The sequence below is a fragment of the Eubalaena glacialis genome, chromosome 3, assembly GCF_028564815.1.
Source record: "Eubalaena glacialis isolate mEubGla1 chromosome 3, mEubGla1.1.hap2.+ XY, whole genome shotgun sequence".
Taxonomy (NCBI): domain Eukaryota; kingdom Metazoa; phylum Chordata; class Mammalia; order Artiodactyla; family Balaenidae; genus Eubalaena; species Eubalaena glacialis.
In genome coordinates, this window is record NC_083718.1 from 86,455,175 (window position 1) to 86,508,577 (window position 53,403).

Consider the following 53,403-nt stretch of genomic DNA (forward strand, 5'->3'; position numbering starts at 1 on the left):
GCTCACCAAATCAAAAATGCCACCTGGACCATTGTCATCTGGCCATTCTAACAACAGAAAAAAAAGCAGTTATTTATATAAAATTAAGACCTAACATGCTAAAGATATGATCTGAGACTCTATAGATTTCACCCGTTTGTGACGTATGAGGATTTCTACTCTGGCTCGTTGTTCTTAAACTAGAATACGTGACCCATAACTTATCACTGACTTTGGTTCAAATAAATAAAACAGCTCAAGCTTTAGATACTCTACAAATTAGCATAAATGTGTTACCTAGAAGAGTCCGTAATTGTGAAATTACCCTTTACTATTTACTGGCCAGCTACGCAAATGCTATCTTACCTTTTTGAACTAAGGACTTAAAAAACTAATCAATCAGTCAATTAAAAAGTTTACCTTGTTAGCTAAGGTTGACCAAACTGATTCTTGAGCCCTATTCTCCTAGTTAGGCCTAGGCGAGCTGGAAAATTGGGTATGAGGTAGATTCCAAATTACTTATGATATTTGTGATTTTACTCATACTTCTTCCACTAATATTCATGTGTATACATGTTGGTACAGAACCATTATCCTGTGGTAACATCCTACTGATTATTATGTATCAAAAAGAGATTGAGGCTGCTATAGTCAAATTGGCTCCATTAGAAGCAGAATTTTGACCAAACGCTGGCAGGTTAAAAATTCTGAAGAGGAAAATGGCAGAAATCTGGTCTAACTAATACAGAGGTTCCAAAGGACGGGCACTCGCAGACATAACTTGTCATGCACAATTTTTAGCTAAATTTTCAATGCTATCCAGAAAACCCCAAAATCACTGATATTGGTTTCTCCCATGGACCAGTGAAATTGTTCCTAAGGCAGACTGCTCAGACTGTCCTTTTAGAGATTCCAGAATATCAGCTTATGAAAAAAAAGAAGGAGAGAGAGAGAGAGATCCATCATTCCCTGGTTGTGTTTTCTTTTCTCCCCTCTCAGCTATTTTGTTTTAATATATTTGGCGGGCTGGGGCGGGGGGGTGCTTTATTTGAAGATCAACAGTTCTCCTTCATATATGAGAGTGAATTATGTACTCATAATTGTCTCTGAGTTATTTTTTAACACTATCTATTAATATGGACACATAACATACAAATACATATACACACATTTATAATACTCATGATTTACTTTTTAAATGAAAATGTGAGTTTACATTCACATACCTTGGATCCTCTAAAGACTAGCAGGAAGAAGCAGCAGACTGCAGAAAGCTGACAGCAGAACTGAAGAGCAAAAAGATCTCTGCTATGAGCCAGAAAGTGAAAAGCCAGGCTGTAAAGGAGAAATATATCTCTCGTGGTTCAGAAAAGCTGGTTGCTGGGCTGAAATGCATTTTTAAAAATGTCCGGAGTCTCTCTAGTACTCAGATCCCAAACCCAGCTGAAAAAAAATTTCTGATCCTACTCAAAAACATTTGAATCCAGTGGCAAACCAAATCTAATTAATCAAACAAAACCAAACCCAACTCAAGACAGACACATTAGATTGACTCAGCCCTTGACACTAGAGGCCTGATAGAAAAATGGGTATGTCCATACCTGGGAGTAAATATTTACTTCTGTCTCTACACTGTCAAGCACACTGTCTGGCACATATTAAAAAGTTACAAGAGGCACAGTGAAGCAAAAAAAGTGACATATAATCAAAAGAAAACATCAGTCAGTAGAGACAACCCCCGGGTGGCCTAGATGCTGGACTATTATACAAGGGCTTGAAAATAAACATAAGAAATATGTTAAATGACCTAGCAAACAAAAAAGTAGGCAACACATGTGAGTAAAAAAAATGTGAATCAATGTAAAGAAAACACTGTTTTCAATGATAAAGGTACATGAACATGGCTAAATATGAAAGTGTTACGTTCATTAATGAACTTAGAAAAGCATGATTTTGTCTAATTTTTTATGGGATGTCCTCCCTCCTCACTGTCCCTCCAGGAGCACTCCCTCGTCCCTAAGTCAAGAAGATGGGGGTGCTCAGCTGTCCCCTCTATCCTTTGAACACAAAATGCACTGTTACCCTTAGGAGCCCCTCTAAGGGAACTCCCGAGTTCAGACCAGAAGAATCAAGGCCCATAAACACTTCTGGTTGGGAGATGTGATTGCATCATCTCTGGAACCATGGAGTCTGTTTCTGGGGAAGATTAAATGGTTTTTTTTACTCTCTCTCTCCTCTTCTTCCTTCTTTTGTTAATTGTTTCTGAGTGTTTTGTAGGCCTTCCTTTCAATCGTCTTTTTCTCTTTGAAATCTTGGAGGTTGAACAAGAAGGAGGGGATGCAAATCTTAGTGAAGTCGTCTCAGTTAACACTGAGCATGGTGGCCAAGCGGAAGGGCTCTGCAGGCAAACTGCCTGGGTCTGAGTGCTGGCTCTCACTGTCACAGGGATGGGACCCTTAAAATTAGCTCAGCCTTTCAGTGCCTCAGCATTCTCATCTGCAGCAAGGGGGTGGTAATATCCTACACTATCTTTTAGGATTGTTATGTGAACTTAATAAGTTATTACATAGTAAAGCACTGAGGAACAGTGCTGGCCACACAGTAAAGCTACAAGAAAGCTGTTATTATTGTTATTATTATTAAGCCGTTTATTTCCACTTCTAACTGTACCACTGCTGACTTTCAACATTCCCTAGAATAAATTAGGGATGTTTAGTGGCTTGGTTGGCCTCTTCTCCCGCATATTAGTGACCAATATCTGGAAAACTGGTTATTGGCAAGGTTTGATACTGATCTAACTGAAGTGCAGACAGTTCAGCAGGAAACTGGATCAAACTTCATCAAATCCTTGGACCTTATGCAGGCACGATGATTTTTCAGCTCATGGTAGAAAGTCTTTTGCACATGATTCTAGGAAGTGCTTTTAATATCCAACCAGACTTACCCAAATATTATAAGAAAAATCCAGGTATGTATCAGTGACTGCTTCTTTTTTGTTGTCCTTAAGAAATCAAAGTAGGAAATTTTAGTTTACCTGGAATTTGTAGATTTCCTCTTTCAGTTATGATGGAGTATCTGTAGCAAACCAGCACACACCCTGAAAACAAGTAGATAAAATCTGATTTAAAGGAATTCTGTTTGAAGTCTTTGGAAAGCTACCAATGCAGTTAGGACGCACAGAGCCAGTTCTAGAGAGAAGCTCATTGGAATGAAACCAATTCTCTGCTTTTTCCCCTCAGGGCATTTGCCAGTTCTTGGCAAGGAACAAGAGGCTGAGAAGCTGGGTAGAGGGCAGCTGCTAAGGGTCAGAAAAAAATAGTAGCACTTTAAGTAATCTCATGGGATCAGGGATTGGGAATTGAGGAGTAGGGGGTTGGAGAGGGGGCAGGGAAGGCTTGTGGAGCTGTCCAAGTATTCAGACTTGAGGAGCCAGGATCCTGGAGTGCATTGGGAAGTGAGCTGGACACTTGGTAAAGGCTTTCCCCTCAAAGCATTTGCAAATGCAGCTCTATGCCGGCACGAAACTATGAAAGAAAGCAGAGTACAGCTGAAAGAAGAGCAGTTTTCAGTGGTACCATGGTACAAAGGAGATAGATATAAATTGAAGTTCAGGACCCTCCAAAGAGATGGTGCTTCTCAGATGCGAGCCCTAAAGCAGCAGCCTAGATGTGTTGGAAAAACCAGATATATATTAAGACTTCCCATGAGGGCAAACAAACTGTAAATCAGTTTAGTCATGGAATAGATTGAGGCAATCTACCCCTCTATAATATCCCCCCACCAATAACTTTATTCAAAGTCTCCATCGTTTTTCACACATCCGGGCCATTACTCAATCACATTTTCCAGGCATAGAAAGAAATAAGACCAAGAGGAAAAAAGCAAACAATAGAAACTGACTCATAATATGATTAAGCTATTGGAGTTACCAGATAGGAACACTAAAATATGTATGTTTCAGGTGTTCAAGGATGTAGGTGACAAGATGGAAACTTACATCAGAGATTAGTAATCTATTAAAAAATCAAATGGAAATTCTAGAACTGCTAACAGTAGTTATTGTGATATAACTTACAAATAGTACAATGCATGTATATAAAGTGCACAGCTTGATGAATCTTGACAAATGTACATACCCTTGTAACCACTGGCCAGACCAGGTTCTATAGAACATCAACTCAGGAAGTTTCCCTCATGTAAGTTTCCAGTGAAAATACCTCAAAGAAACAACTACTCTTCTGATTTCTATGCCTACAGCTTAACTTTGCCTCTTCTGCCTGTCTGGAACTAACTGGAATCATACATGAGTAACACAGAGGAATATTAAAATAGCTATGTTTTGGATATTCAAAAACATTCTGTCCAGAGGCATCCTTTGCTGAACATAGTGTGTTGGAGGGACTTATTCATGTTATTGTGAATATTAAATTGTGAATATTAAAACTCATTTCTTCCTAATTATTTTGCATTTTACTATTATCTATGCTCTTGAGGTTTACCATCTTAACCATTTTTAAGTGTACAGTTCAGTGGCATTAAGTACATTCATGTTATTATGCTACTATCACAACTCACCATCCATCCACAGAACTCTTCATCTTGCAAAACTGAAATTCTCTACCTATTAAACAATAACTCTCCATATCTCCCTCCCCCCAGCCCTTGGTAACCACCATTCTTATTTCTGACTCTATTAGTTTGACTATTCTAGATACCACATGTAAGTGGAATCGTACCCACTTAAAAAAAAAATGTGAATTTCACCACATATAAGTAGAATCTTTTGCCCTTTTGTGACTGGTCTATTTCACTTAGCATAATGTCTTCAAGGTTCATCCATATTGTAACATGCATTAGAATTTCCTTTTTTTAAGGTTGAATGGTATTCCATTATATGTATTATATACCACATTTTGTTTATCCATTCCTCTGCTGAATGGACAGTTGGGTTGCTTCCACCTTTTAGCTATAGTGAATAATGCTGCTATGAATATGGTTGTACAAAGATCTCCGAATCCCTGCTTTCAATTCTTCTGGGTATGTACCCAGAAGTAGAATTGCTGGATCATATGGTAATCCTATTTTTAAAAAATTTTTGAGGAACTGTTATACAATTTTCCATAGCAGCTGTACTGTTTTACATTCCCATCAGCAGTGCATAAGAGTTCCAATTTCTCCACATCCTTGACATTTGCTTGTTTTTTTTTTTTTTTTTAATAGTGGCCATCCTAATGGATGTGAGGTGGTATGTCTATAGTATTTATGTGGTGGATATAATATCTATATATATCATGGTGTGCTACTTAGCATCCCTTCCCACCTCTGTATTCAGTGATGTCTCATTGGTATCTTAAAATTGGCCACAGTGAGAGTATTTACTCCACAGAGATAGGCAAATGTTACAAATCAGGACTTTATCCCCAGGAGTGCTTGTTGTTAAACACTTATCAGCACACCATTGAAATGGAGGCTTAGGAAGTGGGAAACAAGGTAATCCCTCTCACTCCTGTTCTGCCTGTGACTCTCTTTATAGTCTCAGCTGCTGTGTCACTAAAAACTATTGCTTGCATTTGCCATCCATTCCCTCCATTCCATGGCCTAGGTCTTACTGGGCTCTGTCAAGGGCCATTTCCAATGGCTTTTTGGCAGCCCAGGCAACTCTATCAAGACCCAAGTGAAAGAATAAATAAATCTGTTAGATTTTTTAAATCAGCACCAACATTAAGTATCCATTAATCATATTAAAGGAGATAAAGTATTTTAAGGGCTTTGACAAAGTGGAAAGTAAATTGTAGATTCAGAATTCAATTCAAAACAGACATTAGTAGAGTATAATGTTTATACAGATTTTTTTAAAAAGCAATGCAAAAACAATCATCTGTTAAGTAGCAAAGTTGGGTGAGGGTAGGAGTTCAGAAAGTTAAAATTGACTTCTTGTTAAATGAAATCCCTATGTGTTTCCTACTTCAAGGGAAAGAAATCCAACATTGCATTGGGATATATTAATTATTATGGAATGAAAAGATTATGATTAATGAAAAATCATTAATTTTTGAAGAAATTATTTTGAAGATTAATGAAAAATCATTAATCTTAAAAGAATATAAGGAGCAAAATCTGGAGAGTTCCCAAAGAGAAATGGTGAGAATCACTAGAAGCCTTAAAAAATTCATTTAGGAAAAGCCACAAGAATTGTTTTTATTGAAACTATCTTCAAGAAAATAAAAGGTGTTAAGAAAATATTATTTGTCTGATGTTTTCTATGCAACAGCAAGATTGAACAAGGAAAATATGCTTAGATTTTTCTTCAGAAATTGATTGGTTGGTAGTATGAGCAAAAGAATACACAGATACTAAAACTGGCTGGTAAGAGAGGTGGTCTTTATTGATAGGGACATCCAGGGAGAAACAGGTAGCCTTGTGTTGAGTATGGCGGGCCATCAGAAAGCAGGGCTTCCTCAGGTTCTGTAGCTACCTCCACATTCCAATTCTAGGATTACAACTTGAGACCAGACACTCTGAGTCCTTCCCATGGTGCTATTGTTGAGTCCCAGTTACTGAGATTTGAATTCTGACATCTCAAACTTTGTTTCTGCCTACATGACTGTCAAAACTTAGGGATGATAAAAAGGCTTTCTGATTTCTGAAGGGACACTCCCAGGGAACTTTATCTCAACTGTAAGAATCAAAAATACTCATCCTTTAGCCCAGTTTAAAGCCCATTTGTTTACTTGCTTGTTTTTAGTTCTAAAACTTCTCTGGACCCTCCTCTTCCTCTTCATAGCAAGCAGCGTCTCCCCCTACTTGCTGCATCTTTCCTTCAACCCAATGGATCACCAGGGTCTTCATGGCTGATAGAGAACTGTTCAAGCGGGCACATTGAAGGCTTCATTGTTTACTTTCTTGTAGGTTCTGCTCTTGTGATTTTTATGCTCCTAGGGGACCCTTCATAGTAATCCGGCCTCTTTAAACCATTATTTTGTTTTGATTCCTCTAGGTAGCTTTGGAGGAAAGTCTAGCCATTGTGGAGACGCAGATGCATTTCTTTTCTATCTTTCCTTTTAAAGGAGGCAGTAAGAGGGTTCTTTGTGAGAAAAATGCTCCAACTGAAGACTGCGATGCATCAGCCCTTAGAGAAGAAGGGACCTGCTGAGAGGGGAGTGAATGAGCAGAAGACTCGGCCTGAGAAAGCAGGATTCTCCTCTGTGTCCCACAGTGGGTAAGAGACTCTTTGTTCAGAGACTTCTTCTGTCAGAATTAAGTCATTGCTATCGTAGCAGCTTTCAGGGTCTGTATTCAGGCTTTGTACCTTAACTGTAGTGCTTTCTCTTAAGACCTTCCTGGAAATTCTTTAAAGAAAAGTCTATAGTATTTTAATTTAATTTTAGTTTTTAAAAAAGGTCCACAACGTGGAACCAAGTTGTGTTTGATTTTTTTATTTTTCTTTTAAGATTTTTTGATGTGGACCATTTTTTTAAAAAGTCTTTATTGAATTTGTTACAATATTGCTTCTGTTTTATGTTTTGATGTTTTGGCCGTGAGGCATGGGGGATCTTAGCTCCCTGACCAGGGATCAGACCTGTACTCCCTGCATTGGGAAACGAAGTCTTAACCACTGGACCACCAGGGAAGTCCCTGTATTCTTATTATTAATTACTTTATATTATTCAGAGTAATTTGGTTTTATTCTAACTAACAATGCATGTATTCACCAAATATATGATCTCATGGGTGCTTGAGATTTCATGGAACTCTTCCAGTCACGTGAGTAGTGTCTCTTTTCTGCATTGATGGGAGCACATACGAATCTCCTGTTACCTGAGATGTTTTGATGGTGAAAGCTGACACACATCAGTGCCTGAGGAGGTAGACTTATACAGAGGCTCCTCCATCTCCACCCCATTCTCTTGGAAGCTCATGCCCCTGGTTTCTAGAATGACAATTTGGATAAACTCAATATTTTAAATTTATTTTTTATTGAGGTAACATCAGTTTATAACATTATATAACTTACATGTGTACAATCTTATATTTCTACTTCTGTATACACTACAGTGTGATCAGCTCAATTTTAAAAATAAGCTTACAAAATTGCCAAATAATGGCCTGTTGGCTAGATTTGTCAGTCTGTCTTTAATGGCTGTTTTCCTATACCTTTTTGAAGGCATTCAATTAATATGGGGATAATCTATTATACAGTTACCTGTGAGCACCAGTTACTGAAATACTAAATCATCACTAACTTGCTTAGTGGTTGAAGTGCAGCTTTGGAGGTGGTTAGATTTTGCTTCATGCTCCATTGGGTCACTGTCAATATGTACCACTTAAATTTCACTGACCCAGAGAGTAATGTTAGAGCTAAAATAACCTGAGAGTTATTTTAGAACTGAGAACACTCAGGCCCAAAGATACAGTTGCTTGATCACAGTTACACAGTAGCCTTTGGCAGAAATAATATCAGAATCCTGGGCTCTCAATTCACAAAGCCTACACTCACTTTGTCAAACGCATTTAAAAAATTTATATTCTTGTGATCATTCTTTTTAAAAAATAGACTTTATTTTTAGAGCAGTTTTAAGTTCAGAGCAAAATTCGTGGAAAGTACAAAGAGTTCCCATATACCTATCCCTGACCCTGCACATGCCTAGCCTCTTCCCCCAATATCAACATCCTTCACCAGTGTCGTATATTTGTTGGTATTTGTTGCAATTGATGAACATCATTATCACCCAAAGTCAGTAGTTTACATTAGGGTTCATTCTTGGTATTGTACATTCTATAGGTTTTGACAAAAGTATGGTGACATGCATCCACCATTACAGTATCATATAGAATGACTATTCACTGCCCTAAAAATACTCTGCTCCACCTATTCATCCTTCCCTCCCTTTTAATCCCTGGCAACCACTGATCTTTTTACTGTCACCATAGTTTTGCCTTTTCTAGAATGTCATATAGTTGCAGTCATACACTATCTAGCTTTTTCAAACTGGCTTCTTTTACTTAGTAATATGCATTTAAGATTCCTCCATGTCTTTTAATAGCTTGATTGTGCATTTCTTTTAAGAACTGAAAAATATTTCATTTTCTGGATGTACCACAGTTTATCTGTTCATCTACTGAAGAACATCTTGGTTGCTTCCAAGTTTTGGCAATTATGAATAAAGCTGCTATAAACATTGTGTGCAGATTTTTATGTGGACATACGTTTTCAACTCATTTGGGTAAATAGTGAGGAGCGTGGTTGCTGGATCATATGGTAGGAATATGTTTAATTTTGTAAGAAACTGTCAAACTGTCTTCAAAAGTAGCTATAGCATTTTGCGTTCCCACCAGCAATGAATGAGAGTATCTATTGCTCCACATCCTCACCAGCATTTAGTGTTGTGAGTGTTCTAGATGGTCACCATTCTAACGATGTATAGTAGTATCTTATTGTTGTTTTAACTGGCAGTTCCATGGTGACATTGATATTGAGCATTTTTATGTGCTTATGTGCTCTCTGTATATCTTCTTTGGTGTCTGTTCAGGTCTTTTGCCCATTATTTAATTGAATTGTTTGTTTTCTTATTGTTGAGTTTTGAAAGTTCTTTGTGTATTTTGGGTAACAGTCCTTTATCATATATGTCTTTTTCAAATATTTTCTCCATGTCTGTGATTTGTCTTCGTCTTCTTACTCTCTTGACCATGTCTTTTGCAAAGCAGAAGTTTTAAATTTTAAAGCTTGGTATTGTATCTAAAGAGTCATCACCAACAGCAGAAACTAACACACCATTGTAAAGCAATTATACCCCAATAAAGATGTTAATATAAATAAATAAATAAATAAAAAGTTAAAAAAAGCAGTCATTACCAAACTCAAGATCATCTAGATTTTCTGTTGCATTATCTTCTAGGAGTTTCATAGTTTTGTGTTTTACATCTAGGTCTATGATCTATTTTGAGTTAATTTTTGTGACGGGTATAAGGTCTGTATCTAGGTTCATTTTCTTTGCATGTGGATGTCCAATTGTTCAGCACCATTTGTTGAAAAGACTGTCTTTTCTCAATTATGTTGCCTTTACTCCTTTGTCAAAGATCAGTCAACTATATTTTTGTGGGTCTGTTTCTGGGCTCTCCATTTTGTTCTATTGATTTGTCTATTCTTTCACCACTACCACACTTTCTTGATTACTATAGGTATATAGTAAGTCTTTACGTTGGTAGTGTCTGTCCTCTGACTTTGTTCTTCTCCTTCAATATTATGTTGACTCTTCTGGTTCTTTTGCCTCTCCATGTAAACCTTAGAATCAGTTTGCCAATATCCATAAAATAACTTGCTTGGGATTTTGACTGTGATTGCCTTGGATCTTTAAATGAAGTTGGGAAGAACTGACATCTTGACAATATTGCATTTTCCTATCCATGAATATGAAATATCTCTCCAGTTATTTAGTTCTTCTTTGATTTCCTTCCTCAGAGTTTTGTAGTTTTCCTCACATGGGTCTTGTACACATTTTGTTAGATTTATACCTAAATATGTCATTTTGGGGGGTGCTAATGCAAATGATATTGTTTCAATTTCAAATTCCACTTATACGTTGCTGGTATATAGGAAAGAAGCTGACTTTTGTATATTAACCTTGTATTCTGCAACCTTACTGTAATCACTTATTAGTTCCAAGAGTTTTTTGGTTGATCCTTTCAAATTTTCTACATAGACAATAATGTCATTGCAAACAAAGACAGTTGTATTTCTTCCTTTCCATTCTGTAAACCTTTTATTTCTTTTCCCTATCTTATTGCATTAGCTAGGAATTCCAATATGATGTTGAAAAGGAGTGGTGAGAGGGGATAACCTTACCTTGTTTGTGATCTGAGTGGAAAAGCTTCTGGTTTCTTACTACTAAGTGTAATGTTAGTTGTATGTTTTTTGTAGATATTCTTTATCAAGTTGAGAAAGTTTCTTTTTATTCCTATTTTGCTGGGAGTTTTTTTGTTCTGTTTTGTTTTGTTTTAATCATGAATAGGTGTTGGATTTTGTCAGATGCTTTTTTTTTACATCTATTGATAAGATCATGTGATTTTTCTTCATTAGCCTATTGATGTGATGAATTACATCAGGTTATTTTCAAATGTTGGAGCCAGCTTTGCATGCCTGGAATAAATCTCACTTGGTGTGTTGTATAATTCTTTTTATACATTGTTGACTTCAATTTGCTAATATTTTGCTGAGAATTTTTGCACATGTGTTCATGAAAGATACTGGTTTGTAGTTTTTTCCTTATAATGCCTTTGTCTGGTTTTGATATTAGGGTAATGTTAGCTTCATAGAATGAGTTAGAAAATATCTCCTCTGCTTCTATCTTCTGGAGGAGACTGTGGAGAATTGTTATTATTTTTTCCCTAAATATTTGGTAGAATTCACTAGTGAACCCATCTGGGCCTGGTGCTTTCTGTTTTGGAAGGTTATTAATTATTGAATCAATGTCTTCAATAGATATAGTTCTATTCAGATTGTATATTTCTTCTTGTGTGAGTTTTGGCAGATTGTGTTTTTCAAGAAATTGGCCGATTTCATCTAGGTTATCAAATTTGTGGGATTAGAGTTATTCATAGTATTCCTTTATTATCCTTTTAATGTCCATGGGATCTATAATGATGTCCTCTCTTTCATTTCTGTTATTAGTAATTTGTGTCTTCTCTCTTTCTTAGTTAGCCTGGCCAGAGGCTTATTGATTTTATTGATGTTTTCAAAAAAACAGCTTTTATGCAAAAAAATTACCTAGATACATTTTAATTGTTATTGTGATGTGCTATTTATTATTTGGAAACTGGCTGATAGTAAATAATAGACCTATAGAATCCAGAATAATAAATGTGTTTCAGAAAAGAGCCTTGTTTTAAAAGTAGAATTAGCTTTATTTATATCTCAGTGACCCCTGAAAGTCAGAAGAAGAGGATGCATGGTACTGATAAAGATACTAGGTTGGGAGTTTGAAGCCAAAATTTTTAATGATGGCTCTTCCACCAACCAATTATAGGGGTTCAGATATATCCCCCCTCAGCTTTATTGAGATATTATTGACATATGTCAAATATCTTTCTTATTCTTTGTGAGCCTCAATGTCTTCATCTGTAAAATAAGATGAAGTCCCTTCCTGAACTAGTATTTTATACCTCTTGATGGACTAGGATGTTAAAGGGTCTCTTATCTTAGTAAATGCAGCCAGGACTGGGCCTTGGTCCCTGATGTATATCTGTGTGTCGTGTGTGTGTTTCTTACAAGGAACACTATGCTAATATTATATCCTGAGATAGAGCTGAAAGAGCAGATAGGAGAAGAAGCACCTTCTTGCTGGAAAAAGAGAATAACAAGAAGAAGGATGGAGATGATGGCGGTGGGGTGGGAACGGGTAGCCAAAGTTGGTGTGAATGAGAAAGTTAGAGGGAACTGAGTGTTAAAAATCCAGAAATGACAACATTGAAACTATTGGATCACTAAAAATAGTAATTAGTAAGAGTTTATTGTGCACATAAAAACAGTTCATGAACTGGGAACTCTTAAATGGACAGTTAGAATGAGGCTCAGAGGTATATTGTTATAAGATAGCTTTATATAGTAAGAATGCAGAGGCTGTTTATTATTTACAGTGATTTGTTATAGCATTAGAGTTTTCCTAATGATAGAGGTTTGGTTAAAACTGGCCACCTCATGCCAATTTGGGGGAACAGCTTAAGTTTTGTTTATGATTTTCAAAGGCACTTACAAGATGCAGCCCAATGTAATTTTTTCTTGTTTTGCAGATTAGGTTGAGTTTAGCTTCAGTAATTTTCTTAATAGCATAATCAAAGATTTCATTGTCATTATCTATTTTAAAATCTGTGTCATTATATATAGGAGTTCAGTCTCCATCATCTGAGTCAAACCAAAGGGTGCGATTAAAGAGTGAGTCCAGAACATGTCCTAAATCAAGTCCAGTACCATTAAGGTTTTCTATGCATAGGGACAGATTGCCAGCAATGAAGTTTACAGTGATTACAGGCCATCCTTTGGCTTCTGAAGCTTCCTCTCAATGGCAGATTAATTGGCCATCAGTATTAGCTGAATGGCCAAAGGATGGATACTAAATCTTTCTGTGAGGCCATTTTTCCTGTCATCCAAGTATGTGTAAAACCTGGTTCTAATATTAACTGAGAGTCTCCCTGAGCATTTAAGTGGCTACACTTAGATAATAATAACATAACAATCATTTTGATTAGTAAAGTAGGGTATGCATTGAATGGTGGACCTTAGTGGGTGGAGAAAATCCCTAACAGAAAAAGGAAAATGAGTTTGAATGTTTTGTGTTTGTAAAATAGCAATATCACAATAATTGTTATAAAAATAAGTCCTGGAAGAGAATGGGGAATCCAGCAGAATCATGTTCTGTGATCTTGGATGTAAGCTGTCTACCTTGTGTTGTCATCTGCTTTGAGGGAAGATTTTTTTTTTTCCTGGAAATCTTTCATTTTAAGTCAGCTGAAGGTTGACAAGTCCAAGAGTCTGGTGGTGGTGGGGTGGTGGGGCGAGGAGGCTTCTCTTCAGTTGAGAGACATGGATCCAAGTTTCAATATCCTGTAATTTAACTGCTGTGTGAGAAATTTTAAAAACCTGGTAGGCCCCTTTCCATCAAGGTTCAAGTGGTGTTTTTCATTGATGTCTCTTCCAGAATACCTAGTCTCCAGGTTCCAGTGTAAGGGATACAAAGTCCTCATCAGACCAAGGATCCCTGAAAGTCTCCTTGACCTGTTGACTGTAAGGTTTTGAATATTGTATTAGTGCCCTACAGTATTGGGTCATATTAGAATTTACAAGGGCAGGATGTGCATGGGGTTCTCTTATCAAAGGCATGGGTTGTCCAGTGGTGATTTCACAAGGGTGTTAATTTATGTTTCCCAAAAGGTGTTGACCTCATTGTCATGAGGGCTGAGGGTAGCACTTTAGGCCAAGGTATTCCTGTGTTTTCAGTCAGTGTTGCCAATTTAAATTTTAGAATGCCATTGGTACATTCAACTTCCCTAAAGACTGAGGCTGATTGGGACAATGATAATGCCATAATGTTTGAATAACCTTGGTTAGTTGTTTTAAAACCTGTCTAGTAAAGTGAGCCCCTCTAACATTTGAAATTTCATTTGGGATTCCCCACAATGGAAAAACATTTTCTAATAATTTCTTGGCTACAATGTTGGCATCAGCTTTCCAACATGGGAAAGCTTCTATTCCTCTAGACACACCATTACAAGTACATATTGATAGCCCCTAAAGGAGACAATTGAAAAAGTTTAATCGTAAATATTCAAATGGTCCAGACAGTGGGGGAGCAGCCCCTGGAGTTACATTAATGGTTTTACCCATGTTATATGATTGACAGTTTAAACATTTATTATAAATGTGTCTTACTAATGTAGAACAACCATATCACTAATATTTTTTCATAATCTGAGTCATTTTGTCAATTCCATTGTGAGTAGTCTCATAAAGTGCTTGCAAGAGTGGTAGTTTGAGAGATTCAGGAAGCACCAGACAGCCATTTGGGCCCTCCGAAAGTCCTCTTTTTTATGTTAAATATTCATCCTTCTTCATGACACTTTTGTATCTTTCAGCATCAGATACAATTTTTTGCCTATTACACAAATTGTCTTAAGTAATCTGATTTGGCTCTACCGTGGACGGTAGGTTGTGGAAATTCAGGGAAAATGGCTATGTGCCATTTTATGGAGTTCATTTAAATTACAAAGTTTTGGTACCTTAGTAATTTCTTGAGTGGTAGCCTTAGCATGAAAGTCAGCCATCACATTTCCCTGGTATTCAGGGTCTGATCAGTGGGTATGAGCCTCAATTTTTATGATAGCAACTTGTGAGGGCAATAATAGTGCAGAGAGGAGGTCAGCAACCTGAGGTCCATTTTTATAGGTGTATCACTGGACTTAAAAATCTTCTCTGTTCCCAGAGCATACCAAAGTCATGGACTACTCTGAAGGCATACCTGCTATCAGTGTAGATATTTGCAGTATTTTCTTTTGCCAATTCACAGGCTCAAATGAGTGTAAACAGTTCTGTAGGTTGAGCTGAATTAAACTGAGGAAGGGACTCCTCTTTCTAACAGTTCGTGTTGAGTAGTTACAGTATATGCAGCTTGATGTTCCCCTTCAGAATTTGTGGCATAGGAGCCACCAACACAGAGTACTAAGTCTGGGTTGGCTAATAGGGTTTTCTGTAAAACTCGTCTAGGAGTTAGATTTGGGGAGCCAAATTCAGCACAGTTGAGTCTCTCTCTGTCAGGTAAGCGTAGGAAGGTAACAGGGTTTAAAGAGCGGCAGCAAAGAATGCTCAGATTAGGAGACAGAAGTAGAATCTCGTGTTAATCTACTAGCTAAGAAATGGTGTGTATGCTCAATGTTTAGCAAACTTTCTACAACATGAGGAACCTGTAAATTTAATTCACTTCCCTGAACAAGTTTCAAGGAGGATTCCACAAAGGAATTTAAAGGCTGCAGCTACTGCCTTTAAACAATTTGGGTATGCCCGGGCCACTGGACCCAATTGTAGGCTATAGGTCTATTTTTTTCCTCCAGGTTTTTGCATAAGAACTTCTAAAGCCTGATTATTACATTCCTAAACAAACAGCGTGAAAGGTTTAGTGTAGTTGGCGGGGTTGTGGGGGGTGGTGGGCCGGTCCCAATGCAGGAGGATTTTGTAAAGCCCGTTAGTTTCAGTAAAGCCTTTCTTATATTTTGTTTCCCAAGGAAGAGGTTCCTGAGTGTTATTTTTAGTCAATTCCTACATAGAGTGGAGTAGCTAACAAGGAAAAGTTAGGGATCCTGGCTTGTCAATATCCTGCAGGTCTGAGGAAACCTCTAAGTTCTTAGTCATAGGTTGGGTTACTTGGGGTGGTACTTATTCTTTCTGGAGACAGAAAGTGTCCTTTTACAGATAAATCATGACCTAGGTAATGTACCTTTCGTTGTGAAAACTGAAGTGTATCTCATGAGGCCTTATGGCCTTTATAAGACAGTTGTAACAAATATTTTGAATTAACTTCTGAGTTCTCTCTAGATGAGGAACACAGAAGTAAGTCATCTGCATATTGAATCAAAGTAGAATTTCTGAGATTTTGCAGTGTGCTTAAATCCTTAATGCATCTGAAGCAGCAGTAATAATAGTATTTTTCTGTACTTATATTACATTTGAGAAAGGCTTTTATACATAATAGCTCATAAATGTTTACTGAATGTATCATTTTCTAGATACCATATTAGGCACCTGGAATCAATAAGATCTGGTCTCTTCCATGGAGAAACTCAAACCGGTGGGGAAGAAAAGTATACGAATAGATAGCTTCAACAGAACACTCTAACTGTTCTAATGTCTGGGTGTTTTGGAAGCCCAGATGAAAAGAGTGTAGGACAAGGCCATCTCTTCCTAAGAAGCTGTCACCCATTGAGATGAATTTCTGGCAAGATAAACTAAAACCTTCTCTTCTACTCTTGTATATAACAAATAGTAGTTATATTGGCCATGATATCATGGGATTCTAAATTAGTTCAGAACACTTTTTGGAGATCATATTTTTCAGATCATTCTTTTGAACCCTGTGGGCAGAACTGTAGCAGTTACACTGGAGAATACAGAAGCAATAGTATATGGTGATTAAATTAAGGGCTTGAGGATGTCTTGCCAATCAAGCCTTGGCTGTCTATGGAAAAGACACAGATAGGTCCATTCTGGTGAAAGAAGAATCCCGCTGCCTAGACCAGTGGTCTCTTCTCTCACATAATGATTTTCCTTTCAACTTTTCAGTTAACACCTAGCTTTGTTTACTGTATTGAAATGGATTATAAGCTGAAGAGAGAAACTGGGAGCAGATTTTGCAGTAGAATTAGAGAAGAAAGCCATTTTCAGAAGTATAGGGCAGGGGGAAAGATGATCTGAGAAGGGGTCTTTTACACAGAGGAACTCTTTTGTTTTCCTTCCATCATTCTCTTTACCACATTCCGGTCACTAAACACGTGCTAGAGTTCAGCGTGGAGGCTCTTCCGGTGAAATTCTCAGAGCACCTTCTGCCGAAGCGCCATACTCTATCAGTCACCCCTCTCCACCCTTACTGTTTCTTTCCCACCTTAGGAAATACTCCTTGATCCAGGATCAGGCTCGAGAGTTGACCCACCTGCGGGAAAAGATGAGGATTGGGAGGGCTGTCTCTTCCCTTCTCATCCAACATGTCAAGAACACAGTGAAGACCTTTGAAGAGCTCCTCAGCGGTAATAAGATCGACTACTACATGGAGCAGCATTTCCGTGAGCAGCTGGCCAAGGGCAGCCAGCTGGCGGAGAGCCTTGCCAGCAAATTCAGCACAGGTAATCGGGCCCCAGGGCTCAGGAGGGCCTTTCGTCCCTCCCAAGGACCTACGCTCACACTCATCCACAAGTGACTTTTCAATCTGGGGTCCTGCTTTGTAATCACCATCTTGGGGCCAGAGTCAGGACTGGCTGTTTAGGAGCAACAGAGAGGCACACAGGGTTGAGGAGGCCATGATGATTCCCAGCTCCTCCATCTCTCATGGAATATGGCTGCTATGGCAGGAGGTATCAGTGGGGGGACAGCATTTATCTGAAACTAACTGGCAGAAAGAGAGGTGTAGTAGGGGCAGCTGGTTGTCGTGAAAAGAGCCCTAAACTAGGAATCTAAAGACTCTTGCTCTAGCCTGTATGTGATCATTACTAGTTCTGGACATATTCATATTCCTTTTGATATCTGTTTCCTCACCTAAAAAATTAGGTCAAATAATACCAGCCACTAAAGTTTGCATGATTGCTCTTAGGATCAAATAAACAATATGAATCAGAGTACGTCAAAAGAATGATAAAAGAATCATGCTGATTTGGGAATGGTTTAGGCGCTCTATGTATTAGTACCTTTTGTGGAATATTTATTTCAGGAGCCTTTTACATAGAATATTGCCCGGAGACCTGAGGGCACATAGTAAGAGCAGGCTTGAGGCCATTGTGCAGGCTTCTGGTGGCGGATGCAGAGGTGGGACAGGGATGTCTGTCACCTCTACAGAGGCAGGAGTAGGTTCTGCATGAAAGCTGTGATGGGACACACAGACACGGGACTGGGAACCAGCCTTGTGGCAGGACTTGGAGGCTCTGGCTGGGGTGGCCCAGAGGCCAGCTGGACAAGTATCCCATGATCTGTGGGAAAAGAGACATTTTCAGCTTTTTACTCTGACTCAGGGCAGAGCGAGTAGAGATGATGATCTTCATGGTGGATTCAGGAAAGTCTGCCAGACAAGTTCTCTAAAGACTCAACCCAGTGTCTCCTGAGAAAATTCAGAGTATCCTGGACTTGAGTGTCAAGCAGCTATGTGTCTCTGATCCCAGAGAGAGAACCCAGTGTGTGTTTGTATTTGGTAAATGAGAGCTGTTTAAATTATGACTGGTCTTTTTTTTAATTTGCTTTTCAGATGACTGTATAAGTAAGAAGAATCAAAGAGAACAGGTGCTGCGGAACCTCAGGTAACTCCAAAGTTTCAGGGGCTATGAAAGATATAATCTGGTAAAGGATCCAGAGCAAAGGCCAGAAGATCAAAGGAGCAGGAGCTCTCACCCTCTGTAAAAAAACAAACAGCTGATTATACCATTACACCATTATGTATCCTTAGTGACAAAGTGGTCTCATTTCCTATTTTTTTAATTTATTTTTCTTTTGGTTCCAAGTCTCGTATTAATTTACTAATTTAGTAATATAGAGCTGCTCTAGCCTAACTCTCCAGTCTTAGGAGTCTCCTGTACTCCCAGGCATCACCTCTGATTTCCCCTAGATCTTTAAAAACTGGAGTGAGATTATATCTGATATCTTCAAGTGTGACCCAACGAGTGCTGGCAGATGTTAAATGGCTACAAATTTTCTTTGAAAGAAAAAAGATTTATACTATAAATATGACATAGATAGATTTATACCGTGTATAACTATACTTAGGGAAGGAGATCTAGAAACTACAAGACACCCAGAAGGCAACATTGCCTCAGGAAGCAGTTTTAAATACTATTCAATGGATGTCACAGAGTATGTTGAAATCTTACGTGCCTCTGGGTGTCTTGTGAAGGAACCGTAAGTGTTAAAGAGCCTGATGGGTCTTCTCTCTTTCTCAGGATGTTTTTGGCCAAGGCACTGGACACTGTTGTTCTCTCCTGCCTCCCAACTCTCTACCCCCAAATGGAAATGGATTGTTTGGCTTCTTCCCTAAAGGAACTGTCTCCTTGACTCCTGGGGCCTCTCCTGTGAGCCCCCAGGTCAATACAGCTGTGGTGTTCAGGTGACTTTCACTTTTCCTTCTGTCTTTCTTACCCCCTAGTATCTTAAGGGAGTTGCAGAAGAAGGGTAAAATGGCAGAAGTCCTAGAGACCAAGCAGGATGCCCGGCCCCAGACTAGGCCCCAGACCCGCTCCAGCAGCCATGCCCAGTCCGCTGCCCATCGCTCCTCTAGCAGCACCACCCCGCTGTTTGATGAGCAGGAAGTGCGCCCTGCAGTGGATGTGGCCAGTAAGTATCCAGAGAGCCTCCAGTTTCTGGGTGCTCGCTTATTTGTCTAGACCAAAGAGGAGGCATCTTGGCAGCCAGACCCTGCAGATCCACTGTGATGTACCTGGTTGAGCACAGGTCTGGGACTCAGTGCCAAGCACAGGCCCCAAGGGTGTCAGATAGCTTTTCTCCATTCCTAGTCCCACACGTCGTCAGCCACCAGACCCCATCAGGCACATACATGGTGTTGGACTTGAGGGGAGGGGTCATGAATTGGGAACGGGAGGGGACAAATGCTCCTCATCACTGCAACACAGTCGCATCATGTTTCAGACTACGGACGCAAATATCATTAACATTGGGCCTCTGATCTTGGACTCTTTTGGGTAAACAGCCACAGTTCCTATTTTCTATTCACCACTAAATATTCTCTATCATTTGTGGATTTACAGATCCCACTCATCATTCTAATAATTCACCTGTAATATCCTCTAAGCCATCAGTAACTGGGACTGGCTGAATCCGTCACCAGCATGCCCCTCTCCAGAATTCCCCAAGGAGCGCTCTTAGGTAGCCTTGCTAGGGATAGGAGGAGGAGAGTAAGTTTAAAATCAAACCTTCATTTTCTCCTGCTAAGCCTTCTCTTTATTTTCCCTCCTGAGAAAAGCATTTGAATTTTTAGGCAACTGTATGAGTCAGATTCTGGTGTGAAGAACCAGGGACCAGGAAACCATCCTTAGTCCCTGGCTATATCTGGGGATTTTGGGGTTTTTTTTTGTTTTTTTGTTTTAATCTGAACTGACTATTTTAGGCATGAATAAGCCATAATGGGTTTTGACCTGGTACTATTCCTGTTTCTCATTTTACCCTGAGAAGCAAAGCAGCATAATGTTTCCTCACGAGTATAGCAGCCAAGGGAAGACAGGAAGTACACCTTTATTGGGCACCTATTATGCTTGTATTATTGACCACTACACATATGTTGCTTCATTTAATCAAGACAGCAATCCTCTCAAGTTGGTGCTGGTGTTCTGATTTTACAGCACAGCTACGGACACTGAGGCTTGGTGAAGTAAGGGAACTTACTGAAGACAGCCCAGCTTGGGGTAACGTTCACTGTGAGCCTGCCTGACCCTAAAGCTTAGACTGTCCACTGAACTGCAGCCTGAGCATTCAGGGACCAAGCAGGGAGGGAGTCACTCCGTTGCACACCTCTTTCTCTAGGCTTCTGGAGCGAGGGTTTTCCCCATTCCACTCTTTCTGCCCCTATGCCCCACACAAAGGCCTAGCCTCTGCAAAGGAGACAAGACCTTAGACACGTTGCACTTCCACCCATGAATTTATAAATGAACGGGCTGCCCTTGATATGTATGTGACATCATCCAAGGGCCAAGGGAGTTTTGAGTTCATCACTCAGTTGCCCATAGGCACTTGGTTCCACCTCAGCACTGCCCTGAGGGACAGCAGGAGAAAGGCAAGTACACCTTCTCCTTACCTGCAATTCCTGCCACTACTTGTAAGAATGGCCACATTTAAAATGTGGCCGCTGGAGTGGCACTCTCAGAAAGTATCAGCCTTATTTTCTGTTATTCCTGTCTTTTCTGAGGGAGAATGAAGCCCTTCTTTTTCCCATCTGAAGTCATTTTCTCAGAGGGGCAATGGCTTATCACTACTCCTTCTTTGCTTTTGCGGTCAAAATTTCTAGGGTAGTTAACAAATGGTGTGTGGCAGATGTGGCAGCTTCACCGTGAGGCTGAATTCCTCTCACAGGAGGCTCTTCTCTGCTGCTTTCCACATGCCGTGTAGGGCATGTTCCCTGTGTTGTGTGGCCAGGGGAGAATGGGACAAGAAAACGCTGATCACTGTTAACTGACAGACTTGAACGCTCCTACGCTCTTAGCTGAGAGTAAGCTGATTTTCTGGGGAGGGGATAAAGGGGCTTTGAAAGGGGTTGGGAATCGCATTTTGATTGAGTTCCTACTTTAAGTGAGGCTTTGAACTGAAGGCTTTACTCTTTATTTCACTGTGATGTTAATTACATCTGGTATTATGTAAACTGGGGAAGGATACTGACTTAAGTAGGCAGTTCCCTAGAGGAACTTGGCTTGGTTGAGGGAAATAGGACCTCACTCCTCCCTGCTTAGAGGAGAAACCCGACTACTCTGTGGACCTTGATAGTAATCTTGAAAGGGGTGACTCTTGAACTTTTCTCTGAATTATGGCCCTGCCACCTAGCCAGGTTTTTTTCTAAAGGGAGCCAGCAAAGGACATGATGATGTTCTCATAGGATCATTGAGCTGTAAGATACCATATATTGTTTGGTTCTACAATCCCCCATGCAGAAATACCCAGGTCATTCTTTGGACGGGAGCCAGACAATCAGCTGTATTTAAGAATTATTTTTACAGTCTCGTGAGCCATTCTGGGTGGGATGCAACTCACCACTTGCTTTCCTCAGACACTCCCTCAGCCTCAGAAGGCGTCCAGAGTAAGCTGAGGCAGGAGGAGTGGGAGCCACCAGGAGTGAGCCACCCTATCTGGGTTTTCTGCGCATCCGCCAGAAGTAGAGACCATTTTCCCTTCTTCATCCTCTTCCAACAACCCCAGTACAGAACAACCTCAGGAAGGACTAGCTGCTCTTGTTGCTGGCAAGAGCATAGACTGTTGGGTGAGTGGATCACCTGTTCACAGACCAGCAAATTGCTTCATCTCCTTAGTCTCATGACTTATACGATTGGCAATGAGTCCTGCTATTGGAGGAGACATTTCTGAAGTACCTCCCTGGGAACATTCCAGCATTTTGGGGATCATAGAGGGAGCTAGGAGAAGGGCCCCTGTACTTTTCCTGTGTGTGTACTGTGACCCTCAGACGCTACATCTAACAACTACTTCTTGATATCATAGGCCAGGAATGCCAGTAACCTTGGGGTGAAATTTATGGTCCTTGAGAAATGAGTTTTTAGCTGATATTCAGCACTAGGCTGGGGGTCACTGATATCCACCTTAGTCTTCATTCCACGAATTACTGCATTAGTTTTCTAAGGCTGCTGTAACAAAATATCACAAACCGGATGTTAAAAACAACAGCAATTTGTTCTCTCACAGTTCTGGAGGCTAGGAGTCTGAAATCAAGGCATCAACAGGCCATGCTCCCTTTTCCTTGCCTCTCCCTGACTTCTGGTGGTTGCGGGAAGCATCCTTTGCCTTGAAGATGCATCACTCCCATTTCTGCCTCCACTGTCATGTGGTCTTCTCCCCTGTGTATCAGTCATGTTGGATTCAGGGTCCACCCTAATCCAGTATCATCTCATCTTAACTAATTATATCCATAAAGATCACAGTCTGAGGTTCCAGGTAGACATGAATTTTTGGAGGATACTATTCAACCCAGTATAATTATTTTTAAAACACTTCATTTCTGACTTCTCCGTTTGTTTCTCACTCATATTCCTTTCTGGACAGATGTCAGCCCAGCCACTCCTGCTGATTCAAGTTCATTGCCCAGCAACCATTCAGAAGCCACGTCTGCTCAGCCCTTCTATCCTTTGAGTGGCACCACAGAGCTGAGTGGGACACCAGACCCTGGGCTTCATGGCAGCAGTGGCCCATGGGACGAGATGAGGCCTCAGAAGATGAATGCATCTGGGAACCTATCCTCCTTCTCCTCTTTATACCAGCCCAACTCCAAGCCCTCTGGTAAAATACAAAGGAGCAGTTGGTGAAATAGAGCCCATTGACAGGAATGATACATTCCTTTCCTGGCCATATGGTTTTTTGTTCCTCTGTTAGACCCTGGCTCACAGAAATGGGTGAGAAGATGAAAGGCAACATCCCGTGGGTCAGCCAGAGAATGAAGTCCCAGCTCAGTGTTGGTCCTTTCTACATGCCTCTCCCATTTCCCCTACCTAGGGACTCACTCTGGGCAGGACAATAAAGGAAGGCACTCTGAGGCACTCTGTAGGGAGGATGAGTTGCCTCACGTTTGTGTGTTCCCTTCCATGGGGAAGGTAGGTCTTCCTTAGGTCAAGAGCTATTGCAGGATGGGAGACTATTTCTATATGCGCACACACACACACACACACACACTTTGTATACAACTATAAGCCAGTCCTGCCTCTCAAACTTTGCCATTGGGTTTGGAGCCAGGCATCCTGGCACCCAGTGGCTAGGGGTGCAGCTGTGTAGAGGAATGCCTTGAAGCAGCTCAGTTTCTGGGATGCAGACAGTGTAACAATACAACATTTGAAGTTCTCAGAGAAAAACCTGGCCCTAAGCAAGATGTCCTGGTGGATGAAGCTAATTTTGGTCTTTCTACCCTTTCCTTTGTGCATCTTTTTCTCTCCTCGAAGGTGTTCCTTTCTCTCACTCCTCCTTCAGGTCCTGATACCTCCCCAGGCTCTTCCTTGTCACTTCTCACCAAAGGAAAACACTGTGTCACTCATTATTCACAGCCTGATCTAATTTCATCTCCACTTACCTTAGTCTTTCTATCAGTGAGTGGATGTTAAAGGTTGTTCAGTCATGGATCATAGGGTAAGAGAGGTCTGAGGTAGAGAGGGAGGCCCTCTGGATTGCTGCCTAAGGAAGTAGACACACTTTCTCATCGTCAGGCCAGTCCTACCTAGAAGACTTTAGCGGCTTCTCACCCTTGTTCGCCAGCCCAGTGTCCATCTCCCTCAAGTGTACTCAGCTTCTATCTGGGAGGAGGCCTTGTGGAGTTCTAGCAGAGGGCTATCTTGTGATTGAGAGCCCAGAAGCTCTTTAAACGAAGTTGCCTGGTGTTTCCTGGGTGCCCAGGTGTGAGGAGGAAGTTGACGGAAGTATAGATATGGGCAGGGGTCTTGCAGGGAGACCCTGGGCAGAACCTCCCACCTGCCCATGAGTGACAGCCTTCCCCATTTCCTACCTCTCCCATGTCTTGGTGGTATGCAACAGGGGCCGACCTGCTGGAAAAGAATCTTGTTGAGATCCGGAACCTGCGCCAGCGCCTGGAGGAATCCATATTCATCAATGACCGCCTGCAGGAGAGGCTGGAATATGTGCTCAGCAATGCTCACCAAGAAAAAAGTAAGAAAGGCACCAAAACCTCCTGGTTCTGTCCACATCTAGGGAGTTTCAAGAGGGCATATAGGTTTGCAGTTATAAAACACATTGGTGTGCAGTACTCCACTCTTCCTCACAGTCCGCCCAGAGAGGGAAGCAGGACAGGCACTATTGTCCCTACTTTATAAATACTGACCCCACGTGGCTTGCCCCAGGCGGGGCTAGTTTTCATCCTCAGGGCTGTCTGATGTGATGCCCATTCTTGTGACTCCCTATGCTACCTGGTGCTGCCCCTGGGCTTGTGGCCTGACTGTCACATGGTAGAGCCAAGGCTTCCATGGTGCCCACTTCAGCAGAGGGAGGACCACATCCCACCTTCATGTTACTACCACATGCCCTGGATAGCACCTGCCACTCCCCCGCCCCATTCAAGTGGCCCATATTTCCACACTTTCCACCCAGATGTTCTCGCTGGAAGACCAGTACTTCCACATTCCTTCTCCCTTGTCATGATCAGAAAAATGGTGACCAGAGCCCCTACAACATCACAGCAGCAGCCAATTAGGGGGAAAGACCCTGTTCTACAACTGCAGCCATTGACATGAGTGTGTGGCCCGTCATGGACTCAGCCACATCATACTATTGTCCCAGTGCATGAGGCTCCCAGGTTTTCTGTTTGGCTAGGGCTGAAACTTTGGTGAATGCAAGGAACTATATCTTTGAAAGAATCTGTAACCCAAATGTGTGACTTGACTGGGTTGTTTTTATTCCCTGAGACAGTATCCACCTTTGGCTTCCATGGTTAGAACCCAGAGTCCATGCCTCAGCTCTACAACAAGATAAGGGCCTTCAGGGAAGCCAGCTGGAGTTTTCAGGGCACTTCCATATTCCTCCTTTCCACAGCAATACTCCGCTGCAGAATCAAAGAGAAGAGGGTGGAGAGTACAAAAATTGCCCAGACCCACACAGCCCAATCTAGATAAGGTTGCTTCTTATGAGACCCCACCTACAAGTCCCTAGACTCACAAGCTCTAGGTGTGAATAGCACTGAGAAATTCACATTTCATGTATAAGTCCCTTCTCCCGTCTTTGCAGATAACCAGAGGGTCGCTGGCTGTGAACTGAACACCAGCTTGGTGTCTCTTTCTCTCCCTTTCCCATTTCCAGCTGAGTGTGAATGAGGAGGGAAAAGAATGTCAGTTTCTGTTTGGAGAAGTCAGTGAAGAGAGTTCCCTAAGTCCCTCCAGACTTCATTGCAGCTCTGTCTCTCCCTCCCCAGGCACTGCACAGCCAGCTCCAGATGTCTCCCTCGCAACCCCTCATTCATACACTGAGAGTCACTATTCTGGCTCTGGTAAGGACATCTTGTGACATGACAACAGGAGGGTCTAGAGATATGTTCTCCAGATTTTCCAGCCCTATCCAACAGCATTCGTGGGTGTAAACTTGGAGGCATCAGACATTACCTTTAAATGAATGGATCAAGTTAATAAATTATTATTTAAAAATTGTTTACACGTATTTATTGAGTGTCTATAAAAAGTAAAATTTGGGCAGGAAAGAATAAAACCCAGAATGGCCTGAAATTCATAGCAAAGGTTAAAGGAAAAAATACGTTTTCTCTATTAGCTATCTCTATTTCAGAGAACTAGACCAGAAAGGCCAATGCTGGGAAAAAGTTGGAGCTATTAAGAGTGGGGCCATGGGACTCCTTGACCCCCATTACATGCTTGGAAAGAACAGAGAAACTATCACGTGAAAATATAGTAGGACAAAATCTGAACGTTTATAATGAAGACCATTTACCAGACCCTGGTGCACTCCATTCAACAGAATGACAGAAGCTGCTTCTCAAAGTCATGAAGATCAGAGTTGCCTCAAGCCTGGAAAATAGCAGTTGTCCAATTTTCAGAATGGTAGAAATAATATATTTCAATATATATAGAAGAGTAAATTTTATTTTGATCTTTTTCAAACTAAGAATGGATTGGTATTAATTAGATGACATGTAAGCACATAGAAAAGATGCGCACTGATAAGAAGAATGGGTTCACCAAGAGCAAGTTAAGCCATATTAATAACTTACCAGGTCAGAAGAAGGCCCAGAGAGCTGAGTCAAGGATAAAATTTAGGCCCATGGGCTCCATATTGGTCATGGCATAACTTGGTTTTAAGAGAACTTCTAGTTGCCAACTAAGAGACATAGTTTTGCTAGTTTTCAGAGGATGACAGAGTATTTCATGAAAAAAGGTACATGAGAAGAAAACATTCTGAATACAGTATCATCAAATATTGGAACAGCTGCCATGTGGAAATGAAATTAGACTATGGAGTTAGAGGGCAGAATGAACACCAGTGGGTGAAAGTGACGTGAAGGCCAAGGTGGACTTGATGATGAGAGCCATTTCTACCAACTAGAACTGTCCAATGACAGAAGTAGCATGCCTCATAGTGGAGAGAGCTCTCTGTCCTTGGAAGTATTCAAGACCAGAGTAGATGTTTCCTCATGAAGAATGTCTGAGAGTGAATCCTTGAAAGGAGAGCTTGCTGAACTAGATGCCTAAGGCACAATCCAACTGTTCTATGATTCTATGATTCTCGAATCGATATTCATGGCTTGGTCTTTTAAATAGTTCTATTGCATAGTTTTTATGTGCTTGTCTTTACTGGATGCTACCTTTCTCAGTAGGTTATCACAAAGGCACTCACACCAACTCAATAGCTCTCTTCAACCCCCGTCAACCTCCCACAAATAAACCTGGCACATCCCCTGATGCCTCAGTACTAAGCTCAGTTTCCCTGAATTTAGATGCCGCTCTTATTTCACTGAACCCAGATAAGTGCAAGTCACCCCAGGGGCCATTATATGGCCCTAGCTCACCTCAGATACCAATAGTGCTGCTTCCCTCCACCTTTGCTTTAGATCTCAGTATCAGTGTGGGTGTGACTGGGCTCACCTTCCAGCTGACTGCTTTGCAGTGATGAGAACCCAAATTCCCCCTCCTTTACCCCTTCCCAACCTGGGCTCACCAGAACACTCCAAGGAGATGGAATTCCTGAGGAGGCTCTGCTATCCTCTCAGTCCCAGCTTCAAGGGCTCAAATGGAAGGTAGATCAAAAGAAGGTGGAGTGATAGTAGCTTTCATAGAAGTGGAAGGAGAAGCAACAGGAGAACTTGTATTTCCAGGATGAATGTCCTTCCAGATAAAGACTCCAAATGAAGAGGCCCTCATTTCATGCGCTGGAAGTGAATAGGGCAAGACAAGTGATGCCTACATTTTTAGAATCCAATATATGTATTTGATTGTGAGATACAATCCCAGTACTCACTGGAGGGGTTGTGCAATATAAAGGCTGTGCTTTATATTATTTTCCTAAAAGAATAACAAATTCCGACATCTTAAAAACATCTGGCCCCAAAGATTCAAATAAGGTGTCATGAGCCTCTACTGTATTAATTACAGCTGCTTGTCCCCACTATCTGCAGGAGGTTCTGGTTTGCCACTACTTTTTTGGTTTTTGCTTTAGGCAAACAATGTAGGCTCTCAGGTATTTAAGCCAGTCCCAAATTCCTCATTTCTAACACCATAATAACAAAATCTACCTCATGTGGTTGCTGGAAGCATTAAGTGAGTGAGATAGTGAGATAATGCCAAGCAACATAAGAATCACTGAATTAATGGCAATGCATATTCATTATATATAAGATCTATCTCTTCTGTTTTGGGGTACATTGAAATGTACAAAGTGCTTTCACATGCATTATTATTCCATGTGGTGTGCGTCCATTTTTTTGCATTATCACATCCCTCTGGGCTCAATCTTCTTTGCTTTCTCAGGAGGGCATTCTTAGCCCTTCTCTTATTCTTTCAGTATTCTTTCTCAATCTAATCTCCCCTGTCTTCAAAAGAAATGTGGATACTGCCCTCAGCAACCCAATCTCCTTACATATTTAGTTTTTTGGGGGGATAGGGGTGGGGATGAGGGGGGACCTGTGCCACGCAGCTTGTGGGATCTTTGTTCCCCAACCAGGGGTCGAACCCAGGCCTTCAGCAGTGAAAGCACAGAGTCCTAACCACTGGACCACCAGGGAATTCCCAAGTTTCGTTTTAAAAAAAATATAGTGGACTTCCCTGGTGGCGCAGTGGCCCTGGCCCGGGAAGATCCCACATGCTGCGGAGCAACTAAGCCCATGCACCACAACTACTGAGCCTGAGCTCTAGAGCCCGCAAGCCACAACTACTGAGCCCGTGAGCCACAACTGCTAAAGCCTGCGCACCTAGAGCCCATGCTCCGCAGCAAGAGAAGCTACAACGAGAAGCCCGTGCACCGCAACGAAGAGTAGCCCCCGCTCACTGCAACTAGAGAAAGCCCGTGCACAGCAACGAAGACACAACACAGCCAATATATATATATATATATATATATATATATATATATATATATATATATATATATATATATATATATATAGTAGTGTTTAGTTATGTCTTCCCTGTATCCATTCTTCCTGCTCTCCTTGCCTTCCACAATATGAGCCAGCCCTCTGTCTCAGTCACTGTTGTACATGCTTACATTACATTTGAGCAAGAAACAATGCCGTACTTACTAGAAAAAGAATAGTTTTAATCAAGATGCTGTCAACAAGATGACTTGTCTCATGAAATCAGCCCAGGACACAGAAGTAATCACATCTGTGGCTCTTGGGTCCACTTATTCCTTATTGCCACTTATAGCTCAAACTGAAGGTAGAACAAAAGGTGAGTGACAGTAGCTTTCACAGAACTGGAAGGAGAGGTGACAGTTCTACCACTGTACTTATTTCTGTTCCCCATACTTGCCAATCACTAGTACTTTTGTGTAGTCTTACATCTATTCTGGGTTTGGCTGCTATGATGGCCATGATAATTTGCCTTATAGACCTTCATAATACACAGATCTTAATTGACTGAAGGACCCAGCTATGCTTTAAAATCTATCTCTGAGGCCACATCTCCCAAGGGCTGATCCCTGCCAGTAGCTGAGTGCAGTGAGGATGCAAAGGCAGACCCATTCCTGGGAGACATAGGATTCTCTGTTGGCTGACTTTGGCTCAGTGACTCCACAATAACTTTGATGAATTTAGACTTCATGGCAGGCAGTCTTGGATACTTTCTCTCCCTGTCTTCCTTATTCAGAGTCAGATTTGCTTCATGTTCTAAGGTGTCTCCCATCCTTCCTAAGTACCTTCCTATTTTCTTTCACATAGGTATTTTCCCTAATATAGTCCTTGTATATTTAATCCCGCTCAGCATTTGCTTTTTGGAGAATCTGGAATAACATAGCTGTCATCCTGCCAGCCCCTTCTATGGCTATGTGCTGTGGGCACTTTGAACTCTGCTTTGTTCCAGACATAACTGTCTTGATATTGCTTCCCTTTCCTCACCCTACCTCACAGCCACAGGGGAGTCTGTGCACTGTTATAATTAGTAGTTTATTTATTAAGCCCATAAATATAGAAGGTGCTGTGTTGATCACCTTTATTAGCTTATAGTCACCTGGCACATACTCATGAGCATAGGACATTCAGAGAGCAGAACAAACCATTAAATCAGAAAGAAATGAAGGTATTTCATACTGATAAATCACGGGAATGCTTAGAGGTTTGGCAGCCATGTAATTTCTCAGCCTTAAAAAAAAAGGTGAAATCTTGCCATTTGCTACAACATGTATAGACTTGAGGGTATTATGCTAAGTGAAATAAGTCATTCGAAGAAAGACAAATACCATGTGATTTCACCACATGTGGAATATTTTTTTAAATTTTAAAATAAATGAACAAGCTGAACCATACAAAAACAAACACATAGGTACAAAAACAGGGCAGTGGTTACCAGAGGGGAAGAGTGGAGGGGGGAGGGAGAAGTGAATAAAGGGAGTCAACTGTACGGCAAGAGATGGAAAGTAAATCTTTGATAGTGAGCACACTGTAGTGTATACAGAAGTTGAAATATAATACTGTATGCATAAAAAATGTTATAAACAAAAAAATGAGTAAAATGATATCCTGGCAGGGCACAGAAAGCCAGGCAAGAGCCAAGGGGGCAGCTGCACTTCCCTGAAGGGTCTCTCCCAAGGTAGGTGGTTCTAGCGCTCAGGCTGACTCAAGACCCCACTGCCCACCAAAGTAACCAAGCAGAGTCTGCAGGGCAGCGGGTTCTGGGGGCGGATTACAGCCTAGTTGTGCTCCTAAAAGCTCAACGCCATTCTGGCCTGCACTGTCAGGGAGAGCCAAATAAATTTCCACCTGAAGCTTCTTATGGCCTGCAGAGAACGGGTCAAGAGGGGCCTCCTTGCCAGGACAAAATCTTCCCTTGGTCTTGGAGGACAGGTACCACAGAAGCTGGTTTTGAGGGAGACGAAGGAAGGGAGCAACAGCGGCCCAGACAGTGATCTTGAGTTGAGATGTCTGCAAGTTACTCTCAAATGGTGTAACAAATCATGTACATGGAGAGAGAGTTAGAAAGCAAATGTGAGGAAATGTTAAATGGTGCATTTAGGGGAATAACATATGCTGTTACTATTCTTGCAAATTTTCGGAGGTTTCAAAGTAGGTTTTTTTTGTTTGTTTTTTAAAGGAGTAATTGGTACTCAAGTCCCAAGTTCTCTTTAGATGGACACTGAAAGTGAGGCTGTAGGTATCTGAGATGACCAGAGGAGTGGAGGCGAGGGAGTGCCCAGGCTGCTCATCACACCTCCCCTCTCCCAGCGTGGGAGATGCCTTGGACCATGGGGACCGACCTCAATGGCCTAAGGATTCTGTGCAGAGACTTTACTGCATCTGGACATTGGGGCACAGCACACTTCTGCGGAAGAAGTAGAGGCGGCTGCGTGTGACACCTCAAAAACGAGCTTCCCTAACCAGGGATCGAACCCGGGCCGCGGTGGTGAAAGCGCCGAATCCTAGCCACTAGACCACCAGGGACCTGCGCACAAACTCTTTGTAAGTGATGGTAGGAAGCCTACAATGAGTGTCTGCTATCTCCCGCCCTCCCGTTCCGAGTGCCGCACCTCCCTCCAAGGAACTGTACCCGAAGAACGTTCCTTCCTTGCTTTCTCCAAAAGAGGAGCCCCACACGAAAGGCCGAGCACTCTGCAGGACAGTGGACGCGCCCGCGAGGCCCGCCGGGGCCGCAAGTCCCGAGCGAGTTGCCCCGTCTGGGCCGCACCTCAGAACTGCCCTGGAGCCGCGCCTTTGCCAGGCGACCGCGTGTGGAGAGCAGGCCGCCGGGGCAGGGGCTGTAGAGACAGGAGGGGAGGCGCGCGGGGTAAGACCCCGGGATCCCCAACACCATAAAAGACTCCCGGCGGATGCAGGATCGGGGACGGCTGGACGGAAAACGCTTTCCGGCAAGGCTGCGCGCCCAGACCTGGATTCCGGGTCGTCCCCTCACTACCTGCGGCGCCTGCCGTTCTCCCGCCTTAGATGACGCCAACTCCAGGTCCTAAGGCTCCGACCAAGAGTTGTCTCTGACGCAGCGTTTCCCTCAGACCCCACATGCAATTAGTTAGGACTTCGTGTTTGCTTCTCGGTCCAGGTGGACTTTGGCCTACACAGTCCCTCCTTTTCGCGACTCTGGACTTGGGCAAACGACTCTCCTGATAAAGGCGGGGAAATCAGTGTAACGCTCGGCTCCCTCACCCTGAACCTCGGATGGGGGCGTTGGGCGACCCTTGCGCTTTTTCCTGGGCTGCGTCCCTCTTCCGGGCCCGTCCTCGAGGCCAGGGGCGGGGCCGGGTGCCCTCAGCGCGCTCCTGTCGCCGGCTCTGGAGCCCCGCGCCTTCCCTTGCGGCTGCAGGGAGGCTCCAGGGGCCGCCTGATCGGGTTTGCGGGCCCCAGCGGCGCGGGTGTGTGTTTGTGGTCCCTCGGGGGCCCGCTGTCCCTCCGCCCCTGTCGGGGAAAGGACGACCGCCCTCTCGTCCTGTCCACGTGGGACAGCAGCGCGCCGGACGCGACCGAAAGACGGCGAATCCGTTCCTCTGGCTGCGCGTGGGAGGTGAAAACTGGGACCTGGAGGGGAGGGAAAAGGGGGAAAATCTCATGAAATGTCCTGATCTAAAGCTATTTTCAAGTCCGCCTCTTTGGGGACTCAGCCCTCCAGCGCTCGCGAGGATGCTGCAGTCCGGTCGCACCCTCGACGGCACTTGGAGTCGACGCGGAACAAGGCAGAGCCCCGAGGCTTGGGGGTCAGTGCGCACGCTGCCCGCGCCTTCCTCGGGGTCGGAGCACTTGAACCTCACGTGTGAAGGAAACGCGGTGACCGCCACACTAAGAAAGAAGAAAAGCAACCGCTGGAGAAAATGGCACATGCTTCCCCAAACTTGTAAAGCTTTACTTTTAAAGGAAACCAGACAGGGAGACACAGACAGACAACATTGCATTAAAGTCTTTCAGCAAAAAGAAAGTCGTCTGCCTACTGGCCGTGTGCTGTGAGGCGAACACGAAACCCCCTCCAGACACCGGCTTTCTGGGAAAACCGCCTTTACCTCTTTGTCTTCCTAGGTTAAAATTCGCTCTCCATGACCTGTTGAACTGGAAAATTGTAAAAGGCAAATAAAAGACGTTTCAGACATTGTAAAAGGTAAAACAAAACTGTTCCTCAAGAAGAATGTCAAGTACGATGAGGGAGGAATAAACCGTGAGATCGGCGTGGACCGCGCCTGCGTCCTCCGCGGCTTTCTGCTGGGCCTGGTCTTTAAACGAAGTCAATACAGGCCGGGAAGCGCGGCTCGGCCTGCGTTGATGTTCGATGTTTTTCCAACAGCCAAATGACCTGAGACGTCAGCCTTTGCTACGATTCCTGCTAAACGTGAAAGTGTGATTAAAGTACTGGACTTAAGACTTAAGACGACTGGAATAAGCCACAGCGGCAGGAACCTGAGGAAGCCCCTTTGCTGGGAGACGCCGGAGAAGGGCTGCTACGAAAGGGCTTGCGAGGAAGGAGCGCGCAGGCCAGGCGCAACAGAGCAGAGGGAGGGAGGGGAGGGAGGGAGGGGAAGGAGGGGAGGAGAGGGAGGGGAGGGAGGGGAGGGAGGGGGGGGAGGGAGGGGAGGGAGGGAGGGGAGGGAGGGGGAGGGAGGGAGGGGAGGGAGGGGGAGGGAGGGGAGGCAGCGAGGGGGGAGGGAAGGGAGGGAGGGGGGAGGGGGGAGGAGGGAGGGGAGGGCTTGTCCTATGGTTCCCGGGTGGATTCGAAGCATCGATCATTTCCGAGAGCCCAGAGCACTGACCGCCCGCGCTGTGAAAAGGGCCACCGAGGCGCGGGTCCGCAGCCTTGGAGGGGCGGTGTCCACGCTGTTGGGGTGCGAGGTCGCCTGGCGCTCAGGCTCACCTAACCCCCGGCTCCTGCGGCTTCCGGGAGCTGGAGAGTCCGCGGGGGCGACCCCTGCACTCGGTGCATAGCTGTGTGTTGGATGCGGGACCGGGAAGTCAAGCTGTGGGGGCCCCAGGGAGCTCGCTTCGGGGGAGGCGAGGAACCCTAAGCCAGGGTCTCTCGGGAGCTGCAGCCTCCTTACCTGAGGGCTCGCCTGTGCCCCCAGGGTCCTTTCCTTTCGAAAATATTTGTGGCCAGTCGTGGCAAGACATACAGTTCTTGGATGTGTCATTAGGGACCAAGGAAAGAGCTGTTTCCGTAGTGTAGTGGTTATCACGTTCGCCTAACACGCGAAAGGTCCCTGGTTCGAAACCAGGCGGAAACAAGTGGGTTCTTTTCTGAAACTAACATTCACGTTTAAAAACCAAAAAACGGGGCGAGTGGGATGGATTGAGGTAGCGTGTGCAGCTGTATTTTTATCCCCCCGAAATACAGGAGGAGTTCCCTTATTGCCTGAAAGCCTACTCAGCACTAGGAACCATCCCTCCTTTGTCTGCTGTGTCACTTTAAGACAAGGCCACAGACAGACCAAGAAGGGCACAGGACAAAGCCAAGTTAAGGTTATCTTTACATGCGGAAATCCTCTCACCTTCTCATGTGGCGCCTAAATCTCCTCTACACGCTGACACGTATTTTGTCTCTGAAAACAGGAAGTTTATCCCTGTGACGCTCACTTGCTTACCCCACCTCAGCACACTTGCGGAACACGTTGATTTGCGTGAAGGAACAAAAGAGACCAAGCCAGCTCCGCACCGGGTGCTCGACCCAAAGACACGTAGACGAATTTCAGGCTCCAGAACTGCAGCTGGTAGGGGCACGTAAAGGAGTCCTTACACGTGCCATTATCAGGAGAGCCCCTGTAGTGAGGTCAGAGATCAGGAAGTAGACGGAATCGCTCATCAGCCACTGAGAGCCAAGTCAGCACCTGACTCATAAGGAAACCGAGGTTCAGAAATAGAGCATGACCTTGGTTCTGCCGCACACAGCGCTAAAGCTAGACCAGGATGGAGCCCAGCCAGTTACCTTGCGGCCTGGCCTCAGAGCCCAAAGCGTAGCCCAGGTCAGGAGAGGTGAAGGGAGAGGAGCAGCGGGGCAAGGGCTGGGAGCCTGGCACAGCTGCCTTCAGCCGCGGGCCGCTGGGAATCGCCTCCTTTTCTGCTCTGCCATTCTCAAAAATCTAACCTTACTCTTACAGTTTTCAACTGGAGAAGCCAAATTATGGAGGTTTGTTATGTCTGGTTGCCTGGTAGCTACAATTTGGCGTTTTACTGCTGCGGCCCGGATTCGATTCCAGGTCAGGAAAGCTCTAAATTGCGCTAAATCTTTCTCTTCCCGAACAGAGGGAGTTTGCCAGAAGGGCGATGCAAGACCCTCCTCAGGGTTCCTATTGCCAGGCACCCTTCATGTGGGGGAGGGGAAATGTGATGAACCACCAGGGCTTCTGCCCTCCACTCTTTTCTTCCTTTATTTCAGAAACCTAGTGTCTCACATATGGAGTTTTCATCCAAAGAGCACCTGGGACTTAACTTCGAAAACTCATTAAGAAAACAAAAACATAAAACCTTTTAAATATACAAAAATTTTGAAATACTAACATTGTCTATTCTGTACCTAATCTCACAGTTAACATTTTCCCACGCTTGCTTTCTCACTCTCTCTCCATATACATGACTTGCTACACCATTTGAGAGTAACTTACAGACATCTCAACTCAAGGTCACTGGTTGGGCCACTGTTGCTCCTTTCCTTTGGCATCTCCTTCAAAACCAGCTTCTGCGGGACCTGTCCTCCAAGGACAGGAGGAAGCTTTGTCTTCGTGAGGAGGCCCCTCTTGCCACTTCAGAAACCTGGAATCTGTTCTCTTTAGGCTGTAGAGCAGCTTCAGGTGGTGTTTTATTCGGCTCTCCCCTGCGCTGATGTTCGATGTTTTTCCGACAGCCAAATGACCTGAGACGTCAGCCTTTGCTACGGTTCCTGCTAAACGTGAAAGTGTGATTAAAGTACTGGACTTCAACTAGACGACTAGAATAAGCCACAGCGGAAGGAACCTGAGGAAGCCCCTTTGCCGGGGGACAACGCTGGAGAAGCGCTGCTGCGAAAGGGCTTGCGAAGAAGGAGCGCGCGGGTCGGGCGCACCAGAGCAGAGGGGAGGGAGGGGAGGTGGGGAGGGAGGGGAGGGGAGGGAGGGGAGAGGTGGAAGGAGGGGGCAGGGTGAGGGAGGAAGGGGGAGGGGAGGGCGACTCCTATGGGTCCTGGGTGGATTCGAAGCACCGCTCATTTCCGAGAGCCGAGCGCACTGACCGCCAGCTCCGTGAAAAGGGCCACCAAGGCGCGGCTCTACAGCCTCGAGGGGCGGTGTCCACGCTGCTGTGAGGCGGGTCGCCTGAGGCCTAGACGCACCTAACCCCCTGCTCCTGCGGCTTCAGGGAGCTGGGGAGTCACCGGGGGGATCCCTGAACTCCGGCGCTAGGCTGAGGAACTGGAGACCCTGCGTTAGATGTGGGAGCCCGAAGCTAGACTGTGGGGGCCCCAGGGACCTTGCTTCGCGGGAGGTGAGGAACCCTAAGCTAACACCTCTCGGGAGCTGCAGTGTACTTGCCTGAGAGATCGCAGGTGCTCTCAGGATCCTTTCCCTTTAAAAATTTTTGGTGAGCCAGTCGTGGCAAGACATAATACATTTCTTGGATGTTTCTTTAGACTGCCCTTCTCTCGTGGTTTCCGTAGTGTAGTGGTTATCACGTTCGCCTAACACGCGAAAGGTCCTCGGTTCGAAACCGAGCGGAAACAAATAAGAGTTCCTTCCCTCTGCTTTTTTCCCTGAAACTTACATTCACGTTTAAAAACCAGAAAGGGGGCGAGTGGGATGGGTTGTGGCAGAATGTGTAGCTGCGTTTCTCTCTCCCCAAACCCAGGAGGAGTTCCGTTACCACCTGAAGCCTCCTCAGCACTAGGAACCAGCCCTCCTTTCTCTGCTCTGAGGCACTTTGGAGACCAGGCCACAGACATTCCAAGGAAGGCACAGGAGAAGGCCTACTTCAAGTTATCTTTAAATCTGGAAATCCCCTCACCTTCTCATCTGGCGCCTAAATCTCCTCTACACGCTGACACGTATTATGTCTCTGAAAACCAAGAAATGCATCCTTGTGAAGCAACCTTGGCTTTCCCTCACTCCAGCACACTTGTGAAACAATTTGATTTGCGTGACAGAAAAAAAGAGGATGAATTCAACTCTGCACCAGGGGCTCGAGCCAGACACGAAGATGAAGAATTTCAGGCTCCACGAATTGAGCTGGTCGGGAGGAAAAGGAGCCGGTAACGTGCCTTTATCAGGAGAGCCCCCGGAGCCAGGTCAGAGATCAGGAAGTAGACGGATCCACTCATCATCACCTGCTGAGAACCAAGTCTGCCCCTGACTCATAAGGAAAGTGAGGTTCAGAAAGAGAGCATGACTTTGGCTCTGCTGCACACAGCGCTAAAGCTAGAGTAGGATGGAACCCAGCCTGATACCTTGTGGCCTGGCCTCAGAGCCCAAAGCGTCGCCCAGGCGGGAAGTGGTGAAGGGTGATGAGCTGCGTTCAGACCTGGGCTCTGGGAATCGCCTTTTTTCTGCTCTCTGCATCTCTAAAATCTAACCTGTACTGGGGTAGACTGCCTATCTCCACTTTACTTAGTTATTCTGTGGTTTTATCTTGTTTCTTCATTTGGAACATATTCTTCTGTCACCTCATTTTGCCTAATGTACTTTTTTAATTTCCATGTGTCTGGTAGGTTGGTTTCATTTCCTGGCCTTGGAGAAGTGGCCATTTGTAGGGGACTTCCTGTGGGTACCAGCAGCCCACTACCCTCTCATCACCAGATCTATATGCTCTAGGGGTGCCCTGTATGTGGGCTGCATGGGTCCTTCTGTTGTGCCTGGCTGACTGCAGTGCATGGTCTGGTAGGATTAGTTGGTCTGCGTCTCTTTGGTTGTCAGGCCCTGCCTTGTTTGGAATCTGCAGCCGCTAGTTGGCACTGCCGGGTCAAGAGGCAACTGGCTGTGGAACCCCCATGGGGGTGGGGGGCGGGGGCTAGTGCTGGCTCACTGGTGGGTGAAGCCAGGTGCTAGGGCTAGTGCTAGTGCTGGCCCACTGGTGGGCAGAGCGGGGTCCTGGGGTTTGGCTGCAAGGCCCAGGAGTCCCAGAGCTGGTGTCAGAGTGCTGGTGGGTGGGGCTGGTTCCCGACACAGCTGACTGTGGGGGTTCTGGGTGTCCTGATACTTGTGTTGGCCTGCTAGTGGGCGGGGCCAGGGTCCAGCCAGTCCCAGGGCTGGTGGAAACATGGGACAGTTTAAAGAAAAGTAATAACCTTGGATTGTTATTATTTGGATGGTTATAAACCTTGGGTTTATAACATATGCAAAGTAAAATGCATGGCAACAAAAGCATAAAGGCAGGCAGGGGAGAAATGTGAACTGGTATGACTTCACTTGAAGGCAGACTGTGGTAAGTTACAGATGTCTGCTCTAAAGCCTAAAGCAATTGCTGAAATAACAAGAGTTATAGCTAGTAAGTCAACAAAGGCAAGACAATGGAATCATATACAAAACTATGTATAATCTATGATAGAGCAATTGCTCTTCTGGCTTTCTACCCTATGGACATGTGTACAAGAATGATGACTGCAGCATTACTTGTAATAATAAAAGCATAGAACCAAATTAATTTCAAAGTATATGCAAAGGGGTAAAAAAATACTATACAGACAATGGAAGAAACTTCATTGATTACAGGAATTCACAGGGTAGTGATGAGTCTACTCTTGAGGATTCCTCAATTCCCAGTGACCTGTTTTCCTCCTGAGCTCGTCTGGGGGATCGATGACGATCTGGCCTTAGTTAGATCCTCCTGTTGTGCACAAAATACAGAGTACAGGAACATAGTAGGGGAGGAGCCTGTCTCGGCCTTTGAGGGAGAGGGTGTGTAGAAAAAGGGAGGACCCCGAGAACTCTGTATTACAGGTGGTAGAAAGATGCGTTCTGGAGTGGGTTCGAACCACCAACCTTTATAGTTAACAGCCGAACGCGCTAACCGGCTGCGCCACAGAGACACCTATAGCTAGCTTTCTCTCTCTCCTCCCTCACCTCATCCCCAGCAAGAGCAAGCACGCCTTCCACTCTATGCCGAGGCACCCGCCTTTAGCAGTGCAGTCGTACGTGCTCAAAAGAGCCCGGGAAAACCGGAGAAACCCGTGGGAAAGCCGTGCGTCGGGCGATTCCGAAGGCAGAACGGCAGCCGAGCGTCCCCGCCGCGCCTTGCTCCACACCCGCCGCAGATGCCAGCGCCTCGGAGACGCCCAGGGCCACGAGCCCCTAGGCCTGAGCCGAGTGGGGCCCAAGGGGAGCTGAATGCCGGGTGGGCTCCGTGACGGCTCCCCGTTTGCTCCGCCTTCACCCGACCATCTGCCCCGCAGGTTTAGTAGGTGTGCTTGGTATGGCTGCGTCGGGAAAAAGATCAGGTCAAAAGAGGAAACGTGAAAAGGAGCGAAAGCAAGCAGAGGCATGGATGAGACAAGGACACCTCCCAGGAAGCCCGAGGAGGCTCGGGCCAGATCCTGAGAGATAAAAATTGCTTTTATTAAGTAGCAGAATGGGGAGGGAGAATCGGAGAAGAGCATGAAAGAGAGAAAAGCACGAACATCTGTAGGTGTCCAAGGATAAAACAGCAAAAGCAGTGTGAATATATTTACCTTCAAAAAATTACAGGAAGTGCAGTGACTGCCAGCCGGACTGTGGCGCATCATGACCGTATGGTGGTTAATACTATGTGGTGGCCGCAGTAATCTCGGCTCAAATCCGAGCTATAGCAGGGTGGTGTCTGTGACTGGTCTCTCGGTTTGCTTTTTTTTTTTTTTTTAACATCTTTATTGGAGTATAATTGCTTTACATTGGTGTGTTAGTTTCTGCTCGGTTTGCTTTTAATGCCAGCACCAGCTACACCCCTTAAGAAGCGGTCAGAGAGCGGAGTATACCGCCGGCCACACAGCGCGGTGCGGTCAGAAGAGGAGTAAATCCCACGGTGCAGAAACCTGCGGGTGGCCTTGTCTCACTACTGAACAGAAAATGTCTCTAAGGGTGAAATACAGCCTCTCAAGGAGGCTTGTCTGTACGTTCCGCTAATTAAATAGTGCAGTCATTACCGTTTTTCTGGTAAAGATAGTTCAAGTATCAGTGTTGGGTTTTTTCTAAACGAAAACGAGGTTTTAATGAGTTTACAATAAAATGCAAACTAGTTGTCATCATCTGCACCAGCTTGTCTCCATCCATCACCTACTAATTTTTATGGGAACAGTAAATCATTGAGCTACAGTTCACATAGAGTTAAAAGCACAAATCTTTGAAGCACAGTTTTTTGAATTTTAGCAAATGTAACTATTACCCAGATCAAGTTATAGAATATTGCCATCATCCCAGAAATGTCCCCTGAGCCTCTTTCCAGGCAGTTCCAACCTTCTCTCTCTTAGTTGATTACTATTTTGAGGTCTATTGCCGAAATTACTATTGCCTGCTATTGAAATTCAAATGAATGAATGTATTTTTTTGTATCTGGCTTTTTAAATACAACAATATGTTCATTAAACATAACTATATTATCATGTATATCACTTCTTAATTTTGGTATTATTGAAGTAATTTTGGTGTTATCTGTTGTTATTTGTTGAATATTCTTGGTGTTTTGATGAATATTCTATACCAATCTTTTTGTATACTTGTGCATTCATAGAAGTACTTCGACTGCTGCGTCATGGAGTAGGAAAAAGATTAGCTTTATTAGAAACTGACAAATAGTACTCTAGAATGGTTTCAAACCAGTAACTATGGTTGGAATTTCTCTGCATTCTTGTCAGCATTTGGTGTACTAATTCTTTTAAATATAGCCATGCTGGAGGGTGTGTAATGATATCTCCATATAGTATTAATGTGTATTCCCCTAATGAATAAAAATGTCAAGAATATTTTCTTGTAACTTTTGGTCATTAAGATATCTTCCTTTGTGATCCAGGACGACCTTGGCTTAGCCTTCCCAGGAAAAGGAAACAGGGTCGGGTGGTCAGTCGCTGTGGTGCACGTGGATCCTCCCGAGGCGTCTCTCCGAGATAGAGACCCAGACTCGAGGTGTTTGGAGCGGCGACAAGTGCAGATCAATGACTGGCACGGCATCAGCGCCCCCTTCCGGCCTCCCAGGCCTTTGCCATCTCCACGCACTCCTCAGTTAAGCAAGGGCAGAGAACTGTCAGTTGAGACTGCGCAATAGCTGCGGGTTGGTCTGTTTGGAGCCGCTGCTGAAAGGTGGTCGGTGTTGTGAGCTGTGCAGTGAGTTCTCCTGTGTGGTGTGTGTGTGTGTGTGTGTGTGTGTGTGTGTGTGTGTGTGTGTGTGTTGGGGGGAGATTGGGGAGAAGATGTGGGAGGGGAGGTCTTCGCTTGAATTCCTTTGAGGAAAGAGGTTTAGAAAAAGAGCGTGGGGCGGGTGGAAGGGAGGGTGGCGACCCTGAGTGAACCTTGGAGGGGTGGGAGGCTTCACTGTGCCTGCGGGGTATGTGCCCCTAGTTACCTGGCAGGAAAGATGCCATGATCACGATGGTGGCTTTCCCAGCGCGACGCTTGTCCATTGCACTCAGGAAGTGCTGACTTCAGAGATTTCCCCAAATGTGGGAAACTTGACCTCGGAATTTGTGCTAGTAGGGGTATGTATTTGTGCTCTCTGCTATCTCTCTGTGTATGGCAGGGGAGTTCTCTTCCGTGGTGCCTCACTGCACTCCGCTGGCTCAGGCCCAGGGCGAGAGGCGCCCCACACCCAGGGCTCCAACCCACATCTTCCTGGCTTTCCTATTCCGGGACCAAAGTGTATGGAGGGGCCCTGCTACTTGCTTCAGGCCTCCTGTCTGCAGGCTTGCCAGCAGGCATCAGCAAGAGAAAGGCCACATGGCGGGGGTGGTGGGAAAGCCACTGTCCTTTTTTCCACCCTGTAGCCAACCTGTCAGTGTTAAATACCTTTAACAAAAATTTTCCAACAATCAAATGCTTGGGGCCAATTGCCTTAGCTTGTTACCGACTCAGTTCAAGGACTCTAGGTAATTGGCACAATACCCTGGATTAGCTCAAATGGAGAATTTTTTCTCACTCTCTTCTGTTTTGTTTCCTTTCTTCAGTTCTTAGGTAATAACATCCTAATAAAATGGTTGGCAACAACAACACAAGTATATCACTGTATCTTGGGGAATGTTAGTGCTTTCATTGTTCATATGCTTGTCTACCCAATTTGTGCTTGGAGCCAAGGAAGAAGAGCTCTGCCATGGGCCCCACTCTGGCACTCTTCTGGCTGTGCCTTCTTCCATTAGGCAAGGATCATGTGGAGCCAAGAGGACATTCCCACATGGTGCCCATGTCCTTCCTCCCCCATAGAGCTGTCAAATGTGTAACGAATCCCAGAGTCCCTTGCCCAAGTGTCTTTTAGCTCATGTATAGAGACTGTGGATCTTTCTTCCTTGCATTGTCAAACTGAGGGCAAAATGTACTTTTGTTTGTTTGCACTCAAACCTAGGGCTTGTGGGCAATGTGACATCAAGAGACCACTTTTTAGGGAGAGCTAGTGGATGTAGCATGGATGTGTTGGAGTTGCAGAACACAATCTGGTTCCAGCAGGCCAGTAGGCAAGTGGTGATGGATATTCTCACCATGCTTCCTTTTTCTGATGTGTCACTCCAAAAAGTATAGGAATTCTAAAATCCTATACATTCGGGTGATTATAAACGTATAGTTTTCAAAGTAAGAGAATAAAATCTAGTTCAGTTTCAACTGAGTTTTTTTTTTTAAAACTTGATCAGTAGCTTTAAAAAAGATAGACCCAAGGTAGATGCCAAGCTTGTCACTAACATTTGCAGGTGCCAGTGCAAAAAATAAAAACAGAGGCATCAAAGCTGCTTACACTCTGAGGTTGGAGTGCCAAGATAGCTTATTTCATATTCTGTTCCAGGGGGCCTTGAGTACAAGAAATATGGAAGTCAAGTTTTAGTCCCAGACTAACTTGAGAAGTCATATAGGAGGTCCTCACTGCATTAAGCTGGGACCCCAAAGTCTTAAGCCCTCAGGGGTAAGGGTCATCCGATCTAGTCCTGTCCCGTCAAATCCCAGGGCTCTTTGGACGAGGCAGCCTTGGTGCCACAAACAGTATAAAGAATAAGAAAGTTTTAAAAGTTCATGAGAAATCGTGGCCACAGACTTGACCTCTAGCAGATTTAGCCTTGAGTACCCACAGCCTGGGTAGTCTGAGAAACCATAAGACAGCAACCTGGTGTGTTGTTTCCCAGCTGGTGACGAACCCCAAGAGCCTATTAGAGGAGAACATATTCAGAGGAAAAGATATTCATTCTAGGGCTGTAGTGGTGTCTACAAATAACATTTCAAGAGAATCAACTAGTATCTAGAATTCAGTTATAAAATATAAGAACAAAATCTCGTGTATTTGGAATTTTAGAAACACTTCTACCAATCCTTGTATCAAAGCAGATGTGAAAATTAGAAAATATTCTGTATCAAACAAAACTGAAAATACTACGTATATGCAGAAGGTGCAGCTAAGCCAGTCTTTAGAGGACAATACACAGATTTAAATGTATATGAAATTTAAGGCTGATTTCTGAAGAGCTAAATCTCCATCTCATAAAGTTACAAAAAGAATAACGACAACAACAAAAGCAGATAGGAGCAGAAATTATATATAAAACCAGGAATTTTCAAATTAGAAATAAATACACAGAAGAAAAAGTATAAATGGTTGGCTCTTTGAAAAGACTACTAAAACTGATAAAACTGTTAAGAGAGAAGAAGGAAGTCATTGCTGCTGAACCTGTAGACATATGGGAACAATAAATGAATCTCATAAACACATATATGCCAACAAATTAAAAATTTGAGAGGAACTGAACATATTCCAATAAGGATTCTAGGGGGAAAAATGAGCTAGTCCTACAAGCATTACATTTTTTAAAATCAGAATTTAAAAATCTTCCTGCAAAGATAGCTCCAGAACCAAAAACGTTCATTAGAAGAAATGATTCCCGAGCAAATAATTTCCAAAGGTATTAAAAGATGGCATATTTTCTCCTACTTATTTTATGAGTTTAGACTGGAACCAAAAAAAGGCAATGTAAGAAACAGAAATTATAGGTCTTATTGCTGAATATAGCTGTAATTAAAAAAAAAATAATCAAGCAATGTATTAAAAAAGTATATATCGTGACAAAATTGGTTTTATCCTGGAAAATAGTTGATTCTTGTTAGAAAATAAATTAATCTAATTTACCACATTAACAATGTAAGGGAGGAAAATAATAATCACTAAAATACAGAACAGGTGTTTGAAAAAATTCACCATCGATTTACCATTTTTTAAAACTTAAGCATAATAGTGTAGAAGAGAACAGACCTAATCTGCTAACGGGTAGTTTCCAAAACAAAAACAAAGAAACACACAAAAAACCTTCAGCAAACATTATAGCTGTTGATAAAATACCGGCTTTCCCCCCTCCCCCAACCCTTACCAATCAGGAACCATCAGGAATCAGACAAATAGGCCTCACTCTGACCACATCTTTTCACCACTGCGATGGAGATCTTAGCTAGTGAGGAAAGGCAAGAAAAAGAAAGAAACGGTATAAGATGTGAAGATGACCAAATAACAAATAACCCAATCAAAATATGGGCAGAAGACCTAAATAGACATTACTCCAAAGAAGACATACAGATGGCCAAGAGGCACATGAAAAGATGCTCAACATTGCTAATTATTAGAGAAATGCAAATCAAAACTACAATGAGATATCACCTCACACCAGCCAGAATGACCATCGTCAAAAAATCTACAAACAATAGATGCTGGAGAGGGTGTGGAGAAAAGGGAACCCTGTTGCACTGTTGGTGGGAATGTAAATTGATACAGCCACTATGGAGAACAGTATGGAGGCTCCTTAAAAAACTAAAAATAGAGCTACCATATCATCTAGCAATCCCACTCCTGGGCATACATCTGGAGAAAAACATGGTTTGAAAGGATACATGCACCCTAATGTTCATTGCAGCATTATTTACAATTGCCAAAATATGGAAACAACCTAAGTGTCCATCAACAGATGAATGGATAAAGATGTGGTACATATGTACAATGGAATATTACTCAGCTATTAAAAAGAATGAAATAATGCCATTTGCAGCAACATGGATGGACCTGGAGATCATCATACTAAATGAAGTAAGTCAGACAAATATCATATGATATTGCTTATATGCGGAATCTTAAAAAAAAAGATACAAATGAATTTATTTACAAAACAGAAACAGACTCATAGACTTAGAGAATGAACTTATGGTTACCAGTGGGGAAGGGTGGGAGGGGGAGGGATAGATTGGGAGTTTGGGATCGACATGTATACACTTGAAAAAAAAAGTAAAGATGAAAAATGAATACTGTAACTATTTACATATATGAAAGATAAATTACTGGAATTATTAAGAGAATTGAGTTTATCTGGTATATATAAAATTTGAAAATCAGAGGAACTGAGCTAAATTAAGGGTTTAAGAAACAAAGGTATTAAAAACGTTATAAATATTCAACAATTGTAGCATACAGTTCAATCACATGCACTGGGGAGGGGACAGGGGAATGAAATATGATACCTACCTCTAACCAAAGGTTAGAGGTTACCTACCATAACCAAAATCATTTCAGTGTGGATTAAGTACCTAAAATGAAATGAAACTTAAAATGATTTTAGTTGGTATTATGTAGCAAGGTATTTCCATGATCTCAAAGGTAAGCAAGGATTTTTAAAATAAGACAAAAAGACTAATTCTTAATGAAGAGACTGATCAATTTGAATACATCAAGCATCTCTGTTCATCAAAACACAGAATAAAGAGTAAAAAGACAGGTCACAACTTGGGCGAATGTATCTGCAGTCAGCATAATTAACTGGTACTGAAGATATTTAATGAATTCTTACAAAACAAGAAGAAACAGACAGACAGACCTATAGGGAAATCAACAAGGTCTTGGGGGGGGAACCCCTTATACGAGAAAATCCAAGTAGCTAACAAACATGTATTGGTGCTCAAATTCATTACCAATAAGGGACATTAAAAGGGAACCCAAATGAGATAACATTCAGATTGGTGAAGAAGAAGATGGAGGAGGAGGAAGAGAAGAAGGAGGAGAAGGAGGAAAAGGAGAGGGGTAGGGATGGGAGAGGGGGAGGCAGAGGAGGAGGTGAATGCGGAAGAAGAGGAGAAGGGGGTGGAGGAGGGGCAGAGGAGGAGGAGGAGAAGAAGAGGAAGAAGGAAAAGAAAATAGGAGTGGGGATGAGGTAGAAGGTTATTACCTGTTAAAGTGTGGGAGGAATTGAGGAATTGCCATCGTTTTATACTAAAAATGTGGAAAGACCATCGCAGAATATGGAAACTCTTGAAAATGAATAAATCATGTTTTTCTTTAAAACAGAAAGGGGTGGTAACTCCCAAAATGTCACTGATCTTTGATTTTACCCAAAATGTCAGTGATCTTTGATTTTAAACTACTGTTAGGTAGGGGAATCCTCCACAGATTTGGGGGAAAATTAATCACTCCTAGTCTCTCTTAAGGTAGCCACACCCCTAGTACCCTCAAGTCGGAACCCTTTAGAAGGAACCTCCAAGAGCTATAAAATAAAACCGGATAAACATATCCCAGATTCTGTAGCTCATTTTCCTTTAAAAAAAAAAAATATATATATATAAATTTTCAGGCTAACACCTGTTGATACGCATTGCCAGGTACACGGGATCCTTCCTGCAACACCGACGGGCCCCTGGGACACGCAGAGGCCGAGGTGGCTGACGATGTTAAATTTAGCACAGTGTCCGGTGCACAGACTCGAGAGGCCTCTCCCCACCTCTGTGCAAGGCCTTCTTTTCGCATCTCCCTTCCTGTCCACGCGGATTCCTCCCCACACACCTTCCTCTTCCTTGGGCTGCTAATGCCTCCCTGGACACTGAGGTGTCTGCCGGGCCCCACAGATGCTCTCCTTCTGGGACCTTCCTCTCTTGATCCTCCCTCCCCGGTGAGACGTGGCCCAGCTGTCAGCCCAAGGTCCAGAGAGCGAATGAGAGACCTGATGGCTCTTTGGGTTCCTAGGATCTTCCAGGAGAAAAACTGAAAGTAAGGTGGCTGCTTCACTGCGAGCCAAAGGCTACTCTGTGTACCCAAACGCCTGAGGGCCACAGGGCTCTGCAAAGCCCCAGTTTAGCTCGACTCCTTATAGTCTTCTGCTCAGAACCGCCTTGAGGATATTAGTTCTCATTTTCCTACTCCTGGTGGCCAGAACCACGGAATTTTCGGACTTGACTGTGCACCACGCAAACAAGGAGGAAGCGTGAAAAGTCAAGGAGGGGAAAAAAGAGAAAAGCACTGTGCATTGGCCAGGAATCGAGCCTGGCTCTCCTGCGTGGGAAGCGAATGTTCTACCAGTGAACCCCCAATGCTTCTCTCTGTCCACGTCTCTGACAGCTCTCCAGAAAGCATCTCCAGAATGACCGAAGAACCGGTGGCAGGGAAACAAAAAAGTTCCAAAATAGGCTTACCCCTTTGTCTTTGGAAGACAGAGCTCACAGACTGACAGGCACCCGAAGCAAAGGCTTGCGAAAGAGACTCGCAATCAGGCAACAGCATGAAGTGGGGACAGTCAAATGAAAATATCAAAATATCAGTTTTGTCAGCTCACATCACAACTCTGATCATTTCACCCATTGATACTTTTCTAAAAATAAGTCCGCTCCTTATGTAAGCAAAGCACCAAAGCCTATGCCTCACATGCATCTCAGAGTCACAAATGCTAAAACTCAGCACAACATGGAGTCCAATTTAGGAGATTAGATTCCCCCATATATTCAAACATTGATTGCAAACTTAATATTAATCACTCTTTTAATGATTATGATATGTCACATATCCATCCAAATTCTTTGAACCATAGAACAGAACCCTGCAGAAAATAATCGGAGATTCATCCAGATCCCTTGTTTATGACCCTAAACCTTCAACTGTCAACCTCAAATTTTTACCTTAGAGAAGCTGAGAAAATGATATAACTTGCTAGGTTAGGCAAGTAAAATTCTTTTTTTATTAAAAAATTTTAATTTATTTTTGAGACTTTTAAATATACAATTTTAAAGGTTACTTTCCATTTACAGTTATTACAAAATATTGGTTATATTCCCCGGCTTGTGCAATACAGCCTTGAGCCTATCTTACACCCAACGGTTTGAACCTTCCACACCCCCACCCCTACGCTGCCCCTCCCCCCTCACTGGTAACCAGCAGTTTGTTCTTTATATCTGTGAGTCTGCTTCTTTATTGTTATATTCGCTAGCTTGTTGAGTAGTATTATATATATCTACTTTATCATCTGTTGATGAACAATTAGGTTGCTTCCATACCTTGGCAATTGTAAATAATGCTACTATGAACATTGGGTTGCATGTATCTTTTCAAATTAGTGTTTTTGTTTCTTTCAGATATATACCCAGGAGTAGAATTGTTGGGTCTAAAATTCTAATCCAGGGAAGAAATAAGAAACAGAAGCAGAATTAGACTGGAATTAGTAAAGAGCCAGAATCAAAATAGAGATAATGAAGAAACACATTGATTAACGGAGTTAGTTCTTTGTAACTGTTTTTTTGTACACGAATAATGAGTCAGTCTTGTAACCACTATAACAATAATATGTGTCTACTTTTTAAGGTGTTCAGAGTATTTGGATGGATATGTGACATACCATAATCATTAAAAGAGTAATTAATATTAAGTTTGCAATCAATGTTTGATTATATGGGAGAATCTAATCTCCTAAATTGGACTCGATGTTGTGCTGAATTTTAGCATTTGTGACTCTGAGATGCATATGAAGCATAGGCTTTGGTGCCTTGCTTACATAAGGAGGGGACTTATTTTTAGAAAAGTATCCATGGGTGAAATATTAACATACTGGTCTTCTGATGAAATTGAAATACGGAGAGATTTTTTTCCCAATTTTTCCTGGGGGAAATTACACTGAAGAAAGGAACCTGGAGGGGGGGCTCCCCCACATGTTGGGACTTAGGAATCATTATGACTTTCTGAAAGATAAGAGCTGCAGACGTGCAGTCATGCTTCTCTTGCTGAGAAGCCAAGCTAGGTGGAGGCTGAGTCGTAAACTTGAGCTCAACAAGGAAAACAACCATCCCCTTGACCTTGAAGAGCTTTGGCTCTATCTGCCCTCTGCCCAACACCCAAGACACATGCCAGCTCTGGCCAACACGTTTTCATTTACCAACTACATCAACCAGATCTACATGTATTCCCACACCCCTTTCTAAACTACAAACCTGCATTTTCAACTCACAATTCCTAAATCACAAGTCAATGCCTCCTATGCGTCTCAGAGTCACAAATGCTAAAGCTCAACATACCAGTGAGTTCCCTGTCAGCATCACACACCACCCTCTGCCTCAACCCTCTGTGATCAGACCCAGGCACAGTGTCTCCCAAAGAGTAGTGTGCACTGTCTCTCAAGTGTTTCAGTCAATCACCAAGACAACACCCAAATCTGTTCCTACCCTTACCTAGTGTGTTTATCCTCACCGCCAACCACCCTGTTGTCCAAACCAGATCTTGCTACCCTCTTTGGATATACTCTCTTATCCTCCTGGCACAGAAGTTTATGTCCAGTATAATCAACAGATAGTACTTAACTTTATTGGGTGCACCACTGGCTTACTGCCACTCTATGCCTACACTCTTCCACCCATTAATACATTAATACATTCCATCCGTTAATACAACCAGATAAAAAGCTGGCCTCCCTACAGCCAGTCTAGTCTACACTAATCCATTTGCCACACTGTATCCTGAGCGACCCTTCCGCAGCCTAAATCTGGACATGCCTGTTGCCTAAAGCCACCTAGAGTCCCCATATTCCTTCACTAAAATGTCTTATTACCTCTATGACATGTACTCTACTTCCCCCCCTCCTCATCATCAGAATATCTCTTGCCAATTCTCAAATCCAACAGCAGTGAAGTACTTGACCTGTCAGGAGCTCTCTCACTCTCAGGGACTTGCTTCTCTCTACAGGGGATGGTCTTTCACAACTCCCTCTTCGTTCTTCAAATTCATTCTCATCCTTCAGGTCTCAGTTCGGAAGCCTTTTTCCTCTGGAAAGACTTTCCTGACTGTCAGAATTGAATGTGTGATGTGTCAACTTTTATTTTGGCATTAATTGTGTTCTAACAAAATCACATTTTACTTGACTCTGTCTTCTGAAGACGTATTTTCATATGAAAAAGATTCATATTTCCCGGAAAACTAAGGTTGTATATGTAAATAAAATATTCTCAAGAGGTAGCACAGTGCGTAGCATAGTTTATAGTCTAGGGTTGTTAAATAATGAAAGAGAGAGAGAGGAGCAAATAAGGAAAGTTTCTCTCTCTCTCTCACACACACACACACTCACAGATAGACAAAAGAGAAAATAAATTTAGTTAGATAGGCAGAATGATTAGTCTGCAAAGTAGCAAAACTCCAGCAGAGCAATTGAAAAGGGTAGAGAATACAATGATCAAGAATAAAGTTTTGCTTGAATGTAAGGTAGTAAAAAGACCTTGAGTGGATCTTCAGAGTTGAAAATAAGTCAAGAGCTAGAAAGGAGAGGGGAAGGATATGGTGTGATGTGATGAAGGGAATAAACCTTGGAGTGAAAATTTCACTTATACTCTTGTGTAGCTTTTGTAAGACACAAGAGTCTGAAAGCTGCCCATTTTGATCCTTAGGCTTTTCTAGGGACTTAAAAGAGATGCCAAGAGAGGAGAGAGGCTCTGGGGCTCTGGAGTGATTGTGCGTGGGTTAGTGCTTGGCCTGTGCCAAGCTAATTGTAAACAAAAGAATAAAAAAGGAATAATTTGGATATCAGAATATCAGACAAGGCAAAGGGCAAAAGAGCTTTACATTAGATGGAAGAGTAAGATTCTAGCATCTACCCAGAATCGAATGTAATCGTTTTTCTCTGGCATGCCCTCTTCAAGTGGCCAAAGAGGGTGGGGCTAAAGGGAAGAAATCTTGGAGTGAAATTTTCACTTATTCACCCTTTTGTAGGTCTCTCTCAAACACAAGAGCTTAAATGCAGGGCCATTTGATCCTTAGCCTTTTTCAGCGACTCAGAAGAGCATCTTATCTGGTTAATTTTATTTATTCTGAAGAGAATAGATTAAATTCACTTAACTGTCTACTCTATTAAATTTTGTTATAATTTATGTTACTGTAATTGAATCAGGACAGGAGGAAATTAAATTGCTTAAAAAAAAAGCCTTAGGAGGAGAGAGGTTTAATAGTCACTCAGATCTGGAGTAACTCAGGCACATCCCCAAACATCCAGCCTCCCAGACCGTCCCTGAGTCCTGAACGCCTGTTTAGGGAAAGAACCTGTGCTTGTCTCAAGACTGGGGGGAAAGGGTTTGGGAGGCACCAAGCAATGGGAGGGCAAAGAGAATGCATCCTCAGTGAGGAAATGAAGTCCAGTATTTTGATTTGAATGCTGCAACTTGATGGTGTTTCCTGACCTAAGCCTCCTACACAAGGCTTTGCTCTGGGTGTGGTTTTTTTTTGGGGGGGGGAAGGGGGTTGTTCTGCCTAATAAAGAGGCCTGTATAAACTTATTTTTAGAACTGGCTTTTCAAAGTCCTTCCCGAGACCCTGCCTGGTGACACCTAGTCTAGCAGTACAGACCAAGGCATTGGTGGTTCAATGGTAGAATTCTCATCTCCCACTCGGGAGACCTCGATTCCCAACCAAAGCATAGCTTTAGCTGCGGGGCTCTTCCCGTTATAAGGAGCTGATCTCGACAGGAGTACTTTTGCAGCCCTCTGAAGCCACGAAGTGATCGCGCATGCGCTAGTGCTACAGGGCAGAAGCCACCTGGCGAGAGCCTGGCTTTGAAGCCCCAAGTGTGTCTGTCTGCTGGATCTCTGTGGTTTGGAATACTTGAAACTGAAACCATTGTTACTACCTATCCTTTCTCCTATCCTATCCTTGGACTACATCTCACTATGGAGTGGGGATCAAGAAATGAAGGTCACTGAAGGACAGTAGCTGTGACGGGAGAGTCGTCAGGGGCCCAGGGTGGCGGATGCTTGTGGGGAGGAATTCGCGTGGAGATGAAGGAAGTTGGGGAGCGGGACCTCTGACCTTCCTGGAGAGGCAGGCCCTAGTTTGCTGGTCTTGGTAAAATTAAGAACAAGGATGAGCCCCCAGTGGAGAGACGCACCCACGAGAAAATCATTTTAATCTTGCCTTTTGGTTTTACACTCCACCACTCCAATCTTCTGGTCAGTAGATCTTTGTTTTTGTATTATTAATACTCGTTAGAACTGTTTGAGGATTACAAAAACATCGAGCACATAGCAGAGTTGTCATATTCACTCCTTTGCACACAGTTTCCTCTATTATTTACATCTTGCCTTTATGTGATACATTTCTTACAATTAATAAACCAATATTGATACATTATTATTAACTAAAGTTCATGGTTTGGGTTAAGGTTAACTCTCTTTTACTATCTCTATAGTTTTGCCTTCAATGTCATATAATTAGAATCATACAGTATGCAGTCTTTTCAGACTGGCTTTTCACTTAGTAATATGTGTTTAAGGTTCTTTTGATTATAGTCCATTTCTTCTTATTGCTTAGTATTATTCCATATTTTGTTCAATACATTCACCTATTGAAGGGCATCTTGCCTCCAGTTTGGGGCAATTATTAATAAAGCTGCTTTAAACTTTCGTGTGCAAATTTCTGTGTGGACATATGTTTTCAACAGATCTCTGTGAATACCTAGGAGGAGAACGATTATTAGATCATATTGTAAGGCTATGTGTGGCTTTTGTAAGAAACTGCCAAACTCTCTCCCTAAATGGCTGTATCATTTTTCATTCCCACAAGCAATGAGTGATGATTTCTGTTGTTCCACAATCTGCAGTAGCATTTGGTATTGTTAGTTTTTTGGATTTAACCATTCTAACGGGTGTGTAGTGGTATCCCATTGTTGTTTTCATTTGCAATTCCCTAATGACATAGGATGTTAAGCATTTTTTCATATGCTTTGTTGCCATCTGTATACCTTCTTTGGTGGGATGTCTGTTTAGATCTTTTGCAACTTTTTAAACTGGATTAAAAATTTTTTTCTTATCCTTGAGGTTTAAGAGCTCTCTGTGTATTTTAGATACAAGTCCTTTATCAGATACTTGTTTTGCAAATATCTTCTCCCAGTCTGTGGCTTGTCTTTTTTCCTCCCTTAACTGTGTCTTTTGCAGAGCCGAGATTTTCATTT

At 43.2% G+C, this 53,403-nt stretch overlaps 1 protein-coding gene and 3 non-coding genes across 4 annotated transcripts; all 4 read left to right on the forward strand.

Annotated features, from left to right (window-relative positions):
* The first annotated feature begins 7,076 nt into the window (after window positions 1–7,076).
* On the forward strand, window positions 7,077–25,939 carry LOC133088223 (myomegalin-like). The gene is made up of 7 exons (XM_061186068.1): window positions 7,077–7,198; window positions 17,126–17,358; window positions 18,468–18,519; window positions 19,359–19,546; window positions 22,988–23,221; window positions 24,461–24,592; window positions 25,848–25,939. The coding sequence occupies exons 1-7, from the start codon at window positions 7,077–7,079 to the stop codon at window positions 25,937–25,939; spliced, it is 1,053 nt and encodes a 350-aa protein (XP_061042051.1).
* An 8,291-nt stretch (window positions 25,940–34,230) lies between these two features.
* On the forward strand, window positions 34,231–34,303 carry TRNAV-AAC (transfer RNA valine (anticodon AAC)). Its single transcript has one exon. It is a non-coding gene; the product is annotated as a tRNA-Val (tRNA).
* A 2,389-nt stretch (window positions 34,304–36,692) lies between these two features.
* Window positions 36,693–36,765, forward strand: TRNAV-AAC (transfer RNA valine (anticodon AAC)). The gene has a single exon. It is a non-coding gene; the product is annotated as a tRNA-Val (tRNA).
* A 4,791-nt stretch (window positions 36,766–41,556) lies between these two features.
* LOC133089319 (U1 spliceosomal RNA) lies at window positions 41,557–41,720 on the forward strand. Its single transcript, XR_009700691.1, has one exon. It is a non-coding gene; the product is annotated as a U1 spliceosomal RNA (small nuclear RNA).
* Window positions 41,721–53,403: the final 11,683 nt, after the last annotated feature.

Excerpts from the sequence above, each read along its gene's own strand:
- LOC133088223 (XM_061186068.1), top strand. The coding sequence starts at position 7,077 with ATGCTCCAACTGAAGACTGCGATGCATCAGCCCTTAGAGAAGAAGGGA. Across the intron at positions 7,199-17,125 it reads TCCTCTGTGTCCCACAGTGG|GAAATACTCCTTGATCCAGG; the intron begins GTAAGAGACTCT and ends TTCCCACCTTAG. Across the intron at positions 18,520-19,358 it reads CAGGTGCTGCGGAACCTCAG|TATCTTAAGGGAGTTGCAGA; the intron begins GTAACTCCAAAG and ends CTTACCCCCTAG.